This window comes from Schistocerca serialis, chromosome 6, assembly GCF_023864345.2.
Source record: "Schistocerca serialis cubense isolate TAMUIC-IGC-003099 chromosome 6, iqSchSeri2.2, whole genome shotgun sequence".
In the NCBI taxonomy this organism is placed as follows: domain Eukaryota; kingdom Metazoa; phylum Arthropoda; class Insecta; order Orthoptera; family Acrididae; genus Schistocerca; species Schistocerca serialis.
The window spans coordinates 466750190-466822278 of record NC_064643.1 but is presented as its reverse complement, the minus strand read 5'-3'; positions in this window follow the sequence as shown (position 1 = coordinate 466822278).

Genomic DNA, 72089 nt, shown 5'->3' with positions numbered 1-72089 from the left:
TGGCACCTGTTCCATGTTCCTCAGGGTGCTGGCTTACATTGCAACAAGGAGAAATGTCTTTTTTTGTTCGTCAGGTGACCTACCTTGGCCATGTTTTGAGTGCTAATGGTATTCGACCAATGCCCCAGTATGTCGAGGGTATTCAGCAGCTGCCACCACCAAAGGACATCTCCCAGCTCAAGTCAGTCCTGGGTCAAATCAATTATTACCGCCGTTTTATCCCACATGCCACAGCTCTGGCGGAACCCCTTCACTGCCTCCTCCATCAGAATGTTACTGGGACTGGTCGCTGGCTTGTGATAGGGCATTCTGCCATCTGAAGTCTTTCCTCCTGACACTGGCTTGCCTTGTCCCTTATGACCCCACCAAGAATCTCACCTTCGCTGCTGATGCGTCAGACTGCTGTGTGAGGGCTGTCTTGCCTCACATCATCGATGGTGTCTAGTGACTGGTGGACTTCCTCTCCAAAACGCTATCCCCAGGTCAGTGTAACTACAACCAAATTGAGAAGGAGGCTTTGACCATCATCTTTGGGTTTAAAAAATTCCACGATTTCATCTATGGCTCACTTCACTTTATAAAGCAATCACAAGCCTCTGGTCTCATTATTCAGCGCTACATCCGCCAACCAAATGAGGACCGCTCGCCCCCTTCAGAACTTGGCATTGTTTCTCATGGAATATTCCTACGACATCTGTTCTCAGACCACAGCTCTCCTGCCAATGTGGGTCTTCTCTTTTGTCTCCCAAAGGGCACCGATCCTGATGGTGACCCAGTTGTCTGTTTCCCCATGGATGACACTGCTGCTGTAGGTGATTTGCCATTGGTTGTCAAACTAGCCACACATCACATGGCAGACAACCCGACCCTCCAGGCACTGATACACCATGTCCAGAATGGGTGGCCATCAGACCGTCATCAGCTGCTGCATCAGGACATCTGGGCCTACTGGCACCACCACCAGGACCTGTCTGTCCGAGATGGGGTCCTGCTCGTCTTGGGTGAGAATGATTGTAGGCAGTTTGTGCTGCCACCCTGTCCCCACCATTGGTGCTTGGAGCTACTGCTCGTTGGTCATTGGGAGACTGTCCTGACGAAATGGCATGCCTGCCAGTATGTCTACTGGAGGAGGATGGATGCAGCCATCACCCACATGATGGCCTCATGTCCCTCTTGTCAACAGCACCAGTCGGCGCCCCTCAATGCCATTTGCATCCTGCTCCTTCTCCTTGTTCCCATTTGCACTTGGTTTCATGGGCCTGTTCCTTGGCTGCTCCTGGCTTATCCTTGTGGACACAGGCAGTGGGTTTCCTTATGCCTCCCACATGTCCTTGATGACATCTTTGTCATTGAGGGCCTTCTGGAGACTTTGGTGACCGCGAACAGCACTCAATTTACATCTGCTGAATTTACCTCCTCCTGCACCACCCTGGGCATCCAGATGATTCATACCTCTCCCTTTCATCCTGCATCTAATGGATTCGACAAACGGTTGTCTGTACATTCAAAGTCCAGATGTTGGAATTGTGTCCCCAACACTCTCTGGATGACGCACTTACCATCTTTCTTCCCTCCTACTGGTCCACTATTCAGGATGGGTCATCCCCAGCTGAAAATCTTCACAGCCGACCTCGTCGATCTCTCCTGTCTCTTCTGTTTCCGTCTTCTCCCCACCCATCTCCTCCACGTTAGGGACAGCCCCATTTTTCTCTGCAGGATCTGGTCTGGGCACTGGCATTAAGCTGGAATCGGGTCCAGAAGAACCTCGGTGGCGAAGATGTGGGAAAGGGCTTGGATGGTATAGGCAGATGTCGTGGAGGACATGTGGGAGACATAAGGAAACCCACTGCCTGTGTCCACAAGGGTCTCGCTGCTCATCAGTCATCTTTGGCGATGGCACGGTGTGCCAGAAGCAGACCACCAGCTCGCCCCTGGTGTGGTCTGCAGCTGGCTCACCTAAGGGGGGGGGGGGGGGAGGGGAGGTCTGCTGTGACCGCCCACTTCATACATCGTAGTGCCTACTGCACTGGCATCCCACTTCACATCCAACCAACATGGGATGCCTGCATCACAGAGCGTATATTCATCAGGAGAACAGCTTCACGAGAGCTCGCAGCTAGCCCAGAAACTACTTTGATGTGCCAGGCATGTGGTCACAAATAGTTCTGGCAGATACGTCAACTGCCGTCAAAGGGCAGTTCAACGCACAGCTTGGAAGTATACAGGGCTGCCACCCCGGCTCTTCTTACTGTCTTATCTCTTGCAGGTGAACTTGGTGTAGCCGACAGACATCTTGACATTGTAGAATTGTTTTATTGTGATATATCCCAGTGAAGAGTCGGGTGGTTTCTATTATTATTTGTTATTTTATATTGGGACGATCCACAGTTGGCATCGAGTCTGTTGTTCTTTTTTTGTGGAGATTTTATTGTTGTTTCATTTTGGTGAGTCCAAAAAATTGTTTTGGGACTTATGTTTTCTGCATTTCTATTCTGATAGCGCAGATGCTTCACAGATCAGGTGACCTTGGAGGCCACAGTACAGGTCCTCCTCGTCCAGCCCACCTCTGGCCATATCAGCTCGTTAGAAGTCGTCTCACCATAGCAGGAACATGTGCCGGTGCTCCATTACACATGTACCACATCCTCTGGCGTTGCTCTAAGGGAACCTGCAAGATGATGCCGCAGAAACCGAAGATAATTGCGTTCACTGAGTTTGTTGGCTAACATGTACAGCGCCCAGTGTGACGATCACCTAGTACCACTAAGCACGCATTCAATGAGAAACGTCGCTGAGGAGAAGACTCACGTCCATTGGAGCCTAGATGACTCCAAACCTGAGAATTGTAAATTTCCAGTATGCTGGATCAATTGCAGGACAGCAATTTTGGTTAGCGAGTTCGATAAAGGAACAGTCAATGTTGCAAGATCCAGATTTTATTTGAACTGAAGACTAGTTTCGGATTACCTGAAGTTGTATTGTATTGTATGGAACTGGGGACCCAGAAACGACGGAGAGGCTTCGTCCCCGCCTTAGCCCACAGTGGTATACAACCCAACAACAGGCTACAGCAGTCCACTCACGCCACCACCGCCCCTCACCGAACCTAGGGTTATTATGCGGTTCAGCCCCCAGTGGAACCCCCACCCCCCACCCCCCTCTGGGAACGTTTCACACCAGACAAGTGTAGCCCCAATGTTTGCGTGGTGGAGTAATTATGGTGTACGCGTTCGTGGAGACACTGTTTGCGCAGCAATCGCCGACATAGTGTATGTAACTAAGGCGCAATAAGGGAAACCAGCCCCCATTCGCTGAGGCAGATGGAAAACCGCCTTAAAAACCATCCACAGAGTGGGCGGCACATCGGATCTCGACAGTAACCGGCCAGGCGGCTTCGTGCCGGGGACCGGCACGCCTTCCTGCTCGGGAAGCAGTGCGTTAGACCGCACGGCTAACCGTGAAGGCTTACCTGCAGTTACTTTCAGTTCATCATGTCTGTTTCACCTATGCCTATCTGGATGAATTGTAAATGGATTAGGTAATCCGAAACGAGTCATGAAATAAAATAACAAGGAAATCTCACGACATCAATTGCTTGTATATCGAAATGTTGAGAATAGCGATAATTAAACACACTATCTAGAGTGAACCCGATTTCATTTGTAAATAAAATATTAAAGTCATACAAAGGGGTGCCTACAGCTTGTTTTTACATCAACTTACAGAACGTTAGCCTTCTGCCTCACTAAAACACTGAACTCATTAGAGTTGGTACGGGCAAATAGCATTGTGAAGCACTATTCTCCAAATACTACCATGGTTCATTCGAATAATTTTTGAGGCAAGTGTCTTGTCGTCATTCCTGGAGAGTTTCCGGCTGTTCCCAGCACCACATCTTCAAGCACAGGTGTAATTCGTGCAGGTCTACCCGGTCCCGCTGCGTGATCAAAGCTCTCAGTTTCTCGGAGGCTTTCATGCAACCTCGTAAATGTTCGACTGTCGGAGTACCTTCTGGCAGGGTATGCTTCTTGGTACAACCATGCAGCCTCCCGTGTGTTACCGTTAGCCATATCATACATGAAATGTTCCGTGGCAGTACCAACAATCGGAGAACGCACCTGGTGCTGCGTAAATAACTGATACGAGTTCCACTCTGACTGTGTACTGTACTGCAGTATACATCACAGCCTAATAAATACAGTCGCGACAGACCCTAGTGCGAAGGTTGATACCGTTTGACGGCTAGAACGACACTAGTGCTCCAAGCGGTGAGCAAGCAAATAGTTACCTTTGTCCTAAGGACAATGCTTGTTTTTAATTATTTTTCTGCTTACGCAGTTATGTTTCGCGTTCCATCCATTAGTTAGTTACCAAGAGACATAAATTATTGTGAAACAAATGTAAAAACAGCCAAATCTCGCTGATTCAGTGACATAAATTACAACTTACTTATGAAGAAACACGTTTAAATATCTGTATAATTGCAGCTTATACCACTGAAAGAAAGAGAATATAAACACACATTTCATTCTTGAGAAGCATAAATTCCTGTTATTGTTTGATCTTATTATGACAGTGACTGTCGTCAACACGTAAAAACGTTTTGTGTAGTCTAATGATTCGCCCATTTTTACACTTCACTCGACTTTCTAATTCATGAATATTTTTCTAAATGTAATTACTTTTGCTTCAAAACAGAATATATTGAAGATACTTAGTGGTTGTGGTTCAGATGTAGCAACTGATGGGAATTTGTTTCTTCGGTATTGGGAAACAGTTTTTTTTCCTTTGTCATTTTATCATCACGTCTGTGTGATTTTCCCTTCAGCTACAGGCGCGGGGGCTCATTTTGTGTGTTAAATAATAAGGTGTTATATTCCGTACAGGTTTCCTGCGTTCCACATTCACTGATGTGGATGAAAGTCTAGCAAACGCAACTTCGCAATGTTGGATAGATATACAACGTCTTTCTGCAAAAGGTCAGATCTTCTGGTGTTTACTAGCAGTTTTTCGTCATTAAACGAGTACGACACCTTTCAGTGAATATTCGTTCAAGAGAATCAGAAATAAACTGTCCTGTAATGTGTCGTTTCGAACTTCCCACGGAACTTAAGAAACCAAAGAATAACAAATGTGTTGTCAGTTTTTAGTTATTATCGACTTTTTATGTTATAAATCAAGTTAAAATTATTTTTAGTTAGTGTCGATTTTTATTCTATAAATTATGTCAAAAATCGATGTCATCGACAGTATTCATACTGATGCACTACCCACGAGTTACCCAAATGGGACGGAAATTGGCAGATGTGGCGTACATGTACCGACAAAGAAATTACTACAATTTCAGAAAAATTAATGCTTCATTCGACAGAAAGAGTTTCACAAATTGAGCGAGTGAATAACGTGTTGGTCCACCTCTGGCTCTTAAGCAAGCAGTTATTCAGATGGGCATTGATTGACAGAGATCACAGCTCTACCTGAGGGATACCGTGCCAAATTCTGTCCAGTTGGCGTGTTACACCTTGAAAATCTCAACCTTATTGGAGGGCTGATGCTCTGAGCGTTATCAGTTGGAGAGAGATCCGGTGACTTTGGTGGCCATGGCAGTGTTTGAAAAGTACGAAGACAGTAGCAGAAACTCACACCGTGTGCTGGCGGACATTATCTTACTGAAATGTAAATCGCGAAAGGTTTACCATGAAGGGCAACGAAACGGGGCGTAGAACATAGTCGACGTATCGCTGTGCAGTAACAACACTGCGGATGACAACCACACGGGTCCTGCTATAAATGAAATGGCACCCCAGACCATCACGACTGACTGTCGGTACGGTGAGGCTGGTATCCCACCACTGGTCTTTGTTGGTCATCGGAGCGAAGTTCGTAGCGGGACTCATTGCTGAAGACAGTTATACTCTAATAAATGGGATTTCAGGTCGAAGACATGTCTGAAGCCGCGCCGGACAGCGTTGGGATACCAACCAGACTGTCGTCCGCCATATAGCCCGACAACCAACAGTAATGAACTGCGGTGCACTTTCTTTTAGTAGCAGGACTCCTTTGGTTGACATCCGCGGCACCCTTACAGCACAGCGGTACGTCGACGATATTCTACGCCCCGTTTTGTTGCCCTTCATTGCAAGCCATCCTGGGCTTACATTTCAGCACGATTTTTAATGCCTGCCCGCACATGGCTAGAGTTTCTAGTGCTTGTTCTCGTGCTTGCAAAATCCCACCTTGGTCAGCAAGGTCTCCGGATCTCTCCACAATTGAGAATGTTTGAAGCATCATGGGGAGGGCCGTTCCAACCAGCTCGGGGTTATGAACTCCTAACGCCGCCAACTGGGCAGGATTTCACACTATATCCCTCTGCAGGACATCCATCAATATCAGTCAATGACAAGTCGAATAACTGCTTGCAATAACGGCCAAAGGTGGACAAACGCGTTAATGACTTCTTCAATTTGCGAAGCTCTTTCTCTTCAATAAATCATCCAATTTTTCTGGAATTTTAAGTATTTGTTAGTAACTACATGTACGTAAGATCTACCGATTGCTGCCACTTTCGGATAATTACTTAGTGATGGGCGTGTGTGTGTGTGTGTGTGTGTGTGTGTGTGTGTGTATGTGTGTATTTGTGTTTGTGTGCGTACGTATGTGTTTTAGAGCATATCAAGCCCTTCAGCCTGAAGCAGATAACCTGTATCCGATGCTTTTCCTTCTTTTCTTGGGGTGCTACAATAAAATTGCTATGCTAAAACCCCTGAAACTATCGAAACACCTTATTTTGACTTCTGTTTCTTACGTTCTATGCGAATAGGATCACCACAAACTGCCCATCTTCGTTTACAATCCTTAATGATACAAAGCCTGTCACTGCATTTGGGTGGAGATTTTGCCGGTGCTCCTTCATGAGGGAATACTGTCCCAGCGACAGCACACTTTCAAGATATGGACCCCAAAAATCGACTCCGCACGAAAATTTTGACCACAATTCTGATAGAACGCCGTTACGACCTTCTGCTTGTACAGCTTGTAAACTTTCGACCGCACCGTTTGTTTGTCACTCGCTCCGCCTACTTCAGCCTCCTAATGCCCGACTGTGAAGTACCGGACAGTGGAATGAAATATTATTTTGGTATTGGTAACATATTCTGTTCATTGTGACAAAGTGTAAGGTTTCTAGCCTGTAGCTATTGCCAGTGATCTATTTGCTTTAAATATTTTTATACTGCGTTTCACAAATGCACTGTGACTGCATGAAATGAATGAGTGTGTCGTTAAAGAAGTAGTGTACCGCTATTTAATTATTAACATAGCTGTTTTGCATCATTCCTTTGGATTTTAAAGCTGGCGCATTTAAAAATAAGTACATTCGCTCCGTTCTTTAACGCGATTGGCAATATTAAACTATAAATCGAAAACCGTTGACGTTATTTCATACTAATTCCTCAGTTGCTTAGGTTTAGTCCTTTTGAATTACAGATCTTTAATAGCTGTAGAATATTAATACGAGAATATTGTTAAAATAAAATTGAACGTATATCTGCATGATTTTGTCATATTATGTACCCAGATTACTTACTTTTGTTCGCGTAGAATAACGTGTTCTCGAACAGAATTTGAAAACACATTTGGCGGATGTGTCCATCTCTCCCTCCTCGCCTTTAACGTAACACGAATAGGAGGGGTCTGGTTGTCACTCCACTGTGCAGTACTTCGCGCTCAGGCATTAGTAGGCTGCATTAGAGTGGAGCGTCTGAGAAACAATCCATCCGCTCGGAAGTTTAAAAGCTGTACGTCCAGAATGTCCTATCGGAATACCGTCAGAATTATAGCCAAAATTTTCGCAGGAGATCGATTGATGGAACTGATATCTTGTAGATGTGCTTTTTTGTTCTTAAAATAAAAAGTGATGTTAGTGACGCTACGGTGTAAGTTATAAATTTGCTAAACACTTACTTATTTATTTATTTTCACTTCATTTATATAAACAGCTTTTCGTATTAAAATAAAACTTTATGAGCATTAGGCATCGCAGTTTTGAACTAAAAACAACTATAAAAACAAACGTTATCGTCAGAGCGGATTAACTGCTGGTGGCTGAGTGGCGCCGGCCGGGGTGGCCGAGTGGTTCTAGGCGCTACAGACTGGAACCACGCGACCGCTACGGTCGCAGGTTCGAATCCTACCTCGGGCATGGATGTGTGTGATGTCCTCAGGTTAGTTAGGTTTAAGTAGTTCTAAGTTCTAGGGGACTGATGGCCTCCGAAGTTAAGTCCCATAGTGCTCAGAGCCATTTGAACCATTTTGCTGAGTGGCGAATTGCTACAAGTTCAGAATGGCCATACTGTGGCCTCACTACGGTCACTAGATTCGTAGACACTTGTTGAGACAGTTCATAGGAGACGGAAGTCTCTTCACTGCTCGACGGTCGACGCGGGCTATGTCACGGCGAGTGGGCATCACAACTACGTTACTCCGACAGGAACTATCTGGAACTGGGCAGGATCCGTCCTTGAACAGAACAGCCCTCCTGGACTCCGGCGACGCTGTTTCAGGGCAGGAGGCACTGTGGGAGGCACGGCTTCTTTCTAGCATCTTTTTGGAGCCTCGTGATACCGCTCTGCAGTGCAGTATCTCTGTTGTGGTCGATGCTTCTTGCGCCGCTCTCGATACTTGACGAGACCACAAGGTATGCACTTTAGAGCCCATGTATACTGGACATTTTTTTCATGTTTGGTTTATACTACGTCCTCCTAAAATATGGGAAATGAAGAACTTGCATTAGAAGAGATGTATTTCACAGTACCGAAGATGAGCAAGTTCACATAGCTCTTAAGGTGTGTATTTTATGGCTCATATGTACTAGACATCGTTTTTGTTTTGGTGCAAGCTATGAACACTTGTTCAACAGAATTCGTGTTTTGGTCCGTACTACCTCCTCCAAAAATATGGAAAGCAAAGAGTCTGCAGTAGAAGAGAACAAGCGCTCAAGGTACGCATTTTGGAGCCCATGTTTACTAACAGTATTTTCCTTGTTTTGGTGGGTACTACTACACCTCAAAATATTCTCAATTTTTTTTAACATACTGTACATGGTTCCGCACGAACCCTGATTCCTCGTATCTAGTCTTCGCGGTCCTTATGCGAGGTGTACGTGTGTGGCTGCAGAATCGTTCTACAGTCTGTCACAAATGTCGGATTCCAAACTATTTCAATAATGTTCCGCGAATATAATGTTTTCTTCCCTTCATGGATTCCCATTCGAGTTAACGAAGCATTTTCTTAATATTTGCATGTTGATCGAACTCATCAGCAACAAAAATACAGCCGGCCGGAGTGGCCGTGCGGTTCTAGGCGCTACAGTCTGGAACCGAGTGACCGCTACGATCGCAGGTTCGTATCCTGCCTCGGGCATGGATGTGTGTGATGTCCTTAGGTTAGTTAGGTTTAATTAGTTCTAAGTTCTAGGCGACTGATGACCTCAGAAGTTAAGTCGCATAGTGCTCAGAGCCATTTGAACCATTTGAACAAAAATACAGGGTGTCCAAATAAAAGTGGCCTGGAGAAAAGAGTTCCAGGGTACAGATATAGCCGAGGAAAAGAAATACAGTACTAAACTGATCATCATTCATCTCTTGGCACTTTTGGAGCGTGGTCAGCAAGTTACTGAAGGTGGTCGGCAAGTTGCTGCAGTTGGATCGAAGCTGGACTGCTGGAATTGCTGCAGTCTGATCCGAAATCGTTCGATGAACCCTCTGCCAGGCACATCAACGTGATCTGCAGAGTATCCATGTAGATGCAGATGTTATGGGGCAGGTCTTCAAGCCTATGAGGGTTGTTGCGATGCATCTTAGACTTGAGAGCTTCCCACACAAAGTAAACGCACGCTGACAGATCAGGAGACCTGGGTGGCCAGCTAGGGACGCGACCAGACTGACCTCTGCTAACGGCTCTGTCAGGCTTGGAGACTGTGTGAATGTGTTCCAAGATTCGTCCGGCTGCATGGGCAGTTGCTCCACCCTGCTGGAAATAACAGGCTGTGGTTATATGCATACATTCACGTCCAATCGTAGCAACTCGTCCGGGCCGCTTTCATTTGCCTCATTGTGTAGGAGCACCCCCGTGAACAAACCGGCAACAAACATAGCAGCACAGCTCGAACTGCTCCGGAGTCTTCCCGTAATCCTACGTGCTGGGAATCCCAAACATTGCGAATGTGTAGCACAAGCGCCCTATTCGTTGTCTGCTACATAGATGAGCTACACTTTGTTAGAATTCTTGCAATAACGGAAGTCTACCTTTTGCCTTCCCTAGAAACAACCTTACGCACTCGTTCCGTTTCACTTTGCTTTGCAGCACTATGCCTCGATATTTAATCGACGAGTCTGTGTCAAAGCAGCACATCACCAACTTTAGTGATCAATTTGAAGTCAAGACGGTAGTGGAAGTGTGGTTGTACGGAGTCCATTTCCTGCCCTACTCCAGCAGTACTGTTTAGTTTGAGGTCTTACGTTGTGCTTTTTTGAAAAGTACTGGAAATTTTACTCGCCAAAGTCATACTCTGCATTTGAATACAGATAAAATTCTTGTAAGAATGGTTCAAATGGCTCTGAGCACTATGCGACTTAACTTCTGAGGTCATCAGTCGCCTAGAACTTAGAACTAATTAAACCTAACTAACGTAAGGACATCACACACATCCATGCCCGAGGCAGGATTCGAACCTGCGACCGTAGCGGTAGCTCGGCTCCAGACTGTAGCGCCTAGAACCGCACGGCCACTCCGGCCGGCTGACTGTCTTGTAAGAGGTAAGGAATTTGTCTATGATCGCCGGCCATTGTAGCCGAGCAGTTCTAGGCTGTTCAGTCCGGAACCGCGCTGCTGCTATGGTCGCAGGTTCGAATCCTGCCTCGGGCATGGATGTGTGTGATGTCCTTAGGTTAGTTAGGTTTAAGTAGTTCTAAGTCTAGGGGACTTATGACCTCCGATGTTAAGTCCCATAATGCTTAGAGCCATTTTTTTATTTATGATCAATATCTTGTTGTTGTTATTTCAGATTTAAAAAACTTTTTAAAAAAAATAAAAATTAAAAAAATGTTGTTTCTGCCCATCGGCCAGTGTTTGTATGACTTCACCGCATTGAACCTAAATTCTACTGAACTGAACATTTTTTTTATTTTTTTATTTTTTATAGAACAAGATGCCCAGGTCTTACAAGAGTACCCCTTGGACCAGAATCAGAAGAAGATTTTGCAATGTCTCATGACAGCAATGAAGAAGGTGAACAATACTATGTGATTGCCTCAGAAGAAAGTGAGAAAGCACATGAAGTAGTTAAGCCAACACCAGAAATTGGTTAAAAGACTTTTTGGTTGTAAAACTAAAATACCAAATAGCGAAAAAACGCAAGTTGTATTGTTCACAATTCTCATGTGTGTCGGAAACAGCAATGGCTGTAATAGGGTCATAGAAGGAAGTTTTCAAACGGTACAGATGCCACAGAGATGGTTTTGTACGGCCTAAAATCAAGGAGTCACGCATTGTTTACCCTCACCAGGTTATCGCTTGTCTTCCATAGCTGGCGACTCTTCGCTTTGGTGGCCTTCAATTTAAAAAAAACGGTTGTTTAAATTTTTTGTAAATAAATAGGTTTTTTAAAAAAACATAGCTTTTAAGTGTCTCACTTCACTCTAATATCGTTAGAACATCATACAGCAGCCATTTCATATGTTGTGTCACTTCACCTACTTTCCCCAGATAATTGGGTGAAGTGCTATAAGTGGTTTCAAACATAGGTTAAGAAAATAAAAATAAAAAAAAAATATTAGGATACTCCTAACATAGATCTAATCGACCATTGACATCGTTTTATGGTATTCATATGAAAGTGAACGAATTTTTTCTAAATGTTTGCGAATCGGGTAACTGAGACGGCACTCGGGCACCAGCCCAGTATTTACTTAGTGCCTAAATACCACATACAGGCTGTCCGACGTTTTCAACACGAGAAGATGCAGGGAGGGTGGCAGAACAGGAAAAAATTTGGTAATAAAATGTGCCGTCATATTTCTCCACCTCACTCTGCCCAAAAAAGAATCATCTCAATCACTTTCAGTCACCGTTGGAAGTAAAACAAATCACTTGAAGCAACTCCAATATTGTGTTATACCGCTATGAGAACTCGACGACTACATTTCACACTACTGTTTATTATACACAAAATGTCTTTCCAGTAATGATCTGTAAGTTCTATGAGCAATGCGGTCGCGCCCCGGAAGGCCTTCGACACGCCAACATCGGTGACTGGCCAGATAAACGTGGCCCTTCTCGTTCCCCGATTACCCAGCGAACATGAAACTTATGTAGAACTATCCAAAAAAATAAAATACAGTGACAAGCACAAAGTATGTGCGATGCGATAAAAAGAACCACACATTGAGTCGGCTGCAATACTAAGCTGGTAAACTAAGATTTTGGGACACCACACCATGTATAAAACAGCTTCAAATTTCTGATTACTTAACAAATGAATTAATGTTTTAAATATTTGACGTTAAGCATATCAGTGAGGAGAAGAGTAGGAAAGGTTTGAAACTAAGTTTAAAGTTTGCTGGAAGTCGCTAACTGCCCGAGTTAGCACATAGTGAATGAGTACAGTCTGGGTAATTTGCTCTATGTTTCAAATGAAAGCCAGTGTTTCACAAATCTCGTTTTTTATGAAGTCAGTCTCCTGAACTGTGTGTTGTACGGTGATATAATTTTTCAAGAACATTCGGTGGTATACGTGAATAACGTCTGCAAAATGCCTTGCCAGCAGAATTAGTGTTAAAGAAGTAATAAACTAAAACGTCATGCTTGATGCTGAAGGTTTACTGTATGAACAATTAAAGTGTAGTAAGCGAGCAACTTTTTGCCTTTTATCGCCGCGCGGGATTAGCCGAGCGGTCTAGGGCGCTGCAGTCATGATCTGTGCGGCTAATCCCGGCGGAGGTTCGAGTCCTCCCTCGGGCATGGGTGTGTGTGTCTGTCCTTAGCATAATTTAGGTTAAGTAGTGTGTAAATTTAGGGACTGATGACCTTAGCAGTTAAGTCCCATAAGATTTCACACGTATTTGAACTTTTTTTTTTTCCTTTTATCATTTTGTGGGAGGTCTCAGCAGGTTGAGCGTTTGTTGGAAGTCAAATGCCAGGTGAATACGGTCAGGGTAATTTGCATACCTTGAGTCATGTTACATCAAGATATACAAGCTGATTCATCTGCCATTACTTATAGGTTTTACGCAACCAGCAATATGCTCTTGCTCGCTATGCACAAACGGTTGGTCTATTAGTCTACAGAAAAAATGAACAGGACCTTTTTGTAAGAAATATTATATAGTTAAATTTTGTACTGGGATACGTTTTCCATGAAGACCATTGATTTCGAATTATTCAAGAAAACTCATTTGAAGGTAACTTTTGTGCGTTTATCTTAAATATTTGGAAAAGTATGGCCTCTAGCGGAAACTTGCTAAGGTATAACATTTAACTACGTGAAAGACCCTACACAAAGGTCCTGTTAATTTTTTTTCTGTAGGACCAATAGTTGGCACATAGTGAAGGAGAGAATATGAATATCTTACTCGCAGTATCTGAAGGCGTTGCAGGTTGCGTAAAACCTATAGGTAGGGCCAGCTGAATCATCCTGTGAAGGCAACCAGCACCTGGACCTGCACTGCTCGTTGGCTTAGCTATTTAGTAATATAGACGTGTGGGCGTTTGTTAACCCTTTGGTTCCCCTAAGGTGCGGCAACATGAAGCCGCTCTAGCCCTGCTTCGCCGTGCAGTGCCGCCCAGAGTGCAGCGGCGCTGCGGACATTGCTGGTGTATTAGTAACGCCGGCTGGCCCTCATTCGTTACGGGAATTCCGCGTCTTCCGCGGAGCGGCCCCGCCTCAGCTGTTCAGCGACCTGGGCCGGGCGCCAGGGCGGCGCGCTGCCAAAACTCTGGCCAGCGCCCGGTGCCCGCTGCGAGAGGTTCGGAGCGGACGCACCCAGTTCCGGAGTGCCAGCTGCCGGAGGCATTTCGCCCAGGTTTTGGTTTTCAGCTTCCGAAACAACCAGCAGTGCCTTAACTAAAAGTGAGAGGAAAGGGCTCCGAAATTTAAATTCTGAAGAAAACATAATTATTCCAGCTGATCAAGGTAAAGCTGCAGTAGAAATACAATAGTGGACTATGGGACGTACCAGAACCAGGAAGATGTAGTGGAAAATACTACAGCTTCCATTGTTAGAGGAATAATTACAATCAGTTTCTGTGTCAGTCATTTTTATGTTCTATCCCGAAGCGTTTTGAGGATTCACATATTTTCATAATTAGGTGGTATACAAAAACGAAACAACACAAGCAGTGCAGGGATCATACATACGAAGAAATTACGGAGGCTCGTAAGTCAGAGAGTGTTATCAGCTTACAACGCGAATCAGAGAGACAAATAACACACACACACACACACACACACACAGATGTATACACTGAACAGCTAAAGAAATTGGTACACCCGCCTAATATCGAGTAGGGCCCCCGCGACCACGCACAAGCGCCGCAATGCGACTTGGCATGGACTCGACTAATGTCTGAAGCAGTGCTGGAGGGAATTGACACCAGGAATCCGTAAGAGTACGAGGAGGTGGCGATCTCTCCTGAACAGCATGTTGCAAAGCATTACAGATATGCCCATAATGTTCATGCCAGGGGAGTTTGGTGACCAGCGAACGTGTCTAAACTCAGAAGAATGTTCCTCGAGCCATTCTGTAGCCATTATGGACGTACAGGTGTCACACTGTCCTGTTGGAATTTTCCAAGTGCGTCGGGATTCATAATGGGCATGAACGGATGCAGGTGATCAGACAGGGTGCTTACATACGTGTCACGTGTCAAGTCGTATCTAAACATCTAAACGTATCAGGGGTCCCACATCACTCGAACTGCAAAATCACACCACACAATTACAGTGTCTCCACCAGCTTGAACAGTCCCCTGGTGACAAGCAGGGTCCATGGATTCATGAGGTTGCCTCCACACCCGTACATGTCCATCCGCTCGGTACAATTTGAAACGAGACTCTTCCGACCAGGCAGCATGTTTCCAGTCATCAACAATCCAGTGTCGGTGTTAACGGGTCCAGGCGAGGAGTAAAGGTAAAATTTGAAACTGTCTTGATCGCAATCTTGTTACAATTCTTTTTTTTTTTTTACTGGCGTGAATGATCGGTTTCGACTATATGAAAGAGTCATCTTCACACTCTGTAAAGATATATTGCCAAAATAGTATAGACGTTATAAGAAACATATGAAAGAATATACAAAAATAAGATAAATAGTAATAAATTAAACCCGGAGCGGTGGATGGACACTGCCAGATGAGTTCCGTCGACCCTCGACGCTCGTGTAACTGCTGACTGTGCACGAAGGGAACGGGTATTAATAGGGCTGGTCACACCCACCGTTCTGAGTAAGACATCGTAAGTAGCCAATCAGAAAACACAATCATGATTAGATGACTTAATATATAACCACGCCCGTATCTCGTGGTCGTGCGGTAGCGTTCTCGCTTCCCACGCCCCGGTTCCCGGGTTCGATTCCCGGAGGGGTCAGGGATTTTCTCTGCCTCGTAATGGCTGGGTGTTGTGTGCTGTCCTTAGGTTAGTTAGGTTTAAGTAGTTCTAAGTTATAGGGGACTGATGACCATAGATGTTAAGTCCCATAGTGCTCAGAGCCATTTGATTCATATAACCACGAAGGAATAGTTACAGTTGGAATGCATTGTAATGTCAATTATTGATCATTATTCGTCAATGAATATAAATTATATTACTTAAATGGTTCACTGGTATGAAATAAGACTTAGAGTATGCTGCCTTCTAAACTCAGAACTACAGCAGCTGCACCAATGATTGTCGTTGCCCCAGCGTTTACGTAGATAATCGAGGGTTACCATGCAAATGGCGTCCTGTTCTGCTGTAGACGTTAGTGGTGCTGTCAATGATTGTACTAGAGGGAGATACGTCGTATGTTACGGTTATGTAATGCCATATAAATACGATTAATTTTGCTCTCTTCTGATGTCAGCGCCATGTGCATCGATGCACTATTTCGGTCAAGGATCATCTCGGCTCCGAGACCGCTGTGGCTGAGCGGTTATAGGCGCTTCAGTCCGGAACCGCGCTGCTGCTACGGTCGCAGGTTCGAATCCTTCCTCGGGCATGGATGTGTGTGATGTCCTTAGGTTAGTTAGGTTTAAGTAGTTCTAAGTCTAGGGGGCCAAGTTCCCGTGGTCTAGGGATGCCGGCACGGTAGCTCAGCGTGTTCGGTCAGAGGGTTACGTGCTCTCTGTAATAAAAAAACTGAGTTACTCGATTAACAACGAACTTCAATGGATGTTTTACGACGTCCACCCTGAGCAGATGCAACGATCAAAAGCGAAAAAAATGAGATTAAAAAAAAAAAAAGGGTAGCGTCTTTGATTCAAAATCACTACGTCTTCGGTCCCGGGTTCGATCCCCGCCACTGCCTAAATTTTAATAAATGATCAGCATTGGCGGCCGAAGACTTCCGGCATAACAAGTCAGCCTCATTCTGCCAACGGCCTTGTCAAAGAGGGCGGAGGAGCGGATACAGGTTCAGGGCACTCTCTTGTCCTAGGGGTGGGAAATTGCCCCTAAATGAGGAAGAATCAGCAATGATCAACGACATGGGGATGCAGAAGGCAATCGAAACCACTGAATTAAAGACACGTAACGTGTATCCACAGGACATGTGGCCTGTATTTGAAGAAGTGTCATGATGATCTCTCCATTGGCAAAAGATTCCGGAATAGTCCCCCATTCGGATCTCCGGGAGGGGACTGCCAAGGGGGAGGTTACCATGAGAAAAAGATTGAATAATCGACGAAAGGATAATCTTCTACAAGTCGGGGCGTGGAATGTCAGAAGCTTGAACGTGGTAGGGAAACTAGAAAATCTGAAAAGGGAAATGCAAAGGCTCAGTCTAGATATAGTAGGGGTCAGTGAAGTGAAGTGGAAGGAAGACAAGGATTTCTGGTCAGATGAGTATCGGGTAATATCAACAGCAGCAGAAAATGGTATAACAGGTGTAGGATTCGTTATGAATAGGAAGGTAGGGCAGAGGGTGTGTTACTGTGAACAGTTCAGTGACTGGGTTGTTCTAATCAGAATCGACAGCAGACCAACACCGACAACGGTAGTTTAGGTATACATGCCGACGTCGCAAGCTGAAGATGAACAGACAGAGAAAGTGTATGAGGATATTGAAAGGGTAATGCAGTATGTAAAGGGGGACGAAAATCTAATAGTCATGGGCGACTGGAATGCAGTTGTAGGGGAAGGAGTAGAAGAAAAGGTTACAGGAGAATATGGGTTTGGGACAATGAATGAAAGAGGAGAAAGGCTAACTGAGTTCTGTAACAAGTTTCAGCTAGTAATAGCGAATACCCTGTTCAAGAATCACAAGAGGAGGAGGTATACTTGGAAAAGGCCGGGAGATACGGGAAGATTTCAATTAGATTACATCATGGTCAGACAAAGATTCCGAAATCAGATACTGGATTGTAAGGCGTACCCAGGAGCAGATATGGACTCAGATCACAATATAGTAGTGATGAAGAGTAAGCTGAAGTTCAAGACATTAGTCAGGAAGAATCAATACGCAAAGACGTGGGATACGGATGTACTAAGGAATGGCGAGATACGTTTGAAGTTCTTTAACGCTATAGATACAGCAATAAGGAATAGCGCAGTAGGCAGTACAGTTGAAGAGGAATGGACATCTCTAAAAAGGGCCACCACAGAAGTTGGGAAGAAAAACACAGGTACAAAGAAGGTAGCTGCGAAGAAACCATGGGTAACAGAAGAAATACTTCAGTTGATTGATGAAAGGAGGAAGTACAAACATGTTCCGGGAAAATCAGGAATACAGAAATACAAGTCGCTGAGGAATGAAATAAATAGGAAGTACAGGGAAGCTAAGACGAAATGGCTGCAGGAAAAATGTGAAGACATCGAAAAAGATATGATTGTCGGAAGGACAGACTCAGCATGCAGGAAAGTCAAAACAACCTTTGGTGACATTAAAAGCAATGGTGGTAACATTAAGAGTGCAACGGGAATTCCACTGTTAAATGCAGAGGAGAGAGCATATAGGTGGAAAGAATACATTGAAAGCCTCTATGAGGGTGAAGATCTGTCTGATGTGATAGAAGAAGAAACATGAGTGGATTTAGAAGAGATAGGGGATCCAGTATTAGAATCGGAATTTAAAAGAGCTTTGGAGGACTTACGGTCAAATAAGGCAGAAGGGATAGATAACATTCCATCAGAATTTCTAAAATCATTGGGGGAAGTGGCAACAAAACGACTATTCACGTTGGTGTGTAGAATATATGAGTCTAGCGATATACCATCTGGCTTTCGGAAAAGCATCATCCACACAACTCCGAAGACGGCAAGAGCTGACAAGTGCGAGAATTATCGCACAATCAGCTTAAGAGCTCATGCATCGAAGCTGCTTACAAGAATAATATACAGAAGAATGGAAAAGAAAATTGAGAATGCGCTAGGTGACGATCAGTTTGGCTTTAGAAAAAGTAAAGGGACGAGAGAGGCAATTTCAGACGTTACGGCTAATAATGGAAGCAAGGCTAAAGAAAAATCAAGACACTTTCATAGGATTTGTCGACCTGGAAAAAGCGTTCGACAACATAAAATGGTGCAAGCTGTTCGAGATTCTGAAAAAAGTAGGAGTAGCTATAGGGAGAGACGGGTCATATACAATATGTACAACAGCCAAGAGGGAATAATAAGAGTGGACGATCAAGAACGAAGTGCTCGTATTAAGAAGGGTGTAAAACAAGGCTGTAGCCTTTCGCCCCTACTCTTCAATCTCTACATCGAGGAAGCAATGATGGAAATAAAAGAAAGGTTCAGGAGTGGAATTAAAATACAAGGTGAAAGGATATCAATGATACGATTCGCTGATGACATTGCTATCCTGAGTGAAAGTGAAGAAGAATTAAATGATCTGCTGAACGGAATGAACAGGCTAATGAGTACACAGTATGGTTTGAGAGTAAATCGGAGAAAGACGAAGGTAATGAGAAGTAGTAAAAATGGGAACAGCGAGAAACTTAACATCAGAATTGATGGTCACGAAGTCAATGAAGTTAAGGAAATCTGCTACCTAGGCAGTAAAATAACCAATGACGGACGGAGCAAGGAGGACATCAAAAGCAGACTCGCTATGGCAAAAAAGGCATTTCTGGCCAAGAGAAGTCTACTAATATCAAATACCGGCCTTAATTTGAGGAAGAAATTCCTGAGGATCTACGTCTGGAGTACAGCATTGTATGGTAGTGAAACATGGACTGCGGGAAAACCGGAACAGAAGAGAATCGAAGCCTTTGAGATGTGGTGCTATAGAAGAATGTTGAAAATTAGGTGGACTGATAAGGTAAGGAATGAGGAGGTTCTACGCAGAATCGGAGAGGAAAGGAATATGTGGAAAACACTGATAAGGAGAAGGGACAGGATGATAGGACATCTGCTGAGTCATGAGGGAATGACTTCCATGGTACCAGAGGGAGCTGTAGAGGGCAAAAACTGTAGTAGAGGAAGACAGAGATTGGAATACGTCAAGCAAATAATTGAGGACGTAGGTTGCAAGTGCTACTCTGAGATGAAGAGGTTAGCACAGGAAAGGAATTCGTGGCTGGCCACATCAAACCAGTCAGTAGACTCATGACCAAAAAAAAAAAAAAAAAAAAAGTTTAGGGGACTGATGACCTCAGATTTTAAGTCCCATAGTGCTTAGAGCCATCTGAACATTTTTTTTCGGCTCCGAGATTAATCATCTGACGACGGTATTCAGAGAAAAAATGGATATTCTGATCGTGATATCAGATCTACTCTGGCGAAGAAACTTAGGAAGGACGCTGTTCGAACAGATCAAGAGGACCAAGACATCGCACGGCTACCATTTTGCGGTGCAACGACCAGCAAGATCGGTATAGTCCTCAGCCGGCAGGGAATCAGACCAGTCTTCTGGTCACCCAGGAAGATTTAGGAAATGTTGCGACCTGTGAAAGATAATCTCGGCCTGAGAGTACCGGGAATTTACATCATCCCTTGCGAGTGTGGAAAAAATTATGTAGGCCAGTCTATAAAAAATGTTGCCGATCGCTGTGTGGAACGTCAGCGTCACCTGAAATACAGGTATCTAGAAAAATCAGCGGTAGCTGAGCACAGTTTGTTAAATAAACATAAGATTCTACTCGATGAAACAAGAATACTTGCTCACGCTTCAAACTACTGGGACTCTGTCATCAACGAAGCAGTTGAAATTAGCCAATGCGAAAATAATTTCAACAGAGACTCCGGATATGCACTAAGGAATGCATGGAAGCGCGCCGTTGATAAAGAAAGAGCGCAGAGGGAGACTTCTTACATTCCTCGCAGTTCTCCGCCTGCTGCGATGGACGGCGCTGCAAGAAACGCTGGAGAAAGCACGCAAACAAATCTATGGACATAGAGGCCGCCACCTCCGTGCACGCAGTTTTCACCGTAACGTCATCCAGCCAATGCTTATGAAAGAGGAAGCCTCACAGTCCACGACACATCTTCGGCGGAACTAGTGTCGAGTGACGTCCTTCGAGAATTGTTGCTACAATTGTCGAAGCGCTAGGATTTCTCAGCACACGCCGCCACCGCAGCAGCAGCGGCAGCGCCAGCCGGTTCTAGACACGCCAGCCAGTTCCAGCCACTCCAGCAGCCTTTGCCGGTTCCAGCAGCCCAGCAGCAGGTACGGTCCAGCCCATCGCCACCCCCCCCCCCACCGCCCCTTCCCCGTCGGCGGCAGCGGTGTGGGGCAGTCCTCGTCTTCGTCTTCATCTTCGTTTGTGATTCGTCGCTGTCTTCGTCCATTTTTGTTTCGTTTCTCCTATTCTGTTTTCCCTCGTAAACCCTCACCATGACTACCCCAACAACCACTGCCACAACAACTGCAATAGAGTACACCTCCCAGTCTGCCACCGCCTCCACCATTACTTAGTGGCGCACAGTCGCCCCCTCCGTAGTACATCCACTCCCCTCTTCACCCTTACAACACCTATGCCCTTCCTTGTCCCATCTCCTGATCCTGCTTCAGCTCAGCAAACACCTTCGCCCTCTTATGATCCCTTTCCCCCACCACTACGTCGGCTTCTGCGGCCCCTGCAAGGGTAGTCGATCGACAGGCCACGACTCACGCTGCTGTCACACCATCACCAGCACCTGCCTCCTCTGGACATCTCCTGGTCGTTCCCATCACCCAAACCTCCTCTCAGACCTTCGCTGCAGTTAAGTGCCCCAGCCCCACCATCGCCTCCTCCAACCCTAAAACATTGCAGCCTCTCTCTCCTCCCCCTCATTGACACCATCTACGTCATTCCTCCCGCCGCCACCTCCTCACCCATCCTCCCCTCAGCCTTCTCCCCTACCTCTACCTACCAGTATGTCCTCTCCAATCCTGACCGCCCTCCTGGAAGCCCGTAACCTCACCTTGCTTCTCCGGAAGCACTACCCTAGTGCCCCTGTCTCCCTCCTCACCCCTCGTAGGGACTCTGTCCTTATCTCCTCTCCCAGCCCCACCCTCCATACTGATATCCTGGCAGAAATCTCTCGTATCCACTTTGGCGCCAATGCCCCTCACCCCTGCTCCATCCTTCTCCTCCTCCCGACAGCCCCAACCCCCGTGCCGCCTGCAGACCCTCACCACCGTGACGACTCGGCTTAGCCTAGTGTTCGCAGAGGAGGAGGTGTTGGTGGAGCTTAACGTCCATCCCCACCTTGAAATCCTTGCAGCCCGCCGCATCCATAATTCTGCCGGCCCCACCTTCCTCAGCTGGCCGGCATGGCCGTGCGGTTCTAGGCACTGCAGTCTGGAACCGGGCGACTGCTACGGTCGCAGGTTCGAATCCTGCCTTGGACATGAATGTGTGTGATGTCCTTAGGTTAGTTAGGTTTAATTAGTTCTGAGTTCTAGGCGACTGATAACCTCAGAAGTTAAGTCGCATAGTGCTCAGATCCATTTGAACCATTTGAACCACCTTCCTCATGCAGGGCTTCTCTGAGTCCATCCCCTCCATTGACCATCTCCTAAAAGAGGGCGCCCTGTTATTTAACCTCGCTACAAAGTTGACCCTTCCTGTTCGCTGCCAGAGGTGCCTCCAGTACAATGGGCACTACACATCTTAGTGTTGCAAGGCCCTTGTCTGCCCTCACTGCAAACAGGCGCATTTCCTCTGGGAGTGTCCTAACCTCGAATCCCCCCTCCCCGCCCCCACCTACAACACCTGTAGCCTTCCTCACCCCACCTACTACCAAAAATGTAAGGCCCAGCCCCCTCCCATCTCTCCCGATCTCTCCTCTGTCCCATTAATGATCCCATCCCTCCTGGTAACACCCTTCGCCCCCTTCCCACAGCCAAGGACATTATCAGATTCGTCACCATCGTCCTTCAAAATATCCACCCCTTTCAGCGCCCCCATACCCTCCAACAGATCTCCCTTGTTGCCTGTTCCATCCTTCACCTCAACACCTTTGCCATCTATTCCCATAACCTAGCCCTCTTTACCTTCTCCCGTCTTGACACCCTTGCTTAAACCACACTATGACACGACAACACCATATCTTGTTCAACAACATCTGCTCCCTTCCCGTTAACAAGAACTTCCTCCTCCATATTCTCACGACCCACCGCATGGATGCCTTCCTCCTGAATGAAACCTTTCAGCAGCCCTAACATACCATACACCATCGCCCCACCTCCTTCACTGCTCTGATGATCCCCTCCCAATAGCGTGTGGCAGGGTAGCCCTTGGCCACCACTGCCAGATCCCTGTTTGACCCCAGCCCCCTCCTTTCCAACCCCACGGGACACCCGATCCTCAGTCTCTTCTTCGCTGGCCTTACCATTACCTCTGCCACCATCTATGCCCATCCCTCTGCCCCTATTCCCTTCTACTTCATTTCCCACATCGACTGCACCTTCTCCTCTTACATGATTGCCACCGACCTCAGCATCCATAGTCGTTCTGAAGCCCAACTATGGCGGTGGCATCAGTTCCTCACCACCCTCCTAGGTGACCTCCTTCCCATTCCCCAACACACCTGCCCCGAACCCAATACCACTCTCAATGTCGTCCTGGCCTCCCCCAGTCTCCTTGGCCACATCACGGTAGGCATCTCCCTGTCCTCCTCACTGTAGCAGACGGTCATCACTCCCACCCAAGCCCTCACATCGGCCCTCTCCTGAAGTATGTCTATGACTATTCCCAGACCAACTGGAATGCCTGCCGGGATACCCTCACTACCCGGATCGATAGCCACCCCCTCGCCTGCCACCATCCTGATGACATTACCCATGCTGCCTCCTTTCTCCAGCAGACCTTGTCTGAGACCATGGAGGCACACATCCCTACCATCGCCATCCACCCGCACTGCCCCATCTTACCTCCACAGGCCATCCTCCTCCTTCGTGAATCCCACCATCTCTACCATGCATTCCTTCACACACAGGACCAGGACACACTACAATGCCACCGGCAACTTCAATGACAAGTACGAAACTTGCTCGTGGCCAAGAAGCGCCAGGACTGGTGGCAGACATGCACCCGCCTTAATGATGACTCTGCCTATTAACTCGTCTAAGTAATGGTCAGCCTTCCGCCGTCTTACTGGGGCTAAACCCCCCTACTACCCTCTCCTCCATGACGCCCACCCCTTTCCTGATAACCTTAGTAAGGCCAACCACTTTGATTCCTACCTTTCTGATATCTTTACCATCCCTGATGATCCCCAGTAAGATTACTCCCTCGTCCCTGATGTCCGTGATCGAACTGACACCTCTGTCCCTCGACTCGCTCCAGGCTTCCAGTACTTGGATGACATTACAGACACTGAACTCAACATCCCGATCACCACTCAAGATATCAAAGGTACACTACGCACAGAACGCAACACTGCTTCCAGTCTTGACACTGTTACCAACTGTCACCTCTGTGAAGCTCCTGCCTTCTTCCTCTCCAGCCTGGCCAGACTATATAATGTGGTCTTGTCCACCATCTTCTACCCTGACCTGTAGAAAACCTCCCGGATCCTGACGTTCCTCAAAACCAATAAACCGCCATCTGCTGTCTCCTCCTACTGTCCTATCAGTCTTACCTCGGTCTTCAGCAAGGTCCTGGAATCCATCCTCAACTGATGTGTCCACCAGCACCTCCACCAGTACCGCCTCATTGCCTCTACCCAGTGTGGCTTTCAGCCATCCTTCTCTACTGATGACCTTCTCCTTCACCTCACTCACCTCCTCTCCGAACACTTAAATTCCCATTGCTCCACCATCTTCTTCTCTCTCGACCTTGAGCGCGCCTACGACTCTGTATGGCATTCCAGTCTCCTCTGCAAGGTCCAAACCTTCACCCTTTCTGTTAACTACGTCTGTCTGATCGCCTCCTTCCTTTCTCACCATCCTTCCTATGTCACCATCCATAACACGGATTCCTATACCTTCCACCCCTCTGCCGGTGCGCCCTAAGGTTCCGTCCCCTCCCCTCTTCTCTACCTTCTTTACACAGTAGACATGCCACCACCTTCACCCCCCTTACACCTTCTCCAATATGCCAATGATACCACCTTTCTTGTCCTCGTCCTCACCCTGCAGCGCTCCCAGCATCTTCCCCAATCTCATCTTGACCAGTTCACCACTTGGTGTAACCAGTGGCTGCTCAAGGTCAATCTTTCCAAAACCCAGGCGATCACTGTAGGCAAAACCACCCCTTCCTTCTGCCTCCTTGATTTTTATGTCACCACCTATGGCTGTCCTATGAACCTCACTCCCACCTTCAAGTACCTTGGTGTCACCCTTGACCATTGCCTCTCCTGGACCCCCATCTCCGGACAATCCAAGCCAAGGCATACTTCCGCCTCCGCCTCCTCAAGCTCCTTTCTGGCTGCACAAGGGGTCTTGATGCCTTCACAATCCTCCACACCTACAAATACCCCTTCCATCCCATCCTCTGTTATGTGCATCCAACCTACCTTCTACAAGTCCCTTCAAATCCTGAAACGCCATGCACTCCGCCTCACCTATTGCATATGCCTCCCTTCCCCCATCCAGATCCTCTATGACTTAATTCCTCTTCCTTAAACAGATACAGATCCTTTACACCTCCCATAAACTTGATCCCCCTCACCTGCTTGTTTCTCCCATCCTTTCCCACCCCCATCTGTTGCCGCACTTGTACACCTGCATCCCACCCACTCTCCCTCTTACCACGCTCCATACCCTTGCCCACGGTGGCTTCTGCCAACTTCCCGGCCCTGATGATGCCCTCGTCCCCTCCATCTACCCCTCCTAACAGCTTTGATCTTCCCCATCCTCCTCCTGTGTTTTTCCTCTAGGGCACCCTCTTTCTCGTCTCTCCCTCCTCCATTCCTCCTCTCTCCCCCCTCCCTCCTCTCCCTGCTTCCACACATGTCCCTCCCCTCTCCCCTTCCACTCCCTTCTTCTCTCCCACTGGCTCCACCGCCCTCCTACCTCTCCCTTCCACCTGTAGGCAGCCCCCCCCCCCCCCCACCACGCTTTCATCAGTGTGTTTGTGAGTGCTTCGCCGATGATCATCACCAGTGTTTCCATGTGTCAGTGTTTCTCTGCTGTGTGCTACAGTGTTTTCATCAGTGTTCTCCTACGTTCGCGTCTCCAACTGGTTGTCTTCGTCTGTTGACGTGGTGACGCCCTTTATGTACAGTGCCTTCCGTCGAACGACTTCTAATATATTGTGAATATGTTTCATCATGTATTACCATGCTTTTTATATGTTTCTCTGTCCGCTATGTCTATCTGTTGTGTCTCTTGGCCAAAGAGCGGCGTATGTAAGCCGCCGCCGGCCCGCCTCATTTGAAGAATGAAATAATAATAAAGGAAAAAAAGTCCACGAGTCAGTTTTACCCCTGACGGAGATGACGGAGGTAGTCAACGAAAGCTCGGGATTTTATTCAAATCTTACTCGGCAAGTAAACCGAGAACTTTTTATGCATGGATACAATTTGATTCTATATATATATATATATATATATATATATATATATATATATATATATATATATATATATATGGCACTAATGCGATTAGAACATTAGCATTTCCTCCCATCATCTATCTAATCGGACTGCTGCGGCCTAGTGCAGAGTCCAGAGTTCTTGGCCATACTGCACACAGTTACAGCATTACCAGAATCTCGTTTTTAAAATTGGATTTCTATCAAAACTGTTTTGCTAGATACGCTTTTGTCTTGAGTTAGGATGAGGAATCCCATGCGCGCCGCCAAGTGTGATATTTTTCTTCACCCTGTGTATGTATAACGTGTTAACTGTGTAAGTGCAGATATTTCTATTTATGACTGAGGACAGTGATCTGAAGAACATTACATCAGTATTTACTTAAATTGCAGACTAAAAATTATACCTACTACTTGCTGTTTCTTTAGGTTGGTTATCATCTCCAAGTACACGTGGCACAAGGAAACCATTCGTGTTTGTTTTCCTCTGGGCAGCAGCTCAGGTACTGAAGTGTGAACACTTGGACGCAAAACGTGCAATTTGTTATCACAGCCATAGTCCAATTCACGGTGCAGCAACGACTGTGCAGAAAACAGGAGGTAGTAAATGAACTCGTGTGTTTGGTGGAAGACTGTTAGAGCATAAATTATTTTAAGGATCCATTAACAAAAGTGTTGCACATAGACCTATTTCAGAGAACAGTTGAGTGTTAGAGTGTTCCACAAAACAGTTTCTAAAAGCTGCCTGCGCTTATTGCATCAGCCTATCTATGTGAACATCTACATACAGACTCCGCATGGCGCAGAGTTCCCAATACCGCTACCAATCATCCGTTATCTTGTTCCACTCGCAAATGGAGCGAGCGAAAAACAACTGTCTCTACGCCTTCGTCCAAGAGCTAATTTCTCTTATCTTATCTTTGCTGTCGTTAAGTGAAATGGACGTTGGCGGCAATAGAACTGCCCTGTGTGCAGTCAGTCGCAAATGTCGGTTCTCTAAATTTCTCAATAGTGTTTCGAGACAATAACGTCGTCTTCCCTTCAGGGAATCCCATTTGAGCTCATGATGCATTCCCGTAATACTCACGTGTTGATCGAACCTGCCGGTAACAAATATAGAACACACCTCTGAACTGCTTCGATGTCTTCCTTCAATGAGACCAAGGTGGAACCCCTAACACTCGAGCTGTTCTCAAGAATGGGTCACCGTAGTGTTCTATATACGGTCTCCTTTACAGGTAAGCCAAACTTCGCTAGAACTCTCTCACTAAGCGAAGTCGACCATTCGCCTTCCCAATTAGCGATCTTTCGTGCTTGTTTTATTCGTATTAGTATTGCAAAGTTGCGCCTAGGTATTTAATCGGCGTGACTGTGTCAAGCGGCACGACACCAATACTGTATCCGAACATCATTTCTCCTATCCATAATGCAAGCTGTCATTCGTCATACCAAATTGAAATTCTGTCTAGGTCATCCTGTATCCTCCTACATTCACTCGTCGACGACCCTTTCCCGAACACCACAGCGTTATCAGCAAACAGCTGTCCGACCGTTCGTTTATTTATGTGCCTAAGAATGGTCCTACCGCACTTCCCCAGACCACTCCTAACGATACACAAGCCTATTTATTTAATCGTATGGTGATTTTATACAATATACAGTTGATACAAGGCAAGTGATTTTATACAATATGTCCAGAAACATAAATAATAATCATCCTTTTTAGGATCATCCAACTAGAGACGAGAAACACCTAGTTCGTATTATGCAGCTTAATATTGAAGGCATAAGGTCTGCCAGTCTGCCAAATGTATCTACAGAAACAGCTGCATGAACTTAACATTGATGTTGTCAACATTAAAGAAACACATACCAAAGATGAGCAAGATCTTCAGCGTAGAGGACGAATACCTGGTTATACACTGGTCGAAGCTATGGTATAGCCACTTATGTGAAGCCACGCCTAAACACATGCCTATGATGAATACTCGCTGTCGACGACAACGTACAGGATCCTATTACTTAAGAAGTTACTTAAGTAGTGGGACATGTCCGAAAAAACAGACACCACGCATTCATATAATTGATTCGCCTCGATGGGCAGTGGATCCATCACATTTAGTGCGAATCTGGTATACAGGACATGAGCAGGGACTGTCGATAGGTGGTTGCGAATGTTGGTCTACCGAGAGGTGTGCCGGGATAGACCACACAGGTCGAATAAACACTTTGTCCAGGTGGCACAGTGGTTAATGAAACTACATAGTAAGTAGAGGTCTCAGGTTCAAGTTCCGGAACGGACGCATTTTTAACTCTTCGCCTTTGATGCCTCACAAAGTCCTGATGCAGCTGAGATCAATATTCCCTTCCCATCCTTTTCTTTCCTTTCCATTCTCCCGCCTCCTCCTTCAATTTATTTAAGAAGTCTTCGAGTTATTTACATATTTGGAAACCTATTCCTACACTCGGACAATTTGCAGTGGTGGACTGTGTCTGACGCTTTCCGAAAATTTAGACCCTTCATTCATGGTTCGCAGGACATCGTGGGAGAAAAAGGCAAACTGTTTCACATGAGCGATGGCTTCTAAATCCGTTCTGATTTGCAGAGAGAACGCTCTCTCCCTCAAGGAAATTTATTACATCTGTACTAAGAACATGTTCAAGAGTTCTGCAGCAAACCGGTTACGAACATTAGTCTGTAATTTTGCGGATCCTTTCTTTTACCCTTCTTATACAACGTGTCCCTTTTAAGGGTCGTCAGGCTGATTTTTCTGGTATTTAGGCAGATATTTGCAATTTCGTTTCTGCAATGTGTAGCTGGAGTCGCCTCAAACAAATACTGCTCATAACGTCTTCCATGCGATCCCCGCGTCGATTGGAGCGCCACTTTGTTTCCCTTAACTAAGAAAATAATTTTTAAGTGGAATTTTACGTGCCCATTAGATAGAGTGGTTCTAGATTAGTCTAGTGCGATATTCGTTTTATCGATGTATATTAACAGAAACAGTAACACACTAAGAATAACCACTTCTCCAGCAGCGACTGCGCCGCCCTGGCCCGCGCTGCCTGCTGCCTCCATGCAGAAGCGCTGCTCAGTCGCTGGTGGAGAACTGATTATTCTTCACGTTTTACTGTTCCTGTCAATACATATCGATGAAACGGATTATGCACTAAACTAATTTGGGACCGAACTGGCACGTTACATTCCTATTTTAAAATCATTTTGTTTTTAATGGGAAACAAATCGACGATTTCCGTCGACGCTGGGTGTCGTGTGAAAGACGTGATGAGCAGTCTTTAATTGGCCTGATTCCAGCTACACGTAGCAAAAGCAAAATTTCAAATACGTTCTAAACACCACAAAAACTGCGCCTCACGGCCCACAGGAGAGACAATTAGCACACAGGAGTCACCTGTGTACGTTGGGAGAGAGATCAACGATAAATTCAAACTAACAAGGGGCCAATGCCGAAGAGCATTGTAAAATCCAATTGGTACTCCATTTGGCGACTTATTTGTTTTCAACTCTTTCAGTTGCTTCTCAAAGCCAGGAACATCTGTTCCTATGTCTTCCAGATTAGGGTTCTCGCAACTGTCAGACGATGATATGTCTGCACTATCTCCCTGAGTGAATGGTCTTTTAACCGCGAACTTCGAAACTTTAGCTTCCCTTTCGCTGTCTTCTACTGCCACGCGAGGCTAGCAGGCGGATGAGTGGATAGAAGCCTTCGATCCGCTTAGTAATTTTACGTAGAATCATAACTTTCTCTGGTTCTCGGGAAGAGTTTTGGCTAAGGTATGACGCTGAAGTTCTTGTATGCTTCGCGCATCGATCTTTACATAGACGCACAAATTTCTATTGATTTTTGCCTGTCGACATTTTCGCGTTCTTTTTTTAACCAAGAATGCAACAATCTCTGTTTCGTCAGTACTATCAGAATTTTGTTTTTAAATCATTGTAGGTAATTTCCGTCCTTAACCTACTTACTCGGCACATACTTATGAAGACAATAATTTAAAATCAGTTCAAACTGTGCCTATACGAGCTTTAAACTTGAGCTTACCGGTGTCCGGTGTCCGTTCATTGTCTAAGTAGGAAGCTAACTACTGTTTATCTGCTCTTTCCATCATAGAAACTCTCCTGGACTTCTAGACAGATTCATTAATTTTAGTAACCATCGTCTCTTCGGTGACATCATGATCATTAATCCCTGTCTCTGTACTGACTCTGTAGATAAAGTCAGGCCTGTTTGTACTTACAAATTCTAAAATAATATTTACATTGACTGTAGGTGCTCCTGGGGATCTTGTTACTTGTCGTTTGCAATTTGTCAAAGAAGTTTCAGACTGTTCTAAGATTCAATAGGGACACTTGGCACATATTTTAGAAGAGAACTAAAACACATTAATCAGATAAAGAGACTATATACGTATTTATATAAATCCTCATACGTCCAGAAAAAATACGTTGTCCTTTTCACTTACTGATAGGACACAAATTTTCATTCATTAATGTTCAATTCACGTATCTCCTCTCCCTCTCCCTCTCCCTCTCCCTCTCCCTCTCCCTCTCCCTCTCCCTCTCCCTCTCCCTCTCCCTCTCCCTCACCCCTTGTGTGTGTGTGTGTGTGTGTGTGTGTGTGTGTGTGTGTGTGTGTGTGTGTGTGTGTGGTTTAGCTCGTAACGATTAAACGTTAATTTGCGCTTCCATATGCAATCACTGATAATCTAATTACGCTTCGCACTCTCGCTGCAATTACCTCTGCTGATCACTGACGTGAATTGGGATGAAACCAAATGTGTATACGAGCTCGTGCGAGAATACATTTAACGCTGGTCTCTAATGGCTGAAAAAAAGTCGGCACTTGTGATTTGATGGTTCCCCGCGCACGTCGTAGGAGATACCACTACCGCCTAGTGCTTCACTTCATGATAATAAAAACATGTATTCTGGACTGTTGTGAACGTTCAGAGATCTTGTTAATATTTAGGTGGAAAGGCGCCTAAAAATTGGCACCAGTGAAAGCCGCGTCAGTGCCCCAATGTCCATAATCGACTCGTCTTCTTAACATTGTCTACAGTGGTGTGAGGAGTCTGTGCGTGAATTTTGCTAACTTAGTGCTGCATGGTATCGCATTTTAACTTTATATATATAGTGGTTCCTGAAGTGAAGATTGGGAGCCAGCTGGGCATTTACCTAAATGAATGCGATAATTCGCCTAAAACCACGGTCATGTTGGTTAGTGCGCCTGACTAACGCTTGATCTGGTGCGAAGATTCGATCCTTTTTTGGCTCACTTCCCCATCACGTAAGTTAGGTCCGTGGATGTTATTGTTGGGGTCTCATAATTGGCTGCCACACATCAGCGTCTTTAAATGTCTACCGCGCGGAGCCTTTAGCTTCTTAATAGGAAGACCCATTGGTCCACCTGGCAGGAATTGATGGTGTCGTTTCCAACAGTCTTCATCTCCTTCACACCGTCGTTAGTACTGCACTTTTCTAAGCGTCTTTATTTTATTAAATTTATTCAATTTTCTGTCACATTTTTTGTCAGACTCTCATGACATATGTCATTCCTCAACCATGTAGGAACGCTTAAGCTTTAAACTGTAAGTAACGTGTTTCCTAAATTATTAGAGATGTCGTCCTGGAATATTTTTATCTCTACGGTGTACTGCGCTTTTCCAAAACGGGACAAAGCGGTCACATCCGGTACTGGTACACAGAGTAGCTAGCGATGTGTCATAGCTGTTGCGACACTGGACTCGTATGCTAAAACAGTGGAGTTCAAATCCCTGTCCACCAAGTCGGAAGTACGTTTTATGTCGTTTGTTAAGTCAGTTTAAGTGAATTTTGCACTGGTTCCTTTCATGGCACGATCTTACCTCTCAGAATCGATTTCCAAATGTGGTGGAGCGCCGCCTCTAATAAAGAAAGTCTCGATGGTACGATGTAACCTTTACCAACTATAGGTATTTTCGTCCCGCCTCCGACTCACGAGTGCGAAAGTGAGCAGTGGCTTGACTTGTAAGTCTGCTTTCCCTCTCTTCTCATCTTCAATAACGCCATTCCCTCTTTTTGAGGGAAAGTCTTAAGTGTAAAAGGTCACGTAGGGTTGCAAATTAATAACCACCATAACACGCGAGATGGTACTAAAAGTCGCGACCCATAGGAGTGAGGCTGAATGAAACGAAGGGAAATCTGTTCCAGATAATTGACGACGGTAACTCATTTCTATTTTTTCTTCTTGCTTATTCTTTTCTGCAGTTTGACATTCAGTAAGCTATCTCTGTAATGGATATTTCGAACAAGGACGCTGGTGCAGTTCGTAAAGTAAATAGTTATTGGAATGCCACTCAAGATTTCGCTCTTTACATAAAAACTAAATGCTCATATGACATTATAATCTCCGGCGACATTGTCGTAGACCGATAACTGTTACGATTCTACCATTATTTGCAGTGCTGCGTGGTGTAGTGAAATTTACGACTCACAAGCCAGTCACAGACTGGCTGTCGTCCCGCCTCCGACTCACGAGTGCGAAAGTGAGCAGTGGCTTGACTTGTAAGTCTGCTTTCCCTCTCTTCTCATCTTCAATAACGCCATTCCCTCTTTTTGAGGGAAAATCTTAAGTGTAAAAGGTCACGTAGGGTTGCAAATTAATAACCACGTGCAGTAAAATACCTTCACGTTTGATATTGCTTCTTTTAGTTATTTGTATCGTTGTGCGGAATAGATAGCTAAATGAGTTTCCTTGGAAACTGAAGTTTACCGTAGTAATAATTCAAAGCCAATCGTAAATGTTCCTACTGCATTCATGCTGTTCTTTGTGCCAGAATTCGATTATCTACACTAAGAAAGGCAATTGAAATGCTGTACTCTATGTATTCAAGAATTTATAGCTTCTTCAGACACTGTTCACATTAACGTTAAATATCTTACTTTATACTGGCATCCATTCGAGAGAAACATGATGCTAACCTCATCTACCCGTTCATATAAAGCAATATTTTATTTCCCTGAACTGATTAGCTACACTAATGGCCATTAAAATTGCTACAGACACGAAATTCAACCGTCAGGAAGAAGATGCTGTGATATGCAAATGATTAGCTTTTCACAGCATTCACGCAAGGTTGGTGCCGGTGGCGACACCTACAACGTGCTGACATGAGGAAAGTTTCCAACCGATTTCTCATACACAAAACGCAGTTGACATGCGTTGCCTGGTGAAACGTTGTTGTGATGCCTCGTGTAAGGAGGAGAAATGCGTACCATCACGTTTCCGACTTTGATAAAGGTCGGATTGTAGCCTATCGCGATTGCGGTTTATCGTATCGCGACATTGCTGCTCGCGTTAGTCAAGATCCAATGACTGTTAGCAGAATATTCAGGAGGGTAATACGGATCACCGTACTGGATCCCAACGGCCTCGTACCACCAGCAGTCGAGATGACAGGCATCTTATCCGCATGGCTGTAACGGATCGTGCAGCCACGTGTCGATCCTTGAGTCGGCAGATGGGGACGTTTGCAAGACTAACAACCATCTGCACGAACAGTTCGACGACGTTTGCAGCAGCATGGACTATCAGTTCGGAGACCATGGGTGAGGTTACCCTTGTCGCTGCGTCACAGATAGGAGCGCCTGTGATGGTGTACTCAACGACGAACCTGGCTGTACGAATAGCAAAACGTCATTTTTTTCGGATGAATCCCGGTTCTGTTTACAACATCATGATGGTCGCATCCGTGTTTGGCGACATCGCGGTGAACGTACATTGGAAGCGTGTATTCGTCATCGCCATATTGGCGTATCACCCGGCGTGATGCTATGGGGTGCCATTCGTTACACGTCTCCGTCACCTCTTTATCGCATTGACGGCACTTTGAACAGTGGACGTTACATTTCAGATGTGTTACGACCCGTGGCTCTACCCTTCATTCGATCCCTGCGAAACCCTACATTTCAGCAGAATAATGAACGACCGCATGTTGCAGGTCCTGTACGGGCCTTTCTGGATACAGAAAATGTTCGACTGCTGCCGTGGCCAGCACATTCTCCAGATCTCTCACCAATTGAAATCGTCTGGTCAGTGGTGGCCTAGCAACTGGCTCGTCACAATACGCCAGTTACTAATCTTGATGGACTTCGTTATCGTGTTGAAGTTGCATGGGCAGCTGTACCTGTACACGCCATCCACGCTCTGTTTGACTCAATGCCCAGGCGTATCAAGACCGTTATTACGGCCAGAGGTGGTTGTTCTGGGTACTGATTTCTCAGGTATATGCACATGGCAACTTGCAATAGTATACACGTCTCCTAAAAATCGTAAATTCACTTTTATTAATTTTTATATGTCGCAGCTAAAGCTAATTTGGCACTCGGGCTTTAATCATTTCTTCAGTACATTAATTACAATGACCACTAAAACTGTTACAAACCCTCGAGGTCAGGTATTGTAATATGTCAGAACGACAGAGAGGGATGACTCAAGCCGAAGCGTGCAGACAAATACAGGCAAGTGTGTCATTGAGTGTATTGCATCAAAGATACACAGCGGGGCTTCTGCTGAACTCGGCGATGGTGCCGTGCAACGTGTGTGGGCCAACGCCGGTCGCGGCGTCTGTGCCCGGTCGCCCAACCTTGCGGACGTGGCGCTCCTATTGACGCCACGGCTAAGTGGCCGTTGCGTGCATTAGCGGCGCCCGATAGCCCGCAACACGGCTATCTGCACCCTCAAGCGCAACTCCTGGACTCCGTGTAGAGCGCCGAAGGGAAGCAGCCGACCGCCGTCGTTGCAGACAGCCTTAGCAGCTCCGGCCGTCCGCCCAGGGCAGCTCGTTCAGTGCCGGGAGACAGCTCTGAACCCGGGAGGTGGCGTGTTCGCGCCCCGGCTCCGTCCCTGCTGACGGCAGCTTGCAGTCCGTCGGACGATGCCACACAGAGAGCAGATGCTAGCAGCCCTCTCGCTCTTCTGGCTGGTGTAGCTCCAAGATGCCACGCGCCCAGCAACACAAAAGGTCACTAGGCGTTGTTGTAACTGCAGTGTATGGATTCTTCACAGCACGTCAGTGCACCATGCTGCCCTGATTACGTCACAATTGTGTACTGAGCCTGGCGGGCCATACCTTACAGCCTGCCTCGCGGAATCGTTTGCAAATATCAACATTGCCCGCGCCTGCCATCGGATGTGTTAATCTGTCCCTCAACTACTGCCTTCCAGCCACAGCTGCGTTAAATTTACGAGAATTCCCCAAATCCACGCCTGTACTTATTCGCGACGCAGCAAAACATTTACCTGGTTTCAACCTCTTCTCGCGCCTGCATTATATCACACGGACACATTCTCGTAGAGAGACAAACCATACGGTTATTACAGTTGAACCTTAGCTACAGCAACAAGTAATAACCAGTAGACTCTACATTTACATCTACATGCATAGTCCGAAAGCCACTGTACGGTGCATGGCAGAGGGTACCCTGCATCAGTACTAGTCGTTTCAAATCAAATGGCTGTAAGGACTATGAGACTTGAAATCTGAGGTCATCAGTCCCCTAGACTTAGAACTACTTAAATCTAACTAACCTAAGGACATGACACACATCCACGCCCGAGGCAGGATTCGAACCTGCGACCGTAGCAGCAGTGAGTGCTGTTCCGAAATGAAGCGCGTAGAACCACTCGGCCACCGCGGCCGGCCTAGTCGTTTCCTTCCTGTTCCACTCAAAAACAGTGCGAACGAAGAACAGCTGTCTATATGACACCGTATGAGTCCTAATTTCCCGTATCTTATCTTCGTGGTTCTTTGGCGAAATGTGTGTTGGCGGTAGTAGAACCGTTCTGTGGTCAGTTTCAAATAACACCTCCCCGAATTTTATCAGTAGTGCTCCTCGAAAACAAGGTGGCCTTCCATGCAGGGATTCACATTTGAGTTCCCCTAAGCATCTCCACAATATTTGCACTTGATCAATCCACCGGCAACGAATCTGCAACTCCCTTCGTTCGATGTTTTCCTTTAATCCGACCTGGTGAACATCCCAAACACTCAAGCAGAACTCAAGATTACGTCGCACTAGCGTTCTATATGCTGTCTCCTTTATAGATAAAAAAACACTTTCCAAAAATTCTGGAAATGAACCGAAGACGACCATTCGCCTCCCTGCTACTTTTCTCGGAAGCTCGTTCCATTTCTTATCGCTTTGCACAGATATTTAAATGATGTGACTGTGCCAAGCAGGACAGTGCTAATACAGCATCCGAACATTATCTACATCTACATCTGCGTGATGACAGAGGGTTCAATGAACCACCTTCAAGCTGTCTCTCTACCGTTCTACTCTCGAACGGCATGCAGGAAAAACGAGCACTTAAATTTTTCTGCGCGAGCCCTGGTTTCTCTTATTTTATCTTCATGATCATTCCTCCCCATGTAGGTGGGTGCCAACAGAATCGCAATCTGAGGAGAAAAATGGTGATCGAAATTTCATGAGAAGATCCCGTCGCAACGAAAAACGCCTTTGTTTTAATAATTGCCACTCCAATTCACGTATAATGTTTGTGACTTTCTCCCCTATTTCTCGATGATACAAAACGAGCTGCCCTTCTTTGTACTTTCTCGATGTCATCCGTGAGTCCCACCTGATGCGAATCCCACACCGCACAGCAATACTCCAGAATAGGGCGGACAAGCGTGGTGTAAGCAGTCACTTTAGTAGACCTGTTGCACCTTCTAAGTGTTCTGCCAGTGAATCGCAAATATTTGGTTTGCTCTACCAACAATATTATCTATGTGATCGTTCGAATTTAGCTTATTTGCAATTGTAATCCCTAGGTATTTAGTTGAATTAACAGCCTTCAGATTTGTGTGACTTATCGCATAATCGAAATTTAGCTGGTTTCTCTCAGTACTCATGTGAGTAACTTCACAGCCGGCCAGAGTGGCCGAACGGTTCTAGGCGCTACAGTCTGGAACCGCGCGACCGCTACGGTCGCAGGTTCGAATCCTGCCTCGGGCATGGATGTGTGTGATGTCCTTAGGTTAGTTAGGTTTAAGTAGTTCTAAGTTCTAGGGGACTGATGACCTCAGACGTTAAGTCCCATAGTGCTCAGAGCCATTTGAACCAATAACTTCACACTTTTCCTTATTCAGGGTCAATCGCCACTTTTCGCACCATACAGATATCTTATCTAAATCATTTTGCAAGTCAGTTTGATCATCTGATGACTTTACAAGACGGTAAATGACAGCATTGTCTGCAAGCAAGCTAAGACGGCTACACAGGTTGTCTCTTATGTCGTTAATATAGATCAGGGGAACGCCGGATATTACTTCTGTTTTACTCGATGACGTTCCGTCTATTACTACGAACTGTGGCCTTTCTGACAGGAAATCACGAATCCAGTCTCACAAGTGAGGCGATAGTCCGTGGCCACGCAGTTTGGTTAGAAGACGCTAGTGAGGAACTGTGTCGAAAGCCTTCTGGAAATCTAAAAATATGGAATCAATTTGACATCCCCTGGCGATAGCACTTATTACATCATGAGTATAAAGAACGATATTTTCTGAAACCATGCTGACTATGTGTCAATAAATCGTTTTCTTCCAGGTACTTCATGATGTTTGAATACAGTATATGTACCAAAACCCTACTGCAAATCAACGTTGGTGATATGGGCCAGTAATTCAACGGATTGCTCTACTTCCCTTTTTCGCTGTTGGTGTGACTTGAGCAATTTTCCAGTCTTTAGGTACGGATCTTCCTATGAGCGAGTGGTTGTATATAATTGCTAAATACGGAGCTATTTTATTAGCATACTCTGAGAGGAACCTGACTGGTAAACAATCTGAACCGAAGGCCTAGCCTTTATTAAGTGATTTAAGCTGCTTCGCTACACCGAGGATATCTACTTCTATGTTTCTCATCTCGGCAGTTGTTGTTGACTGGAATCTAGGAATATTTACTTCATCTTCTTTGGTGAAGGAGCTTCGGAAAACCGTGTTTAATAACTCTGCTTTAGTGGCACTGTCATCAGTGACTTAACCGTTGTTATCGTGTAGTGAAGGTATTAATTGCGTCTTGCCACTAGTGTGCTTTATGTATGACCAGAATCTATTTGGATTTTCTGCCAGATTTCGAGACAGAATTTCGTTGTGGAAATTATTAAAAGCATCTCGCATTGAAGTACGCGCCATATTTCGAACTTACGGGTTCGAACTTATGGGCTCGAACTAATGGGCTGCTCAAACTTATGGGCTCGAACTTACGGGCTCGAACTTACGGGCTCGAACTTACGGGTTCGAACTTACGGGTTCGAACTTACGGGTTCGAACTTACGGGTTCGAACTTACGGGTTCGAACTTACGGGTTCGAACTTATGGGTTCGAACTTAAGGGTTCGTTTCTACACTCCTGGAAATTGAAATAAGAACACCGTGAATCATTGTCCCAGGAAGGGGAAACCTTATTGACACATTCCTGGGGTCAGATACATCACATGATCACACTGACACAACCACAGGCACATAGACACAGGCAACAGAGCATGCACAATGTCGGCACTAGTACAGTGTATATCCACCTTTCGCAGCAATGCAGGCTGCTATTCTCCCATGGAGACGATCGTAGAGATGCTGGATGTAGTCCTGTGGAACGGCTTGCCATGCCATTTCCACCTGGCGCCTCAGTTGGACCAGCGTTCGTGCTGGACGTGCAGACCGCGTGAGACGACACTTCATCCAGTCCCAAACATGCTCAATGGGGGACAGATCCGGAGATCTTGCTGGCCAGGGTAGTTGACTTACACCTTCTAGAGCACGTTGGGTGGCACGGGATACATGCGGACGTGCATTGTCCTGTTGGAACAGCAAGTTCCCTTGCCGGTCTAGGAATCGTAGAACGATGGGTTCGATGACGGTTTGGATGTACCGTGCACTATTCAGTGTCCCCTCGACGATCACCAGTGGTGTACGGCCAGTGTAGGAGATCGCTCCCCACACCATGATGCCGGGTGTTGGCCCTGTGTGCCTCGGTCGTATGCAGTCCTGATTGTGGCGCTCACCTGCACGGCGCCAAACACGCATACGACCATCATTGGAACCAAGGCAGAAGCGACTCTCATCGCTGAAGACGACACGTCTCCATTCGTCCCTCCATTCACGCCTGTCGCGACACCACTGGAGGCGGGCTGCACGATGTTGGGGCGTGAGCGGAAGACGGCCTAACGGTGTGCGGGACCGTAGCCCAGCTTCATGGAGACGGTTGCGAATGGTCCTCGCCGATACCCCAGGAGCAACAGTGTCCCTAATTTGCTGGGAAGTGGCGGTGCGGTCCCCTACGGCACTGCGTAGGATCCTACGGTCTTGGCGTGTATCCGTGCATCGCTGCGGTCCGGTCCCAGGTCGACGGGCACGTGCACCTTCCGCCGACCACTGGCGACAACATCGATGTACTGTGGAGACCTCACGCCCCACGTGTTGAGCAATTCGGCGATTCGTCCACCCGGCCTCCCGCATGCCCACTATACGCCCTCGCTCAAAGTCCGTCAACTGCACATACGGTTCACGTCCACGCTGTCGCGGCATGCTACCAGTGTTAAAGACTGCGATGGAGCTCCGTATGCCACGGCAAACTGGCTGACACTGACGGCGGCGGTGCACAAATGCTGCGCAGCTAGCGCCATTCGACGGCCAACACCGCGGTTCCTGGTGTGTCCTCTGTGCCGTGCATGTGATCATTGCTTGTACAGCCCTCTCGCAGTGTCCGGAGCAAGTATGGTGGGTCTGACACACCGGTGTCAATGTGTTCTTTTTTCCATTTCCAGGAGTGTACTACTCATCCGGACCACTTAAATTTTCCTACATTTAGAGCTATGTGCATCCACCACACTAAAAGAAGTTTCATCTAAGTCATCTTGTATCCTCCTACAGTCACTCAACTTCGATGTCTTCCCACAGCATCATGAGCAAACAACTGCACATTCACACTGTCCGCCAGATCATTTAAGTGTGCAGAAGACAGCGGTCGTATCACACTTCCTGGGGCACTCCCGACGATATCTTTATCTTCGACGAAGACTCACCGTCCAGGACAACGTACTCGGTGTTGTTACTCAAGAAATCTTCGAGCTTCTCGAAATGTGGGAGCATATTCCATGTACTCGATCCTCCGTTAACAGTCTGCAGTGGGGCATGGTGTCAAATTTTTTCGGAAATTTAGAAATATGGTATCTGCCAGTGGCCCTTCATCCATAGTTTGCAGCAAGCTTAGGTTCGCACGGGCGATGCTTTCTAAAACCTTGCTGATTCCAGGACGTAAGCTTTTCTGTCTCAAGGAAATTGATTATATTCGAAATCAGAATATGTTCAAGAAATCTCCGAAAAACCTATGTTCAGCATATTGGTCTGTAATTTTGCGGCCCGTTCTTTGCCCTTCTTGTATACAGGTGTCACCCGCTTTTTTCTAGTCCTTTGGAACTTGGCACTGGGCGAGAGACTCGCGATAAACGCAAGCTATGTAAGGGGCCATTGCTGCACTGTTGTTAAGCCGCCTATGGACTCCTTCCGGACCTGGAGATTCACTATTTTTCAACTCTTTCAGTTGTTTCTCTACATCAGGGATGCTTATCGCAATGTCGTCCACATGGCTGTCTGAGCCATGATGTAACGGCTGTCTGTTTGCACGATTCTCCTGCGTGAGCGATTTCTTAAACATGAAATTTAAAGCTTCGGCATTCGTTGTGGTATCTCCTACTGCCACAGCAGGTTGCTCAACGAGTGACTAGATGGAAGCCTTACAACCACTCAGCGATTTTATATAGGACCAAAATTTCCTCGGTTTCTTGGCTGAAACAATATACAGGCAAGTGAGAGACTAATAAGTAAAGTGATCAAGAGAGCGAAATATTGTATTTTTAAACTTCTTCAGCTAACAATCCAAAACATTCAATGCTCTTTTTTATATAAACAGATAATAATTCGGTTAACAGGAATATAATTTATTAAATTAGAATAGTGGTTTGCCTATACATTGTCATGGAGGTACCAGCTTTAACACAAAGTTGTTATTAATAACAACAGTTTAGAGTTTTTCCATGTAAACTAGCACAGCATTCCCATCTTGTGAGCCAAGCAGGAAGCACAATTCACACAGTCTCCGCGCACAGCACAACTGTTATGTGCAGGCGCCCCATCGTGCTGCAACCACATGCGTAGCCGTGTGTCCAGCAGAACATCTTCCAGCAGGCTGGGTAGAGTTTCTTGCAAAACGTGAAGGTAATTTTCCCCGGTAAGTCGAGGAGTTAGACGAACCCTCCCCCCATCAGATGGTCACCCGTAATGCCTGCCCAAATGTTGAGAGAAAATCGTTCCTCGTGTCCGTGGACGTACGTGACGTGAGGATTTCCCCTTGCCCAGTAATTAACGTTTCGAGTGTTGTAAATGCTGTCCCGATGGAAGGTGCGCTCGTCGGTAAACAACACAATGGCGGGGAAGTCAGAACCTCGTGCAACACGTCGCAGAAACCACCGGCAAAACCCTAGCCTGTGTTCATAGTCCGGCACAGGATTTAGGTCTTGGACAGAGTGGAAACTAAATGGACGCTGGCCGTCATCCCTCAAAACCTCCCAGTGATGAGTGACCCCACGTCATGTCCAACAGCTCGTGTACTTGTCGTAGGAGCTTCCTTGAAGCACTCGAGAACAGTCTCACCAAATGCAGCATCCCGTCGTGATCGAGGTCTTCCGGCATCACCATGAGATCCCGCTAACGACCCTGTCGCCGGTGAGTTGCTGTAAACGTTTGAGGATGTGACCGGTTTCTTGCTTGGTACCGTTCCTTATACAACCGTCGATCTTCATGCGCATTACCATCGGCTAGTCCATAAACAAAAACCATATCATTTTTCTTCAAACGAATATCGTGCCGCGGTGCTTACTGTATGACTACCGCGCAGGTGACGTGTGTGTGCTCTCCGAAGCGAAGCTTACGTGTGAATGTCTCTGACGTGAGTTGAGGATAAACAGCAAGACCCATTCGACACATGTGAGTATCACGTTGGGGCAGTGGGGGTCGAGGGACGCAGTATGTGCTCGTATGTAACTGAGAGAGACCACGGGCGAGAGAGAGAGAGAGATTATATGTGTAAATTTCGTGTGTGTGTGTGTGTGGGGGGGGGGGGGGGGGGGGGGGTGATGGAGGTAGTTAGCCAAAAAAATGGTTCAAATGGCTCTAAGCACTATGGGACTTAACATCTGAGGTCATCAGTCCCCTAGACTCAGAACTACTTAAATCTAACTAACCTAAGGACATCACACACATCCATTCCGAGGCAGGATTCCAACCTGCGACCGTAGCAGCAGCGCGGTTCCGGAGGTGGTTAGTCAGGGTGAGCTGTAGGAAGCTGAACGTGGATGTAACAGCTGTCAGAGAGTGGATGAAAGTTTTGGTGCTCAGCTGAATTTTGGGTTAAAAGTTCTTTGGACGTGTCCATGGAAGATTCAAATGGCTCTGAGCACTATGCGACTTAACTTCTGAGGTCATCAGTCGCCTAGAACGTAGAAATAATTAAACCTAACTAACCTAAGGACATCACACACATCCATGCCCGAGGCAGGATTCGATCCTGCGACCGTAGCGGTCGCTCAGTTCCAGACTGTAGCGCCTAGAACCGCTCGGCCACTCCGACCGGCTTCATGGAAGAGAGAGGGGTATGAGGTTGTGTGGTACAGTTTTGATGATAATCGACTGTTGGATTGTCATTCTGCTATTTTGTCTATTAATTCAAGCAGTAAGTTCTTTGTTATGTATACCTGATCATTCAAAAGGGTATGCATTTAACATGACAGGCAAGTGTGTATATGAACCTAAATTAATATAAGAATGCTAATATGATTAAAATTTTACACTCATCTTTTTAGCAGTTCCGTATTTCAGGCTCATCGTCTTCGTTGCCTAGTAATGAAATATACGCCCTGGATTTTATATTTCATGGTAAAGTAGCTTTTTTACAATTACACTGCACTTATTATAATACACATTTCTGTTTGTTGTTATGACGCTGGTGATTTACAATAAACACTCTTTTTATACTAACGAGAGCTTCTCTATAAATGTGTCTTTTACGTAAGAACCACTTTTCACAGGCAACGTATACTAAAACAACATTCGCGTGCTGCCAGCTACAGACTGAGATAGACAACACGCGCTTGGCGCACAAACTACGTGCAAGATGTCGACTCGTCAACAACTGGACTACCACTACCTGAATTGCTGCGGATTTTATTTGTACATATCAAAACATGACCTTCTGGTATGATCCAGAGACGGTAATGGCTTAAATTAACATATGTATTGATTTCTTGTTTCTTAATAATGAACAAAGTAAACAGATCTGCATCTTTTAAAGTTTACAAAAATATAATACTGAAATTAGTAACGTTGATAGTTTTAAATAATTAGGAAATAGAACTTCCTTTTGTTTATTTGCCAAGTGTGTATGATAGTAAATTCTTAACTTCTTCAACAATATGGATGTGTTTCTGGAAAGTCAAATACGATTTTGAAGCATAACGTAATTTATATTTAGAGAATAAATAAATTGCCTGAACAGTTACTAAAATAATACTTTGGAAAATATCTGAATTAATAATTAAGTTTTGCAGCACAAAATTTTGCCACAGAACTACGCAATATTATCATTACTTCATGGAAAAATTTCAAAAGATAGACGTTTCAGCAAATTCACCAATATATAGCGTAACTATTTGGGAATCATGACTCTAATAACAAGTTTGTTTTCGTGACCATCATCTCCAGCAAGCACAGAAATGTTTTAGAAATAAAAACCTCCATTTTCTTGCTGCAATGTATTTTACTTGTTCCAGATGACTTTCGCATTCTACTTTAAGGCATCTTCAGTAAGATCTAGGATGATACAGTTTTGTTTTGATAAGCGGTATTTGCAGATTATAAAACGGTCCACATTTTTTAAATTTTTATTATTTATTTTTTACGTAAACAGGTCTCAAATGATCAGCAAGTGTGTGCGGGCTCTTGTCGTAACACTTGCCAGTAATATACAACCCCCGCCTCCCCCCCACTCCCAACTGCCAGATCTTGCACCAGAATTCGTAAGGACTATGACTCAAGAGATAACGCAATGTAACGATATTTTCCAAGCAAGCAGGATTGTTAATTGTTATTTCAATCCTGGTTTATGAATATGTATTTTAGGTGTAATTGTAGGAATTGATAGCTGAGTAATCTGCAAGTACTCGGTAGATACAGTATGTCTGCATGATTGTAGTCTGCACGAAAATCAGTGAACGTGTTACAAAGTCAAGAGAGATTTACACTGAGCACGCTGTGAATTACAGTTTTCGTAGCTTAACATTACTCACAGCCCTCTTGTTCTGCAAAGTGATATAGATTTTTGTAAGACAACTCAATAAATAATAATAAAAGAAGAGCAGATGTGCCACGTTACAGACGAATATAACCAATGTCTGTCGTTGCGGAATCGTGAAATATCTTCCGTGCCCAAACAAAAGAATGGTTCAAATGGCTCTGAGCACTATGGGACTTAACATCTGAGGTCATCACTCCCCTAGAACTTAGAACAACTTAAACATAACTAACCTATGGACATCACATACACCCATGCCCGAGGCAGGATTCGAACCTGCGACCGTAGCGGTCGCGCGGTTCCGGACTGAAGCGCCTAGAACCGCTTGGCCACACCGGGCGGCGTGCCTAAACATAATAGCGTTCTATAAGAGGGGAAAACTTCACTCTGTAAAACAACATTGATTTACTAGGTACACCATATTTCTCAAATAATGGGCTCTGGTGAACAGGTATTTTCCATTTGCTGAGATTTCCAAAAATTACAAGCTTTGTTCCACTCTGTCGACGTATAACAAAAATGTTGTCACATGAAACCTCTTTTCAAGTAAGTACATCTACATATAGACTCTGCAAGTCACCGTAAGGTGCCTGGCGGAGGGTGCCCTGAACCACTATTAGTCGTTTATTTTCCTATTCCATTCGCAGACAGAGCGAGGGAAAAACAACTACCTATATGCCTCCGTAAGAGCCCAAATTTGTCATACCTCATCTTCATTGTCCTAACTTGAAATGTATGTTGGCTGCAGTGGGATCATTCTGCAGACAGCTTCAAATGCCGGTTTCATAAATTTTCTCAACAGTGTTCCTCGGAAAGTACGTTGCCTTCCCTCCAGAAATTCCCATTTGAGTTCCCAAAGCATCTGCAAAACACTTGCCTGTTGTTGGAACCTACCGGAAACAAATCTAGTAGATCGTCTCTGAATTGCTTCGATATCTTCCTTTAATCCTACCTCGTGCGGATCCCAAACACTCGAGCAGTACTCAACAATATCTCACACAGCGTACTGTGTACGGTCTCCTTTACAGATGAACCACACTTTGCCAACATTCTCTCAATATAGGGAAGTCGACCATTCGCCTTCCCTATCGCGATGCTCACATGCTTGTTCCATTTCATATCGATTTGCAACGTTACAACAAGAATTTTAAAAGCCGTGTCTGTGTCAAGCAGGACACCGATAATGCTGTATCCGAACATTATGAGTTCGTTTTTCCTACTCATCCACACTAACTTACATTTTTCTACAGTTTCTTTTGAGCTAGCTACCATTCATCACACCAACCAGAAATTTTGTCCAAGTCATCTTGCATCATCTTACAGTCACTCATTTTCGACGTCTTCTCGTATACCACAGCATCATCAGCAAACGACCTCTGGTTACTGCCCACCCTATCTGCAAGATCAATTGAGCAGTAAATAGTATCTGTCATATCACGCTTCCTTGGAACACTCTTGACGACACCCTTGCCTCTGACGAAGTGTTATGTTGAGTACTTCTTGATCGATGAAATCCAGCGCGTAATGGTCTATGGTTAGTGTTAATCAGAAACAAAAGTGGCTTTGTATCTGCCAGAAGCAAGAGTGATAGCTCCGGTCACATTCTTATTTTTACGTAGTAACTTACGTCATGCGAATTGTACAATTATTTTAATGGCTCCAAGTTTGGCGTAGGAACGTCAAGGAAAAGAAAGAATTGGTATCCGAATGAGACGCAAACTCTTTTCCAGTACAGTTAATATGCGTGAGACCAGCCAAACAGAAGGCTAACAAACAGCAGGCTAATTATTTTAAGGCGTCAAAGACATCGTTATCAAGACCTCTCCGTGTTTGAACGAGGGCGTGTAATAGGATTACTAGAAGCTGGATATTCCTTCTGTAGTACTGCAGAAAGACTTGGCAGGAATGTAGCCACTGTACTTAACTGCTGGTGGCAGTGATCTCATCAACGTATAATCGCAAGACGAAGACCACGTGGCACCACCGAGAGGCAAGACCGTTGTGTTCGGTGTAAAGCCCTGGTGCATCGTACTGCATCTGCTGCAGTAATTTAAGCAGCAGTTGGCACAACGAACTGTTCAAAAATGGTTCAAATGGCTCTGAGCACTATGGGACTTAACATCTGTGGTCATCAGTCCCCTAGAACTTAGAACTACTTAAACCTAACTAACCTAAGGACATCACACACATCCATGCCCGAGGCAGGATTCGAACCTGCGACCGTAGCAGTCGCGCGGTTCCCGACTGAGCGCCTAGAACCGCGAGACCACCGCAGCCGGCAACGAACTGTTATAAATCGGTTACTTCACGGACAGCTCCGTGACAGACGTCCTGTAGCGTGCATCCCACCGACTACAAACAACCGCCCTTTGCGACTTTCCTGGTGGCAAGCGAGAGCTCATTCGAGGGCAGGGTGGAGAGTCGTATTTTCTGACCAAAATGGTTTTGCTTCGGTGCCAGTGAAGATCGTGTGTTGGTTCGGAGGCCAGCTGAGGGCCTGCAGCCAACCAGTCTGCGTTCTGGACACACTGTAGGTATGGTCCAGAGTGTGATTTCGAATAACAGTAGGAGCACTCTTGTGGTAATCCCATGCACCATTACTGCAAAACTGTATGTCGATCTGGTGACTCGCCTTTGTGCTACCATGCAGGAACAGCATTTCAGAGGGGTGTTTCACACACATCAAGGAAAGTTTTGCATCACCTCGGTTCCGAGATTTCCGGAACCTGTACAGAAAATTGGAATAGAGATCAACAGAAACATCGTTTCCGCCCTTTTTATTGCTCATGAAAACCACACGTTGCATGTTGTACCACCATGCAGCGAGACCTTCAGAGGTGTTGGTCAAGATTGCTGTAGACACCGGTACGTCTAACACCCAGTAGCACGTTCTCTTGCATTGATGCGAGCCTGTACTCGTCGTGACATACTATCCACAAGTTCGCCGAGGCACTGTAGGTCCAGATTGTCCCATTTCTCAACGGTGAGGCGTAGATCCCTCAGAGTGGTTGGTGGGTCACGTCGTCCGTAAACAGCCCTTTTCAATCTATCCCCGGCATGTTCGATAGGGTTCATGTCTGGAGAACATGCTGGCCACTCTAGTCGAGCGATGTCGTTATCCTGAAGGACGTTATTCACAAGATGTGACGATGGTGGCGGGAATTGTCGTCAATGAAGACGAATGGCTCGCCAATATGATGCCGATATGGTTGCAGTGTCGGTCGCAGGATGGCATTCACGTATCATACAGAAGTTAGGGTGCCTTCCACGACCACCAGCGGCGTACGTCGGCTCCACATAATGCCACCCCAAAATAGCAGGGAATCTCCACCTTGCTGCACTCGCTGGACAGTGTGTCTAAGTTTCATCCACAAACAGCATTAACCGTCCCTGTGCAGACAGACTAAGTGCAACAGACTTGGAATATTATGCGTGCTCGTCTGCATGCTTGGATTCAACGTTCTGGCAGCTACACCGTTTATTAATGTACCAGCATTTCACATTTGAAATGACTTATCTCGCACTTAGATTGACCTGTTATCTAGCACTTTTAATCCTGTTACCTTAACAAATCTATTTACGAAATATCATTACAATACATTCATTAATTTTTTAGTGATGCATTTTTTTCCTCCAGTGTATACTACTGGCCATTAAAATTGCTACACCATGAAGATGACGTGCTACAGACGCGAAAATTAACAGACAGGAAGAAGATCTGTGATATGGAAATTATTAGCTTTACAGAGCATTCACACAAGCTTGGCGCCGGTGGCGACACCTACAACGTGCTCACATGAGGAAAGTTTCCAACTGATTTCTCATACACAAACAGTAGTTGACGGTCGTTGCCTGATGAAACGTTGCTGTGATGCCTCGAGTAAGGAGGAGAAATACGTACCATCACGTTTCCGACTTTGATAAAGGTCGGATTGTAGCGTATCGCTATTGCGGTTTATCGTATAGCGACATTGCTGCTCGCGTTGATCGAGATCCAATGACTGTTAGCAGAATATGGAATCGGTGGGTTCAGGAGGGTAATACGGAACGCCGTGCTGGATCCCAACGGCCTCGTATCACTAGCAGTTGAGATTACAGGCATCCGCATGGCCGTAACGGATCGTGCAGCCACGTCTCGATCCCTGAGTCAACAGATGGGGACGTTTGCAAGACAACAACCATCTGCACGAACAGTTCGACTACGTTTGCAGCAGCATGGACTATCAGCTCTGACACCATGGCTGCGGTTACCCTTGAAGCTGCATCACAGACAGGAGCGCCTGCGATGGTGTACTCAACGACGAACCTGGGTGCACGAGTGGCAAAACGTCATTTTTTCGGATGAATCCAGGTTCTGTTTACATCATGATGGTCGCATCCGTGTTTGGTGACATCGCGATGAACACACATTGGAAGCGTGTATTCGTCATCGCCATACTGGCGTATCACCTGGCGTGATGGAATGGGGTGCCATTGGTTACACGTCTCGCTCACCTCTTGTTAGCATTGACGGCACTTTGAACAGTGGGCGTTACATTTCAGATGTGTTACGACCCGTGGGTCTACCCTTCATTCGATCCCTACGAATGCTGGTTTACAAATCACTTGTCAATGTGGAGGCACTCTTGGTGCTTCGACATCTTCTGCTAAGGGTAAAAAGAACGAAGTAAGGGGAGTAGGTAAAACTACTCAATTTGTTCTTATTCATGGACCTACTTTATTTTATGGTTCGAAGTTAAATTTTTCTTTAATGAAAGTTTCTTCTTCTTCCAGTTTGGGTAACGGATGGATAACAGTTGCTTTCGTTGCTTGTAACAATGCAGGAAGAGCCGGTTTGGAATACTTTGAAAATCGTGAAATCTTAGCTTACCGTACTACACCTGTTTCAGAGATTATTATTGCTAGTGAGGGTTCCTACCTTTTACCGCACAGGAGTTTGTATTGTCTTGTCATAGACGTTGTAAGATAAATTCCGACTGTAGTATTCACTTATGGGTGAAGGCTAGTGGTCCTTCTTCTTTGGAAGATTGTCGCATTGTGGGTGACTGTACTTTATATAATCATTGAAAGCAATTCTCGTATGCGTGCGGAACGATTTGAAGTGGGATGATCATATAAAATTAATTGTTGGTAAGGCGGGTACCAGGTTGAGATTCATTGGGAGAGTGCTTAGAAAATGTAGTCCATCAACAAAGGAGGTGGCTTACAAAACACTCGTTCGACCTATACTTGAATATTGCTCATCAGTGTGGGATCCGTACCAGATCGGTTTGACGGAGGAGATAGAGAAGATCCAAAGAAGAGCGGCGCGTTTCGTCACAGGGTTATTTGGTAACCGTGATAGCGTTACGGAGATGTTTAATAAACTCAAATGGCAGACTCTGCAAGAGAGGCGCTCTGCATCGCGGTGTAGCTTGCTCGCCAGGTTTCGAGAGGGTGCGTTTCTGGATGAGGTATCGAATATATTGCTTCCCCCTACTTATACCTCCCGAGGAGATCACGAATGTAAAATTAGAGAGAATAGAGCGCGCACGGAGGCTTTCAGACAGTCGTTCTTCCCGCGAACCATACGCGACTGGAACAGGAAAGGGAGGTAATGACAGTGGCACGTAAAGTGCCCTCCGCCACACACCGTTGGGTGGCTTGCGGAGTATAAATGTAGATGCAGATGTAGATCAGCAGCATAATGCACGACCGCATGTTGCAGGTACTGTACGGGTCTTTCTGGATACATAAAATGTTCGATTGCTGCCCTGGCTAGCACATTCTCCAGATCTCTCACCAATTGAAAACGTCTGGTCAATAGTGGCCGAGCAACTGGCTCATCACAATACGCCAGTCGCTACTCTTCATGAACTGTGGTATGTGTTGAAGCTGCATGGGCAGCTGTAGCTGCACACGCCATCCAAGCTCTGTTTGACTCAATGCCCAGGCGTATCAAGGCCGTTGTTAGGGCCAGAGGTGGTTGTTCTGGGTACTGATATCTCAGGATGTATGCACCCAAACTGCGTGAAAATGTAATCACATGTCAATTCTAGTACAATATATTTGTCCAATGATTACCCGTTTATCATTTGCATTTCTTTTTGGTGTAGCAATTTTAATGGCCAGTAGCGTATTTTTACTTGAAGCCTAAACAGTCGTATAATAGTTTTTAGTAGTTGTTGATAACTATTAAAGAAAAGTTAATCTGTTTCTTACAGAAAGATGATAGCGGTAGTTGAAATGTTAGAAGTTTTAATCATACACTTGAGTAGTCGCATCATTTAAATTATTACATATGAGTGTGCAATTATAGGCCCTGGACACTCTGATATCCTGCTTAGTATTAATGAAGTTGAACATCTAACTGTATATACCTTAAAATGAATTTTTCACTTTGCAGCGGAATGTGTGCAGATACTAAACTTCTTGGCAGATTAACACTACGTGCCGGACCGAGACTCGAACTCCGGACCTTTGCCTTTTTTTGGCAACTGATTTACTGGCATCTATCCAATTACGACCCACGGTCCTGGTCGGTAAGGAACTTGTCCGCGAAAGGAAAAGGTCTGAGATTCGATTCCTAGTACGGTATACAGTTTAATGTGCCAGGAAGTTTCAAATCAATGCACACTCTGCCGTATATTGAAAATTTACTTTGGGCTGTGCAAGATACTTGAAATACTCATAAAAATGGCTGTGTGCTATGGAGAGAGCTGAGTAGTAATATAAATCCGTACACAGAGGGAAAGGTGGAGCAATATGGGTGGAACAGTAAGTGATAACTGCTCAAATTAAAATGGACATGAGGCAAGGTTGCAGTCTATTTCATTTACTATTCAGCCTTTATATCGACGAAATACAAAGCAAATAAAGCAAGGTTCAAAGCTAATATGAAAATTCAGGGAGAACGGATATCAGAGGTAAGAATGTATTGTTGTCCATAGTGACAGTGAGGTTGAATTACTGTGTAAGGTGGCTATAATTTCGCACCTTACAAGAATTCATCCACATACTTTGCCGTGATCTACAAACACACTTACGTATCATGTGATAAGTTGTATATCGTATATATGAGTATATAAAGGAGACTGACATTGTCACGTACGTCTTGTAAATAATTGTTAACCCTTATTGCATGGAAGGTGACGGAGTGTCTTTATTAACGGAACGGTGTAATGAGTGATTGCCTATACTAGTAGAGGTAGGCCTTTATGAGAGGGAAGATTTGTCTGATGTGATAGAAGAGGAAACAGGAGTCGATTTAGAAGAGATATAGGATACAGTATTATAATCAGAATCAGAATTTAATCGAGCTTTGGAGGGCTTAAGATCAAATAAGCAGAAGGGATAGATAACATTTCACCAGAATTTCTAAAATTGTTGGAGGAAGTGGCAACAAACGACTATTCACTGCAATGTGTAGAATGTATGAGTCAGATCACATACTATCTGTCTTTCGGAAAAATATCATCCATACAATTACGAAAACCGCAAGCAAGATGTGACAAGTGCGAGAATTATCGCATCCAAGTTGCTGACAAGAGAAATATACAGAAGAATGGAAAAGAAAATTGAGGATGTGTTAGGTGACGATCAATTTGCCTTTAGGAAAGTTTAAGGTACCAGAGAGACAATTCTGACGGTGCGGTTGATAGTGGAAGCGAGACTAAAGAAAAATCAAGAGACGTTCATAGCATTTGTCGACTTGGAAAAAGCCTTCGACAATGTAAAATGGTGCAAGATATTCGAGATTCTGAGAAAGTAGGGGTAGGCTATAGGTAGAGACTGGTAGTATACAACATGTACAAGAGCCAAGAGGTAATAATAAGAGTGAACGACCAAGAACGAAGTGCTCGGATTAAAAAGGGTGTAAGACAGGGATGTAGTCTTTCCCCCCTACTATTCAATCTGCACATTGAAGAAACAGTTAAGGAAATAAGGTTCAGGAGGCCCGCCCGGTTGGCCGTGCTATCTAATACACGGCTTTCCGGGCGGGAAGGAGCGCCTGGTCCCCGGCACCAATCCGCCCGGCGGATTTGAGTCGAGGTCCGGTGAACCAGCCAGTCTGTGGATGGTTTTTAGGCGGTTTTCCATCTGCCTCGGCGAATGCGGGTTGGTTCCACTTATTCCGCCTCAGTTACAGTATGTTGGTGATTGCTGCGCAAACAAGTTCTCCACGTACGCGAACACCACCATTACCCTACCACGCAAACATAGGGGTTACACTCGTCTGGTGTGAGACGTTCCCTGGGGGTACACCGGGGGCCGAACCGCACAATAACCCTGGGTTCTGTGTGGGGCGGCGGAGGGGTGAAGTGGACTGCGGTAGTCGTCGTGGGGTTGTGGACCACTGCGGCTGCGGCGGGGACGAACCCTCTCCGTCATTTCTAGGTCCCCGGTTAACATACATACCTACATACATACAAGGTTCAGGAGTGGAATTAAAATTCAAGGTGAACGTACATGAATGAAACGATTCGCTGATGACATTGCTATCCTGAGTGAAAGTGAAGAATTACAAGATCTGTTGAATGGAATGAACAATCTAATGAGCACAGAATATGGACTGAGGGTAAACCGAAAAAAGACAAAAGTAATGAGAAGTAACAGAAATGAGAACAGCGAGAAATTTAAAACAGGCATGATAGTCACGAAGTAGATGACGTTAAGGAATTCAACTCCCGAGGCAGCAAAATAACCAATGACGGACGGACCAAAAGCAGGCTAGCACTAGCAAAAAGAGGATTCACGGGCAAAAGAAGTCTATTAGTATAAAAATAGGCCTGAATTTGAGAAACAAATTTCTGAGAATGTGTGTTTGGAGCACAGCATTGTATGGTAGCGTAACATGGACTGTAGGAGAACCAGAATTGAAGAGAATTGAAGCATTTGGGATGTGATGCTACAGACGAATGAGCCGGCCGCTGTCGCCGAGCGGTTTTAGCCGCTTCAGTCCGGAACCGCGCTGCTGCTACGGTCGCAGGTTCCAATCCTGCCTCGGGCATGGATGTGCGTGATGTCCTTAGCTTAGTTAGGTTTAAGTAGGACGTAGGTTGCAAGTGTTTCTCTTGAGTTGAAGAGGTAGGCACAGGAGAGGAATTCGTGGCGGGTTGCATCAAACCAGTCAGAAGACTGAAGACTCAAGAAACTTTATTAAAAATTCAGTTCTGTCGGTATTTTGTCGGACAAGAAAATTCAACCGACGAGCGAATAGCGAATAAAACAGAAAAAAAGAAGGATGCAATCCCAGACTAGACAATCACGTGCGTGTAGTTAACTGTTCGCCGCATTGACCTATGTGCAAGTTCGCCTGGTGGTTCTGTTCCAGGTCACGCACTCCACCTGCAAACGTACGACCGCAGTTTCCATTTCAGCCACGTATACTATGGCAAGAGCCGCAATGTCTCGCAGTTACGTACGACGGCACACTAAGTGGTCCGTAGCCAGCACGCTAGCCGCGTGGCGCCGGTCCCTAGGGAAGCTCGGCGCGGAGCAGCGTACCGCCGGTAGCACGGCAGAGGAGCGAACGGCGGGAAGGGAAAGGGAACTGAACAGAACAGGTAGTGTGTGGCGGTGCAGGCGGTTGCCGTTGCGCTGCGCGTATTGATCCAAAGCGCGGAGCCGAGGCGGCTGCAGCGTTCATTCAGGCGCCGAGCGCGGACGCGAGCGCGACCCTGAGCCGCGGTCGTGGCGTGGCGTGGCGCGGCGCGGCGCGGCCGACCGCGCGCGCTGACGACCTACCGCCACGGTACTCGCGCTCGCAGCGAAGTCGAGGATACAGCCTGACGGTTGCCGCCGTGCCTTAGGCGCCCGTTACGGACAGTCACGATAGTCCACTTATGATGCAATTGTGTCCATTAGTTAAGGGATCCACGTAGCATTTGGGACGGTGGTGTACAAAATCGTGTCCACAAAACCTTGTGACACTATGTGTCTCTGTTATTGAAAACCGCTGCGCTACGTGCCCAGACACTGTTATATAGATAACTGTTATATAAATAACTGTTGTTATTGTTGTGGTCCTCAGTCCTGAGACTGGTTTGATGCAGCTCTCCATGCTACTCTATCCTGTGCGAGCTTCTTCATCTCCTAGTACCTACTGCAACCTACATCCTTCGGAATCTACTTAGTGTATTCATATCTTGGTCGCCCTCTACGATTTTTACCCTCCACGCTGTCCTCCAATACCAAACCGGTGATCCCTTGATGCCTCAGAACATGTCCTACCAACCGATCCCTTCTTCTAGTCAAGTTGTGCCACAAACTACTCTTCTCCCCAATTCTATTCAATACCTCCTCATTAGTTATGTGATCTATCCATCTAATCTTCAGCATTCTTTTGTAGCACCACATTTCGAAAGCTTCTTTACTCTTCTTGTCCAAACTATTTGTCGTCCATGTTTCACTTCCAAACATGGCTACACTCCAGACAAGTCCTTTCAGAAACGACTTCCTGACACTTAAATCTACACTCGATGTTAACAAATTTCTCTTCTTCAGAAACGCTTTCCTGGCCATTGCCAGTCTACATTTTATATCCTCTCTACTTCGACCATCATCAGTTATTTTGCTCCCCAAATAGCTAAACTCTTTTACTACTTTGAGTGTCTCATTTCCTAACCAAATTCACTCAGCATCACCCGACCAAATTCGACTACATTCCATTATCCTCGTTTTGCTTTTGTTGATGTTCATCTTATATCCTCCTTTCAAGACACTGTCCATTCCGTTTAACTGCTCTTCCAAGTCCTTTGCTGTCTCTGAGAGAATTACAATGTCATCGGCGAACCTCAAAGTTTTTATTTCTTCTCCATGGATTTCAGTTCCTACTCCAAATTTTTCTTTTGTTTCCTTTACTGTTTGCTCAATATACAGATTGAATAACATCGAGGAGAGTCAACAATCCTGTCTCATTACCTTCCCAACCACTGCTTCCCTCTCATGTCCCTCGACTCTTGTAACTGCCATCTGGTTTCTGTACAAACTGTAAATAGCCTTTCGCTCCCTGTATTTTACCCCTGCCACCTTCAGAATTTGAAAGACAGTATTCCAGTCAACATTGTCCAGAGGTTTCTCTAAGTCTACAACTGCTAGATACTTAGGTTTGCCTTTTCTTAATCTGTTTTCTAAGATTGGTCGTAGGGTAAGTAGTGCCTCACGTGTTCCAGTATTTCTTCGGAATCCAAACTGATCTTCCCCGAGGTTGGCTTCTACCAGTTTTTCCATTCGTCTGTAAAGAATTCGGTTAGTATTTTGCAGCCGTGACTTATAAAACTGATAGTTCGGTAATATTCACATCTGTCAACACCTGCTTTCTTTGGGATTGCAATTTTGATGATAAATATCCGGATACCCGTAGGGCGACAATTATTGAACTATATTAAATAAAATCGACATAAATTCTAAACGGTTTGCTTTAGGACGTTCAGACTGTACGGTTGACCGTGGGGCATGATGGGAATTAATAATCGCTGTATAGTTTGGTTTAGCGACGAAGCCCACTTTCATTTTATGGCTTCGTCAGTAAGAAAAACTGGCACTGAGAATCCGCCTTTCGCGATCGAGAAATCTCTTCACCCTCAACAGGTGACTGTGTCGTGTGCAATGTCCAGCCACGGAACAATCGGTACGATATTCCTTCATGATACGGTGAAAACCGAACGGTATGTGAAGGTTTTGGAATATGATTTCGTACCCATTATCTAAACTGACCCTGATTTCGACAAGATGAGGTTCATGCAAGACGTAGCTCGACGCCATCCAGGCAGGAGAGTGTTTGATGTACTGGAAGAGCACTTTGGGGACTACTTTCTGGTTCTGGGATACACAGAGGCCACTGGCATGGGCCTCGATTGGTCGCCATATTCTCCAGATTTGAACACATGCGATACCTTTTAGTCGGGCTATATTAAAGATAAGGTGTACTGCAATGACACTAAAACCATTGCTAAGCTGAAAACAGCCGTTCAGGAGGTCATCGACAGCATCGATGTTTCGACACTTCAGCGGTTCCTGCAGAATTTCGTTACTCGTCTGCGCCACATCATCGCCAATGATGGCAGGTATATCGAAAATGTTATAGCCGAAACTCGAGTATCTGTAGTGACGTTTACATGCTGAATTATGTGTGAACACGGCGTAGTTTGTAACTAATTTACTTTTTTTTCATATAGTTCAATATTATCACCCTGTATTAGTGGACATTAATGTGGTGCGTGTCCACCCTTCGCATTTATGGCGACTTGAGCTACGACAGGGGCTGTTTCAATGACGTATCTGAGTGTTTATGGAGGCAGCACATTCTTTCTCAATAGTCGAAACTAGAGAAGGTAGTGATGTTGGACACTGGTGTCTGGAGTGAAGTCGACGTTCTAACTCACCCCAAAGATGTTCCGTTGGGTTCAAGTAGGGACTCTCTCTAGGCCGTTTCCCTTTAGAAATGTTATTATACACAAACAATTGCCTCACAAATGTTGCTTTATCACAGGTTGCGTTGTCATACTGATACAGTCATCGTCTCCGAACTGTTACTCTGCCGTATTCATACACAATGCTGTAAAATCTGTACATATTCTTCCACATCTAGCGTTTGTTTAATCGCAATCAGGGGGCCACGTCCTAACCATGAGAAACACCCATGTCATAACACCGCGTCCTCCGCACTTCACTGTTTGCACTACACATGATGGTAGATAATTTTCTCCAGGAATCTGCCGAACTTAAAACCATCACTCGGAATGCCACAGGGTATAGCGTGTTTAACCACGCTAAATCACTCGTTTACAGTCGTCCACTGCGCAGTGTTGTCGATCTTTACACCACCTCAAGCGTCGCTAAGGACTGACTAGAGATATGTGTGGCTGATGAGGAGCTGTTCGGCCACTGTACGTCTTTCTTTTCAACTCCCAACACACAGTTGTCGTGCTGGCTGGAATGATGATTGCCCTGTCACGAGTGGTTCTATTCACTGGTTTCATGAGATATTATTATAACCACCGTCCTGTCCATGAGAACAAGAAATCAGTCTGGTCTTGGTTTAGCTGTGGTTGTTCCTTCCCGTTTTCTCTTTACAAATACGTCACCAGCAGTCGACTTGGGCAGTTTTCGAAGGGTTGAAATGTCCATGATGGAATTTTTAGTCAGGTGATATCCAATGGCTTGTCCACGTTCGAACTCACCGAGCTCTCCTGACCGCCCCGGTCTGCTGTTACTGCTTCTGTGGTGACGTCACATTGCTACCTGTCTTCTTCCATACCGGCAGGTCCGCCTCTCGTGACGTCAAGTGGTCAATTCTGCATTATGTACGTGTCTCCGTATACTTTTCATCATTTCATGTACGTGAACGCTCGCACGAGGTCAAATTACAAAGAAGCACCAATTAATTAAAAACGGACTTACATTTCTACAGTATATTTATTGCTCCCTTACACGTAACACTACAGTGTATTACATTTTTTTTAAATTAATTTAATTTTGACGTCCCGAAAGTTAAGGAACATACATTATGTGATTAAAAGTGTGCGGGCACCTGGCTGAAAATGACTTACAAGTTCGTGGCACCCTACATCGGTAATTCTGGAATTCAATATGGTGTTGGCCCACCCTTAGCTTTCACTTTCGCAAACATACATTCAGTCAGGTGCTGAAAGGTTTCTTTGGGAATGGCAGCCCGTTCTTCACGGAGTGCTGCACTGAGGAGAGGTATCGATATTGGTCGTTGAGGCCTGGCGCGAAGTCGGCGTTCCAAAACATTCCAGAGGTGTTCTACGAGATTCAGGTCAGGACACTGTGCAGACCAGTCCATTACAGGGATGTTATTGCCGCGTAACCACTCCGCCACAGGCGGTGCATTGTGAACAGGTGCTCGATCGTGTTGAAAGATGCAATCGCCATCCCCGAATTGCTCTTCAACAGTGGGAAGCAAGAAGGTGCAAAAAACATCGATGTAGGCCTCTGCTGTGATAGTGTCACGCAAAACAAGAAGGGGTGCAAGGCCTCCCATGAAAAACACGACCACACCACAACACCATCGCCTTCGGATTTTACTGTTGGCACAACACACGCTGGCAGATGACGTTCACCGGACATTCGCCATACCCACACCCTGTAATTGTATCGCCACATTGTCTACCGTGATTCGACACTCCACACAACGTTTTACCACTGTTCAGTTGTCCAATGTTTACTCTCCTTACACCAAGCGAGGCGTCGTTTGGCATTTACCGGCGAGATGGGTGGCTTATGAGCAGCCGCTCGACCATGAAATCCAAGTTTTCTCACCCTCCGCCTAACTCTGTGATGGTCTGTGCGGCGGCGTGGTTCTCTCCGTCCCTTTACGACGGAACTGCACCTACCTGTGAACATTGTCTCAGCATATCATCAGTAGGGAAGCCGAGCGAAACCTATTGTACTTCGACGTGAACCAGGCTGCAATTAAAGTCACTAATCTACGTTTCGGAAGAAAGTTTTCACACGTAATGAAAGGTTCGAAAGTTTGTCCTCAATTAATATATTCTGAAACTTAGGTGAACAAGTATCACTGCCAAGCCCGTGCTGGTCTTAACACAGTCACTCACATTCTCTTTCACTCACATTAGCAAGTTTATAGTGTTGCATTTCTCGAAAACGTAATAGCTACAAAAATACTGATTGCTTTTGATTGAGAATGCTCGCCAAATATTAAGTCTGTCGGTACCTAATGCAGTCACAGTTTTTTAGCCACCGACCTGCTCAGTACGCCACGCGGAATTTATTTCTTTTCTCGTCACAAAATTCACTTAAAAATTCCGAAATATCTACACACCCATCGGAATAATTATGCCGTCACTTTACAAAACTTTTTATGTATGAAACACTGCTAGATCCGGCAACTTGTCATTTCCATCGGAACTACTACTACACACGTCCGAACTGCTTCATGACTAGGCTCCCACACTTCTAGAATACTCTAAGTCTTCTCTACCAGCAGAGAAAGGCGCGCGAAGAATATTGCTTTACCATTGGTCAGTTTACTCAGCAGCCAATAGCAAAACAACATTCTCCCAAGTCAGTCCGCGCCTTTCATCAATAACCAATCGCAAAATAGTAAACCTAATGACTGCACTTTTTACCGACGTAATTATCTAATATGCTGAAGTTTTTCTTATGCGTAAAGTTATTTACTATTGTTATTTATACCTGAATTAACTTTCCCTTTACCATAAACTTACTTTACAAATCTATTCTACAAAAATCCCCTTTGTCCATATCCATACTTCTTCGAAATGTTCCCACACTAAAGCACTCTACATAATTCGTTAAACAATTATCTTCATATTAACCTTAAATCACACTCCTGCATCATTAATACTGCTAAAACACATTTATAACATTTTACCTACACAAAAAGACATAACACTTTATGAAAATACTAGAACAGTTTATGAAAAACATTCTATTACTTTAGTGCACTGTAGTGGGCACAATCGAAACTAAAATCACAGTCCCCTTATCTAATATTGTCCTCTATCGGCTAATACAAAAACTACGTGCGCGTCCAGTCTCGCGTCACCATCTGTCACTATCCAGCTCTGAGACACATCTCCCACTTAACCGCCACCAAGGCAGGATCGGTATACGGCGTTACGCCTCATCTGGATAGATGTCTACCTATTACACATTACAACCCTCTTCAACTGTCGGCGGTCTCTGTTAGTCAAAAGACGAGGTCGGCCTGTATTCGTTTGTGCTGTGCGTGCCCCTTTCAAATTCCTACTTCACTTTCAGATCGGAAACAATGGATCTAGGGATGTTTAGGAGAGTGGAAATCTCGCGTACAAACGTATGACACAAGTGGAACGGAATCACCTGACCACGTTCGAAGACCGTGACTTCCTCGGAGCGCTCCATTCTACTCTCTCACGATATCTAATGAATATTGAGGTCGCTGATATGGAGTACCTGGCAGTAGATGGCAGCACAATGCATCTAATATGGAAAATGTATGAACGTATGTTTCTGAGGGTGTCCAGGTACTTTTGATCATATAGTGTTTTTGTCCGTTAAAGAAAATCCTTGAAAGATTTTTCTCTTAGAGAGAGAATCTCAGCCAATTTCTTCATACTACAGAACAGTACTCTGGAATCTGGTGTATGACACGAGCATCTCAGAGAACCTAGAATATTCTCCAAAATGACGACAAATGTTAATGTTTCCTGTAAATTTGGACGACTCCTTCTTCTTCTTCGTATTCTAAGAGGCGCCTTGATGCAGAAAAAATCCTTTATTGCGTCGTTTGGGGCCTAGACAGGATGCCATTGTCTTCTTTTTATTGTCTTCTTTTTATGTCCCAACAGGTTGATCTTGGGTGTTGCCTTTTCAGTATTTGGCACGAGGCCCCTTTTTTGACGTCGCAGGCTTACTGAGGTCTGGTCACTCCGAGTTCATAAAACTCCGGGGCGTAGCCGTCTCGGCCCCACCTCCTGTTTGGACATTAGCGGTTGCAGTTAGATGTAACGAAGACAGCCAAGGATATCCCGTTCGGCTCCAGGAAACTTTCTATTACAGACTCTCGTCACAGTTTTGCTGTTCATCACCTTGCAGAGAAACACCTAAAGAAGCCCATTGCCTTGAAGTGAAGCGAACAACTGTTTGGGGCAGGAACGTTGTAGCATTCTGCTGGATGCTGCAAGTGGGCTCCTTCTCTCATCGGTCTTCTTTCCACTCATTCCAGGCCTCTCTGACGTTACTACCCACTGTCTATGAAGGAACAATTAATCAGCGAATCCGTATCAGATCATTGCTCTAGTGTATTACTGACGTAGTTTTTAATAAGCCCCGCCAGCTTCACTTTGAACTCAAAAGAAAGGTTAATAAGTCTATATTCTGACACTGCAGATCACGCTCTGTAACAGTTAGATAGCAAAAGAAAGTAATATGTAAGAACCGCCAAGAGAAGCTGACGAAATAAATTTTTATTCACTACCAGTTTCGATAAACAAGTCGTCATTAGGTAATGTGCAACTGAGGCGCTGAGAACTACACTCCTGGAAATTGAAATAAGAACACCGTGAATTCATTGTCCCAGGAAGGGGAAACTTTATTGACACATTCCTGGGGTCAGATACATCACATGATCACACTGACAGAACCACAGGCACATAGACACAGGCAACAGAGCATGCACAATGTCGGCACTAGTACAGTGTATATCCACCTTTCGCAGCAATGCGGGCTGCTATTCTCCCATGGAGACGATCGTAGAGATGCTGGATGTAGTCCTGTGGAACGGCTTGCCATGCCATTTCCACCTGGCGCCTCAGTTGGACCAGCGTTCGTGCTGGACGTGCAGACCGCGTGAGACGACGCTTCATCCAGTCCCAAACATGCTCAATGGGGGACAGATCCGGAGATCTTGCTGGCCAGGGTAGTTGACTTACACCTTCTAGAGCACGTTGGGTGGCACGGGATACATGCGGACGTGCATTGTCCTGTTGGAACAGCAAGTTCCCTTGCCGGTCTAGGAATGGTAGAACGATGGGTTCGATGACGGTTTGGATGTACCGTGCACTATTCAGTGTCCCCTCGACGATCACCAGTGGTGTATGGCCAGTGTAGGAGATCGCTCCCCACACCATGATGCCGGGTGTTGGCCCTGTGTGCCTTGGTCGTATGCAGTCCTGATTGTGGCGCTCACCTGCACGGCGCCAAACACGCATACGACCATCATTGGCACCAAGGCAGAAGCGACTCTCATCGCTGAAGACGACACGTCTCCATTCGTCCCTCCATTCACGCCTGTCGCGACACCACTGGAGGCGGGCTGCACGATGTTGGGGCGTGAGCGGAAGACGGTCTAACGGTGTGCGGGACCGTAGCCCAACTTCATGGAGACGGTTGCGAATGGTCCTCGCCGATACCCCAGGAGCAACAGTGTCCCTAATTTGCTGGGAAGTGGCGGTGCGGTCCCCTACGGCACTGCGTAGGATCCTACGGTCTTGGCGTGCATCCGTGCGTCGTTGCGGTCCGGTCCCAGGTCGACGGGCACGTGCACCTTCCGCCGACCACTGGCGACAACATCGATGTACTGTGGAGACCTCACGCCCCACGTGTTGAGCAATTCGGCGGTACGTCCACCCGGCCTCCCGCATGCCCACTATACGCCCTCGCTCAAAGTCCGTCAACTGCACATACGGTTCACGTCCACGCTGTCGCGGCATGCTACCAGTGTTAAAGACTGCGATGGAGCTCCGTATGCCACGGCAAACTGGCTGACACTGACGGCGGCGGTGCACAAATGCTGCGCAGCTAGCGCCATTCGACGGCCAACACCGCGGTTCCTGGTGTGTCCGCTGTGCCGTGCGTGTGATCATTGCTTGTACAGCCCTCTCGCAGTGTCCGGAGCAAGTATGGTGGGTCTGACACACCGGTGTCAATGTGTTCTTTTTTCCATTTCTAGGAGTGTATAAGGTCCTAAAGCATGTATTCATCATCCTGACGACGGTTGATCTTACTGCGACCCATCTTTATCTGTAATTGGTTTTCATAATGGTCCAAAGCACAAAGAATATTTTGTTGGTTTGTGCTACTTAACGTTGTCTGGGGTTGACGGCATAAATTAGTGTTTGCATCATGTAGTAGTACTTCATAATTGGAGGTGTGTCGCCATTTTTACCTGGAACCCAAGCCACAGGATGTGTTCAGTGCAAATGATGATAACGAGGACCACGAAGTGTTGGAGTAGGTCATAATTGTATGTATGGTGCATTTAGTATCTGTTCTTTGTCAGTAATTTCAGAGAATATTTCGCGTCGAAAATGTTCTGATTCTAATACCACATTAATTATAAACTTAATAACTGTCGAAAGACACTGTTGTCACAAGCCTATATGTGGAAATTTTGTGAATTAACTTAAACATTAACAATAATCTTAAAGATTAACCAATTTTTGATAACAAAGTGGGCACATCGTTTCAATAGAATGTATAGGATTTTGAGACTTCGTTAAAAATAGTTTAGACGTATTTGACTGGTGCTTTCACTATAAATTTGGTTTTCACAAACATCTAATTTCTCAAAATTTCTTTCTGTGCTTTGGACACCTGTGGTTCACACTGCATGAGTTACATACATGACGCTGTCAGTTATCGTTCTTATTGTGGCTTCAAATAGTTAAATAAAGAAACATCCTGTAACACTGATCAAAACTGATAGTGATTGTTGGATTACTTCGCCATCAACTCTTGCTGGTTCTTAAATATGACATTTTTCAAATACATGCGAGCTGTGGGCACCACCTGAACAAAACAAAATCCCACAGCACTCAGAGAAAACGAAAGAGCGGACCAGTGGACTGGAAAAACAATGAAAACACTTCCCGATTAACATCCAGGTTCTTACTACGATCTCCAAAGTGTCATCAGACCAAAGTCTCGAGAAAATAGGACAAAAATGTCAGAAAACGAATGCTGTACAGCCATAAGGTCACTTCAGTGAATCTCGCTACGTCCCTTTCTTCTACCAGAACGCGTCAACCGATTAGCTACTCGACCTAATACAAGACTGCCGCCGTATAATAGTACCCTCCTGGGCTAAATCACTGTTTATTGACTTAGAAAGTCACTAGCACGTAACACAGTTCCCCATCTCAACTTCGCTTTTCTGGATTCGGCAGATTTTATTTCAAGATTTAACTTTGTGGCCGGATGCCCGTCCTGACGCCACTTGTGTCAAGGTAAACTGAGGAAAGGAACTCTTGTACGCCATCTGTCTGTAAAACGTGTAAACTTTTTTCTGTGTGTTATCTTACTTTAACTGTTCGCGAACCAGATTCTTCGAGAAGGAAGTTGGGAACCACCCCAGCAGTGGAATAATGAGCCTGGAGAACCGCCTAAAACCCACCCTCAGGCCGGCCAGTGTACAAGCTCACAGTCATTAATCTGCCGCACAGATTCGATACAGGTCGGGTCCTCCTCCCTGTTTCGCAAGCTGCCGCACTGCACGTTACGTTTTGCGAGCACGTCCTATCACGTAACACAGTTACTTTCCTACAATCACTTTCGAATTACCTAAACTGACTATGCTCTTCTACAATACTCTTAGCTGCCGGTAATACATTGCTTCTTTGTCATTCTGCATCTTCCATACCTCAGCGACGGTCTCAAAATTCGTTAGCAAGAACACGCTCAAAATTCTTACAGCACTTCAGGTCTTTTATTCAATAAGCGCTGTGGCTGCACAGTTTTTGGCCTATTTCCCGATAATGAAGCCCCCAATAGTGACGAAGGAAACAGTTGTGCAAAGAGCTTGATAAGGTTCCGCTCCTTTCGTCTGGACGCGAGTTGAGAGAGATGGTGGTGGTGGTGGTGGTGGTGGTGGTGGTGCTGCTGCTGCTGCTGCTGGTGCTGCTGGTGGTGGGAAATGAACGAGGGACTGCTAGACTTTTATCTAAATTAGACCTCGGATATATGTGACTTTTTTTCGCTACCTGACAGTTCGGTACACTCAGATAGTACTCGCAGAATTACTTACACTAAAGGGGATTTTTCGCTGATAATTACTTACTGATAATTCCTTGCGAGTTCTTTCTGTAAGTGTCTGACAGTCTGGCGAGAGGATATGTTGGAAGCGTTTAGAGTAGGGTGACAGTGCCCGTGAGAGCTTAGAGAAACATCTCCCAAAGATTTTTCTTTCGTTGTTCTGTGCATGAAGGAAGAGGCTGCGATGGAAGATCGTCGGGCTGCAGTTGAGCCTTTAAATGTAAACGAACTTGTGCGTGTTTAATAGGAGAGAGGCACTGACCAGAAATGATTTTGGAAGATGCAGCTGTAGAGTCTGTGATGGAAAATCCAAAACAATATCCAAATTTTACGACAACGACAGCGATGGAGATTGAAGAAATACTACTTATAACTGGACTCAGAATTGCCAATCTTGATACTGCAACGCGGAAATCTATTAGTGTTATACTTCTGACACCAATCATTCTTGCATTACCTACGTTTATTCTCTTTAATATTTGGAAAAGTAAGAATTACGATGAAATAACTCTATACGTAATTCATCTTGATATCCACAGACGTTCGAAAGCCAAATAGGGCTAACAAATGGAACATTTCCGGACTACATTTATCAGAATGTTTTTACTTGTATTGACGTAAGGAACCACTTGTAAATTGATGAAGGTTATTCTTCAACGCCCAGTATAATAATATAATCAATAAACATCACATCATATACACTAAAGCGCCAAACAGACTGTTATAGGCATGCGTATTCAAAAACAGAGATAGGTAAACAGCCAGAATACGGCGATGCGGTTGGCAGCGCATCTATAAAACAACTGTCGCGCAGTTGTTACATAAGTTATTGCTGCTTCAATGGCAGGTTATCAAGATTTAAGTGACATCTTGGGTTGTCGGGTGTTCTGCCGGATATCGTGCAAGAACGACGCTGATATCCGGCAGAACACCCGACAACCCAAGATGTCATTAGATCGCCGGGGAAGTCTGAAGAGTTACAAGATGTAAGAGAGTTTGAACGTGGTCTTACAGTCGGCGCACGAGCGATGGGGCACAGAATATCCGAGTTAGCGACGAAGCAGAGATTTTCCCGCACGTCTATTTCACGAGTGTACCGTGAATATCAGAATTCCTGTAAAACATCAAATCTCCGACATCGCTGCGGGCGGAGAAAGATACTGTGAGGAGGCGACCAATGACGACTGAAGAGAATCGTTGAACGTGACAGAAATGCAACCCTTCCGCAAATGGCTGCAGATTTCAGTACTGGGCCATCAACAAGTGTCAGCAGGCGATTAAGTCAATGAAACATCATCGAAATCAGCTTTCGGAGCCGAAGGTCCACTCCTCTACCCTTGATGACAGCACGACACAAAGCTTTACGCCTCGCCTGGGCACGTCAATACATTGGACTGTTGATGATTAGAAACATGTTGCCTGGTCGGACAAGCCTCGTTTCAAATTGCATCGAGCGGATGGACGTGTACGCGTATGGAGACAACCTCACAAATCCATGGACCCTGCATATTCAATAATGGCTCTGAGCACTATGGTACTTAACTTCTGAGATCATCAGTCCCCTAGAACTTAGAACTACTTACACCTAAGTAACCTAAGGACATCACGCACATCCATGCCCGAGGCAGGATTCGAACCTGCGATCGTAGCGGTCGCACGGTTCCAGACTATAGCGCCTAGAACCGCTCGGCCACACAAGCCGGCCCTGCATATTCAAGCTGGTGGAGGCTCTGCAATGGCGTCGGAGTGTGCAGTTGGAGCGATATGGGACCCTTGATACGTCTGGATACGACTCTGACAGGTGACACATACGTAAGCATCCTGTCTGATCACCTGTATCCATTCATGTCCATTGTGCATTCCGGTGGACTTGGGCAATTTCAGCAAGACAATGCGACACTTCAAACGTCCAGAATTACCATAGGGTGATTCCAGGAACACTCTTCTGAGCTTAAACATTTCCACTGGCTACCAAATTCGTCAGACACGGACACTATTGACGATATCTGGGATGCCTTGCAACATGCTGTTTAGAAGAGATCTCCACCCCTCGTATTCTTACACATTTATGGACAGGGCTGCAGGATTCATGGCGTCAATTCCCTTCAACACTACTTCAGTCCATGCCACGTCGTCTCACGGCAGTTCTGCGTGTTCGGGTGATCCCTACACGATATTAGGCAGATGTACCAGTTTTTTTGGCTCTTCAGTGTAGATACAGCTGTAGTACTTGAAGGTAAAACGTAATTATCGGAATTCAAAACTATTACTTTCAAATAAAACTTCACTTGTTTCTGTGTGTTAACTAGTCTACCTTGCCTGATTCCTTAAGTTGTGCATATTCCGGTAAATTTCTTCTGTGGAGATGATAAAAGCTGTAGTCATTCCAGCCAACAAATTTTGCTTCTTATGTCAGTTCCTGTAGTCCAGTAACTGTAGATTACATGTCGCTGGTCTTTCCTCGAGCAAGCTAATTAAATGCATCGTTTCGTTCTGAGTCCACATCCTAGCTACCTTCTTCACTGCCTTTTTTTGCCGACACTTCGCTGACTTCCACTCAGTGCGTATCCATCGCGACGGTAGTTTCAACTGTCCCGATAATGCTGGTACGCGTTTATAGAGCGGCTCGTTGCAGTGGGTACCGCGCTCGACAACCATTCAGATTTTCGTATTAACGAAAGATTGAGACTCTTCAGTGAATTTCTTTTTTCATTTTCGTTTGTTAATACTAAGCCGCGCGGGGTAGCCGTGCGGTCTGACGCGTCTTGTCACGGTTCGCGCGGCTTCCCCCGTCGGAGGTTCGAGTACTCCCTCGGGCGTCGGCCGGAATGGCAGAGCGGTTCTGGGCGCTACAGCCTGGAACCGCGCGACCACTACGGTCGCAGGTTCGAATCCTGCCTGGGGCATGGATGTGTGTGATGTCCGTAGGTTAGTTAGGTTTACGTAGTTCTAAGTTCTAGGGGACTGATGACCACAGCAGTTAAGTCCCATAGTGCTCAGAGTCATTTGAACCCCCCTCGGGCATGGGTGTGTGTGTTGTCTTTAGCTTAAGTTAGTTTCGGTTAGATTAAGTAGTGCGTAAGCCTATGGAACGATGACCTCAGTAATTTGGTCCCGTTTTCCTTACCACTAATTTCCAATTTCCATTTGTTAATTCTATATGACATGTCATGACGTTTTATATGCCATTGGCTCCGTAGCAGTTTTGATAGCCAGAAATTTCGATGAAGGCTAAGTGCTCGTGCTGTTCGTTTAGGAGCTGAAACGAGTGATTTCTTCACTCAGAAACATGCCAGAGTCACATATTATGGCTCAAAATACGCTGTTCTGTCAGTACCTTTATTTTATGCGTGCATGAGTGCGCCGAAACATATTACGAATACGAGGCACTGTACAAACAGCGAAAATAGCCATAAATCTTGGACGCAATGTGGCTGCGCAGCACTGGCCGAGTACTCTCAGCTCTCCAGACAATGTCGGTATAGTTTTTCTGGTCTGAGTGCTACGGCGCGAAGCTCTCGAGAGATAGAGGCGACGGAGTACACGACAGTACTAAACTCGCAGAGCGTGACTCTCTGAAACCTTGCCCTACACTCGGACACTGGCGGCGAGCTGACTAGGCGCTGTTGCACAACACGTATTTTTCGCAAAAGGTCCCTGAGAATGAAGACCTCTCATGTGTATACCTAGCTTTAGGACACAGGTGTAATGTCAGTGAGCCGCCGTCAGCAGATGCGCCTGGGCAGTGGCGTGCGTAGGCAACGTCACCCGCTGATGTGAGGAGCATAGGAGTAGCTGGCAGAGAGTGCGTGTCACAGCTGATGAATGGCAACCCTTCCAGGCTGCTGGCCCGCCTTGGATCGCGCAGTGCGGCACTGGGAAGGTCGGTACTCAAATCGTAGCATTCAACATGATCGATGTCGAAGGCATGTGACTACCCTGAGTGATTAGCGGCAAGGTACTCCACAAGGACTGGAAGCAGTGACAGCTACTATTCCGAACGCTGGTCCCAGTAGAGACGTGGACGTCTTCAGGAGGCTGCCATCCAGTAGGTGATTCGGCTGCGTAAAGGCACCAGATAGTCTGCATACAATCGTCTGGAGCCTAAATCCGGAGCAGGTGACTGCTTGCATTATCGTCTACAGCAAGAAGTCTTCATTTGCCGGCGTAGCTCGACATCACATACACACCTGGATACTATCAAAGATTATCTGAGTTCACAGAGAGTGCGGTACAAGCACTATTTATGCGAAACAGGCGGGCTGATGTTTTCCTCTCGCGACATTTTACCCAGGGAACTAAACCAAGTTACCGCACTCGCTCCCTACCATGAAACAATAGTTACTTGGACTGCTTTTCATATTTGGTGAGCTCTTCTGGTAGCTCTGTCGTAGCTGAGAGGTGTTTCTACTTCGCTATTTAGAAGCGTGGCGGGGGTAGTTTGCAGCATCGGAGTACTGAATAAGCGCTCTTGTACTCTGAATATGTCTGCTTTCTTCATAATGAGAGGTCGTCAATCAAGAGAACACCTCTCCCTGTGGGGTAGTTTTGCTATGTTGGCGCCAGGCAGTTCAGTGCTCCAGGCTAGGTCGTGGTGCAACAGGAAGAATAGGAACTCACTTTTGCAAACAAATGCACATAAAACTGCCAGCTATGCCAATAGGAATTCTCTTAAAATCCAGCAAAGTTTTCACTTTCCACAGAAGGCTTTCCGGAGTGCAACACTATGCTTGGATTGGGGAAAGTACTCTTCGGCAGTCCAGGCTGCCGACAATCCATTACCCTTTCGTACAGGTGCCAGATAGTTTTTGGGATGGAGTTCTATGCTTGTTGCACTTGCTCGGTCAATGCAGTGACGCTTAATGCTGGTTTTGGATGACGCTGGAGTTGTCGTCCAATATGCTCGAATTCGGTGCAGAGGTGCACGGAGTTGATCAATTTAAAGAACTCTAGAAGCCATTCGCGTCCGAATGGTCAAATCACAACTGTATCATCAGCATAGCTGAAGAAACATGTGATGTTCGGTGCAGCTTTCTTCAGAACTTTCTTTTCAAAATCCTCCATGAATAAGTTTACCACAATCGATTATAGAGGATACCCCGTGGAGACGCCATCTGTTTGTTCATAATAGTCTCTTCAATGACAGCTAGAAAAACCGTGCAGTGTCAATATTACAAAGCCAACGCCTGTCTGCCATGTTACCAAAGACGGTGGAATCGGCAGATTTGTTAGGATTACACACAATCGAAATCCGTCTGAGAAAATCTGTACACTCCAGAAGTTGGCAGTAGGGGCTGTCCGCTCAGAAGTGCTGAGGCTGCGCCCCCTTTCTTACGATGTCTCGAGACGTATGATTGGAAAGGGGTGGAGGGTACGATGGAAGAGAGTGGAGAAGGCTGAGTGCACGATCCATTACTAAACTATTAATTTTCACTCGAAGCTATTATATTGCTAATTTTATTTGACATATAAACACGTTAAAATTGGACACCAAAAAATTTATATTGGTGTAGCAGAAGATGTTTTCTCTCTTGAAATGCGTTTTAGAAGGAAGTTGAGTGGATCAATGAAAGGCTGTCGTTTTAACTCTTGAGACTTTTGACTGGTCTGTTGCAGCTCACCACTAACTTCACCCTTGAGCTAGCCTCTCAGAATAACGCTAGCGTCCTCAGAATAACGCTTGCACCCTGGAGCCGCAGTTATTTGTTGGCTGTATTCCAGTCTATGTCTTGCCCTACACTTTTCACCCTCTGCAATTGACTATAGCACTTTCGAAGTTATCCCCAGACACCTTAACAATATCGTCATATCATCCTGTCCCTTCTTCTTGTCAGTGTTTTTCATACATTTCATACGCCTTCAGTTCTGTGGAGGACCTCCTTATCCATTATCAGTCCACCTAATTTCGACATCCTTCTAAAGCAACTGATATGTCACATTTCCATCATTTTTTCAGGTTTCCCAAAGTCCATGATAAACTACCATACCATGCTGTGCTCCAAACATACATCCTTGGGCATAAAACCTGGCCTACAGGCGGCCGCCGCGGAGACTAAGGTCGAGTCGTTCACATAGGAGGCCAATAAAAGGCACCGCCCCTTAGAAGTCCAGTCATCTGCATGATCTGGCAACATTGTGGGATGCCGTTGTTTCTGGAGGAATTTTGTCTTTCGCTTCAGCTGTCACAATGCTCAAAAAATGGTTCAAACGGCTCTGAGCACTATGGGACTTAACTGCTTAGGTCATCAGTCCCCTAGAACTTAGAACTACTTAAACCTAAATAACCTAAGGACATCACACACATCCATGCCCGAGGCAGGATTCGAACCTGCGACCGTAGCAGTCGCGCGGTACCAGACAGAAGCGCCTAGAACCGCTCGGCTACACTGGCCGGCGTCACAATGCTGTATCAGCTCATGGTCTAGTGGTGAACGTCGCGTGATGTAGACAGAAAGTTGCGAGTTTGAGTGCATTCCTGCCTATATTTCTCACTCCGCATTCTGCTGAAGTTATCAGCCTGATGGAATTTCAAAAATAATTGCTTTACTCTCTAACTCACCAGTACTGCAAAATCTTCCAGGCGCATTTCGACAAAAGAGCGCGTGGCTAAGATCAGAACAGTGTCACGTTCGTAAAATTTGTCACCCTAAAGAGGCACCGGCCTCTGGCCGCCTGATGACAACTGACATCCACACAGAAGATCGTGACGTGTTGCACTTTGGGCAGATTTATGCTCTCGCATTGGTAACCATAAAATTGTTACTTATTGTAGCTTCGATTGTGTTGTAACTTTGATAAGTGTTTTCATTAATTGTCTTTTTTTATTCGAATTCCTACTAATTGTCTGTATGTGGATTTTGCATACTCGAATTTTTTGAACGTTATTTAAGCGTTATGAAATGCTCTCAGCTGAATAAGGTCCAGTATTTGCGACATATTGTTGGCGTTGGGTGTAACTGAGGGTTCAAAAGTAGCGAAGGCAGTTCGAAACATGTGCATCATGTGTGGAGTGAGTGCTGTGGGACAAA